Raw genomic sequence first — 72,089 nt, forward strand, 5'->3', positions numbered from 1 at the left:
CAATTATAAATTATATAAATTAATAGTCATATAGCACATGTTTCTAATGTATTATCAATAATAAATTAAATAAATTAGTAATAATATAATATACTCCTGCGCTGCCGTCATATATCACGTATTTCAATATATCTTCAATTATATATTAAACAAATTAAAAGTAGTATAATAAATAAATAGTCATATAGCACATGTTTCAATATATCATCAATTATATATTATATAAATAAATAATAATATAATAGATAAATAAATAAATACATTAATTAATTAATTAAATAATACATAAATAATTAAATTTTTTAATTAATTAATTAAATAATACCTAAATAAAAAAATAAATAAAATAAATATATAATAAATAAATAAATCATATATTATGAAATATGATAAATATCAAATATCGTGAATTTCAATTCGCGATCGAGTTTAATTCGTTGAAATGATGTAAGCTTAGATGCTTCATTCAAATTTTATTTGCAACCACATATTTCTTTTAAGTTAAGAAGGATTGAAAATGTTTAATTTTTGAACATTACATGACTGTTATACTCTACTGTTTCATTCAAATGAATTAATTTCCTCTTTTAAATAAAACCCTCATTTAATCTAATTCCTAAATTTAATATTAATTAATGTATTGATACCTATTATGAACTTTGAAATTATATTATAGTGGTCATTACTTCGATATTAAAAGAAATACTGAATTGTTTAAATATTGCCTAACCAATTATAACGAAAAATATGTACATTTTATAATACATACGAAATATATTAAAAAATATGTTGAAAGATACTCATTATTACATCATTCATTATCTAACTCTTTCATGACAATCATTACCTCGATATTTTGAGAAATATTGAGATTATGAAATAATTTTCTGAAAAATATGTAAAATATATATGTATGTTTCGAACTATACAACAAGATACTCGCTATAACATCAACTTTTCCTTGCTGTCAACCACACGTCTACTGACCGTCCAGGGAGGCCCCGAGATGTACAAGAAACTTGGCACATTTGAGCGCGTTATGTACGCTTGCGACGTGCAGGAGCGTCGCGCGCACAAGTGGTCCCAGGGCGCACGTGGTCCTGCCAGCGACCTCGCCCCGTACCGCCCGCGACAAGGACGCGTAACTCACAGACATCACGTCGCTGGTATGAAGTTATATATCATTTTATACATATGTCATTTTATATATCATTATTAAACAACAACGGGGTACTGTTTAAATCGAATTGTTGCAAAAGTTTAGCATTTAATACGACCATATAAGTGATTAATATATTTTGATAGCAAATATTGGCTTGTGTTAATATCGAATGATTAAGTTAATATTATGATATTTAAAATAGGGCAGCAAATTCAACTGGTATGCTGGAAATAATTTCATTTTTTCCCCATTCTGTTCGGAAATGAAATTTATGCTGAAATTGTTCTTGTATTCGGGAGAGAACTGTGTTCGTACGTATTCCGGTGAATAATGTTGAGCAGTACATATACTCCGGTGGGAATCCTCTGTTAAACATATTCTGGTATTCCGGTGAGAATGTTAATGTTATTCTGGTAATGCGGTGGGAATTTCAAGCTGAAGTTTTTCTTGTAATCTAGTGGGGAATTAAGCTTATCCTAATTTTGTTATTTTTTCTTCATTTTAGGCCGCTACAAACTAATACACATGTTATGGAGCATTTAAATTACTTCAATCATTACCTACTATTTATTCGAGAACTAATGACTTTATATTATTTTACATATACACAGTGTATATACTCATCAGTTATACTTACCAAGGTACTAATGTAAGTCTTACTTTAAATTATTTACCTCCCTCCCAACGACATATCAACTGCGGAAAAATTATGATCCACTTGTAAGTCATGACTCCCTTGTAAGTCATGACACGCTTGTGATTCATAACCCACTTGTTAATGACTCATTTATAGATCATGACCAACTTGAAATAAGGTACGTGGCCCAAATGTAGTTCATGAGAATCAAATGCTCTGCTACAAAATCAAAGACGGCTATTGAATATTCGAATAAAGGCATAGCCAATTATAAGGTATTAAAGTTAATTATTATAAGAACCTAACGCCAGAATCCATCAAGGTGTCGCGAGAATCTGCATTGCTCGCCAAGCTGTACGCTGAAGATGAAGTTCGCAGCCCACCACCTCCTGAAGAAGTCCTCAACCCACCGCCAGCGCCAGCAGAAGTCCTCAACCCACCGCCAGCGCCAGCAGAAGTCCTCAACCCACCGCCAGCGCCAGCAGAAGTCCTCAAACCAACGGCCAAAGAAGTCCTGAGTCCACAGCCAGGCTTCAGCTGGGACACGTCAGGCAGGACAGAGGCGTGCGACACGATGTCGTACAATGACGTCACGTCAAGACCGTTCGAGAGCGTGGCCAAGAGCTGGGCAACCGCGAAGAATTTGAGGATAACATAACATAACATAGCATAACATAACATAACATAGCATAACATAGCATGACATAGCATGACATAACATAACATAGCATAACATAGCATGACATAGCATGACATAACGAAACATAACATAGCATGACATAACATAACATAATATATCACAACATAACATAACATAACATAACATAACATAACATAACATAATATATCATAACATAACATAACATAACATAACATAACATAACATAATATAACATAACATAACACAACACTAACACTAATACTAACACTAACACTAACACATACTAACATAACATAACATCCATCTAGTCGAAATGAATACCTATGCATAGATTTATCTAGTTTGTTCTAGATACTGAAGCGCTGCCATGTCTGGAAGACGTTTTAATTTATTGATTGTTATATATATTGCTAGATAGAGACAAGTCTAATGAGTCTATATATCCTTTCAAAATAAATTCACGAAAATGTATTTACATCGTCTGAGCACAAACTTTGAATGGTGTAATTTTTTATTTATCAATTACATGACAATAAACTAATGCTAGATAGCAAACTTTCAACTTACCTGGTGCTAAATTTCAACATTTTATGACATTTTTTAATGAATGCATCACGCAATAATTGCTCTACGCTAGCGAAATATTAAAATCGGAAACAAAATTATAACATCAAGCTTTAAATTCAGTCCCTATAATATACGTTAAGAATAGAATTCTTAACATAGAGATGGACATAAATATTTTTGCTTAACAAATCAATCAAGAAGATGGGTCGCCTGGGTGAGTCAAGTGCTCGTCGAAATTGCGATGCACTCGATTAAGTGAGTCATTTTCATGCACCGACACACTGCAGCTGATATAATATCAAACATAACATAACATAACATAACATAACATAACATAACATAACATAACATAACATAAAATAACATAACATAACATAACATAACATAACATAACGCGATGTAAGGAAGACGTTTTAATTTATTGATTGTTATAACAGGGGATAGAGATAAGTCTTATGACACTATATATGCTTTCGAATTGAATTCATTGAAGTGTATTTATATCATCTGAGCACAAACTTTGAATGATGTAATTTTGTGATAATCAATTAGAAAGCAATAAACTAATGCTAGACAGCAACACTTTAACTTAACTGATGCTGAATTTGAGGTATTTTTAACGAATGCATTAAAAAATAACGACTTAATGAATGGATGCATCATGAAATAATGACTTAATGTATGGATGCAACATGAAATAATGACTTAATGAATGAATGCATCACGAAATAATGACTTAGTGAATGAATGCACCGCGAAATAATGACTTAATGAATGGATGCAAACATGAAATAATGACTTAATGAATGTATGCATCACGAAATGATGACTTAAGGAATGGATGTATAACGAAATAATGACTTAATGAATGGATGTATAACGAAATAATGACTTAATGAATGGATGCATCGCGAAATAATGACTTAATGAATGGATGCAAACATGAAATAATGACTTAATGAATGTATGCATCACGAAATAATGACTTAGTGAATGAATGCATCGCGAAATAATGACTTAATGAATGGATGCAAACATGAAATAATGACTTAATGAATGAATGCATCACGAAATGATAACTTAATGAATGAATGTATCACAATATAACTTAATGAATGAATTCATCACGAAATAATGACTTAATGAATGGATGCATCACGAAATAATAACTTAATGAATGAATGCGTCACGAAATATCAAAATCAGAAACAAAATCATAAAATTAAGCTTAAGATTAGTCTCTCTAATAACCGTTATGAATAGAATTCTTAACATAAAGATGGACATAATATTTTTGCTTAACAAATCAATCAAGAAGGATGGGTCGCCTAAGTGAGTCAAGTGCTCGTCGAAATTGCGATGCACTCTATTAAGTGAGTCATCCGGACTCATTTGCATGCACCGACCCACAGCAGCTGATATCATTTCATCTCAAGTGCACCAAGCGTCACCAACTACAGGGAGCCGTGCAGAGAAACCAAGTAATCTATAATCATAAAAATTAATGTCTTAATTATGACTCACTCACATAAAATTAATGTCTTAAATTACTGTCACACACATAAAATTATGTGTGTAACTAATTTAAAATTAAATTAATGTCACACACATAAAATTAATGTCTTAATTATGACTCACTCAATACCACACACATAAAATTAATGTCTTAATTATGACTCACTTAACACCATACTCAGCTAAATGAATGAGTAAAATGTTCGATAGTGACTCAATTCCTTACCCACTTCACTAAGGTATGACTGGTACGCAATTTATCGGTGCCAAACTAGGTCAGGATGGTCCACAGAAGAGCAAAATATGCATTGTTATTTGGACAAAGTGTCGCTCAGTTCTTTGAGTGCAGGAATACTGTGTCAAATCTCAAGTAAATGTCACTTCCCACAGACACCAGGCGTTTAATAAACTTCAAAATTACAATTCCTTCAATGAATCAACGTTAATTATTCATTGTTTCATTGGATCAACGTTAATTTAAAGTTGTTTTGTAGAATGAACTTTAATTGATGATTGTTTTGTTGACTAAATGTTGATTAATAAGTGTTTCATTGATCAAGGTTTATTGAAAGTTGTTTTCTTGATTCAACGTTGATTAATATTATTTCGCTGTACAACTTTAATTAAGAGTTGTTTCGTTGAATCAACGCTGATTAATAATTGTTTTGTTGATCAACGTTAACTAATCATTGTTTCGTTGAATCAACATTGATTAATATTTGTTTCGTTTAATCAGCGTTAATTAAAAGTTGTAGCAACGTCAATTGGCTGGTGGGCTCCACGTGCATGAATTATTCTATAAGCGGATCATTTTATTGATACAAATTATTTTAATTCGTATCCTACGGAACAAATGAAATCTAGAAACGATTTTAAACCAACCGTCCGTTGAAAAGATTTGATCAAAAGGCCAGTCTAGTCAAGAAAAATATAAGAATCGGCGACAGGCCTATCCAGGCCTATTCTTCAATGCCGAAGATATTATTGATATGATATGATATGATATGATATGATATGATATGATATGATATGATTACTATACTATACTATACTATACTATACTATACTATACTATTCTATGCTATACTATACTATACTATACTATACTATACTATACTATACTATACTTTACTAATTCCATTAAAATTATGGTAATATTAATTAACTGAACGTACGCACTAGCAATTAAATTTGTAAGGTGATAATTCTCGTAAGCTAGTGTGATGTAAAAAGAGAGTATATATCTGCATGCATTCCACTGCACTGTAAGTTTATTATTTTCGATTGAAGATGAACATTTGAAAATTTTTTTATCCAACAACTTTGTATGCGTTTATCTAGTCAAAAAACAAGAAGTCGGCCAAACTCAATAAAAAAGAAATATTAACAAAATTTGATGTAACATACGGATTTTTACCAAGTACAAATCAGTTTACAAATAATTTAATATCTATAATGCGAAGCCACCCATTAAATTTTTACGATTTAATTTCTAGCCCGACAGTACAAAATTTCACTTGTCAGAAATATATTATCAATATTGACCAGAAAATAAATCGCTTGTTTTTTTAAAATAAATTATCGAAAATATTACAATTACGCGATGAAATGCACTTTAATTAAAATACGTCTGAATACTGACACTGTTGACGTCGTCGACGACGATGGCGCTAAGGGCTTTGTCGAGCTGCGCATCGATGATCGCCTCGTCGTATGTGAACGTCTCGCGGTCTTCCGCCACGGGCGAGAGCGGCCCGAACGACGCCAGCGACGCTTTGCGGCCCCCACCGAACCTGCCACAACCAAACGTGTACTAGAAAGTTTAAAACGTTTCCCCAAGTTGACATTTGTAATATTTAAATGCGTTATACATTTGTAATAATATTTTTTAATTTTTGTGGTATTAAAATGCGCACCCAAGGTGACATTTGTATAGTATTAAAATCAGCACCAAAGGTTACATTTTAACAAAAAAAAATGTGTAACCAATGTTACATTTGTGGAAGAAAATATATACCCAAGGTGACATTGATATGAAAAATGCATACATAGGGAGACTCTTGCTGCAGCAAATTTTAAGCATTGTTCACATCTTCTCGCATATATTATACGATGCGAATTGATGCACAAATGAAGTTAAAAAAAACAACATGTATGGCAGCCAGGCAGGTGACAACTTGACAAGGTTAGCGGTACAATGATTTCAATCATCGCTGATGTCTTTGCTAACAACACCTAATCATGATATCATTTTGCTAATTTATAATGTGCGTGGTTTTAATCAACTTATTTATATTGCAAAATCAATAATAACACGTTTAAAATTATGTTGAAGTGGATGGGAAAATACTATTGCTATTGCTCTCAATCAACACTCGCTACAGTAGTTAGCTAGGGGTGGCCGAGTGGCTAAAAGCAAAATTGATGTAGCGAGCTCAGGGAATTCGAAACCTGCAAGTAGTTGTGATAGTTCTGGCCAAAATTCGCAAAAATCTGTAGGTACATAGTGTAGTGTATAAAGTTAACTACTTAAACCCATAGCACTGTAATTCCACAGCCACTGCTCATGTCAAAGCAGTCTTCATGGAGGCTACACTCCAGAATGCTCCTACCTCCACACTTACCCCGACTCCGCACCTAACCTAAAACTGGCTTCAGTAAGGGGAAGAGGCGGGGTAAGTGTAGAGGTAGATGCATGCTGGGGTGTAGCTTCCGTACAATACTGACCTGAGGACAGGCTGCCGCTATGGGGCGCTATGGTTTTAATAAGTTATTTTGGAATTAATGTGGCTTGCCGTGTTTCTAGCGAGTATTGTGGCATCGTAACTCTGAGGCGAAGTGTAGCTGTGTATGTTTACGCTAAGCATTGCCTCCAGGGCAAATTTAAGAGTTAAATTTGTGGCCAATGGTTACGCTCCGATTGTGATTGAAAATTGGCGACAAGTCAGAATGGCCTAATAATTTTATCATTACTATACTATATTATTAGTTTATATTATTCAAAACATCGTATGTTGAACTTACCCTCTCAATCCGCCGGACTTTCTATTGTAGTAAGAGTCCATTGTTTTTGGTGTGACCGACCAGAACGAGCTACTCTTGTATCAGATTAATTTCATCATATTTTTTACTAATATTACTTTTCCTGCAAACCGCTTCGTGGCAAAATAGCTAGGCTGCCTTCGAAAGAAACCTTTAAGTGAATGATGAGATTGAACTCTGTGTTGTCCAGTCAGTAAGCTTATCACTTGTGGACTGACATAAAAGCTGCTGTTTCCATCTGGGTTGCGATTTTTGAACAAATCTTTTTCAGTATTCAGGTGATTAATTAAACGCATTTGTTGGGTAATTATTAGCTACGAACAGACTCTTATAAAATGATTCTATTTAAGATGGATACCAATCGACACAACCTCTTCACAAATCGATTCATGAGCCATGTCAGTCAAAACGATAAATAACTTGAATTATTAGGTCGAGCAAAATTGTTACGAGCTTTCTGAGGCTAGAGTTACAGATGGAGCGATAGAGAATTAGCGCTCGCTGGGCTATTAATGACTTTACTAGGAATAATATTTGTATTATATATGATATTTGAAACAAATTCGTAATTGCGCCCGGCAGGAGCACATAGAACAAGTTCACTTCTGTGACTGATGGATGCCATTGACAAGCGCACACCGGATGCTTCGTTTGTCGTAACGGATGTTTAGGACTGATAACTACATATGTTCTTAAAAGAGGCTAGACGGTGTTTTATGTTTGATACTTTTTATATCCTGTTATAGATTATAATACTACTAGCCTTCGCTTAGAAGTGTTCGGGTCTTCAGAACACTAGCTACTGAAATTAAGAATTCAGTAAATTATTATTATTATTATTTTAATTGCAAAAGTTCTCAAAATTTCTAGCGTAAGATATTTTTTTTTAGAGTTATGTCTCTAAATCATCTTCCATGGAAGGAAAGATCGTGGCAATATAAGTTTAATAGTTGATCGATTATATTATTTGCATCCATGGTTGAACGAAGGTTTGCATGTATGATATGATTTTTTACCATACACGAATATCTTATGCTGTCTATATATATGGAATAAAATAGAATAGGCATGAAAACGAAAATTTAATTACCTAGATTGAAGGTTTGTAAATGGTAGAAGCAGAGGGACGAATGTACTAAACACATGAAATCACTAAATTCTATTCCGCGGCAAGTTGCATAAATCTACTCATTTTCATTCAAAGAATGTCTTAGTCATCTAAGAAATCAGGAATAATTATTTTTTCCCTTGCTGCAAGAAACTATCGAGGATTTTCTATACGTGTCTATTCTCAAGACAGTAGATGAAACATTTATTCCTCTAACCTCCTTCGTACAACCTTTGGAATGTTCCGCACCAATATGCATCCACATTTCAGAAAGAAAATGTATCTGCTTCCGTGACTTGCCAAAGCGTGAATCTAAGTCTTTTCGAATTATTGCAAATAAATATCAAAACAAGGCTAAATATACACCGTTTTCAAAAGTTTTGACAGTTTTGCGTTGCTTGAGAAGTAATCCATGGATCTGGTATGTATATGTTATTATTGATATTGTTATTATTAATAATATCAACCATTATTATTAGTATTATTAATATTATTATCATTACTACTATTATTATTATTATTATAATTATTACTAAAATAGAAATCTTTTTTGAAACACCATGCACTCCGCAGAAGATCTCTTTGTTTATAAATTATCCTCATTCATCAGTTATATTCATATTATAACTGCGTTTGATAAAATAGAATCATATAAATAAATGAATTATCCTGCGCGCTGCACACGCGGTCATAATGGAGGAATATAATTTTTTCAACCCGAATTACACATTTAAATCAGAAAAGGTGTTCTGTATATCAGAGAGAAAAATTGTTTTATTTCCTTAATTAAATGTTGTAAAAGTTGGCAATGAGTAGAAGATGGAGTCCAAGGTTAAGCTCAATTTTACCAAGAAATTATTCCGTATAGGAATCGTTTTAGTTAGCTACACAGTCTTTGTAGAATGTAAATTATTGCATTGAATTCTTCGGAGTGCAAGTTTTCGCTAAAATGCATCATATAAATTGTGCGTGTATGAAGACGTCGAGCTCATTAACCCGAACCCAGTAAAAATTAAGAGACTCAGCAGCTTCTGATTTGGTTTACCAGAAGCTGGGGCGACCCTAAATTTTGTTAGGAAAATTTTCTGAAGGGACAAGCCATGTGTATGCATTGTGAGGTTGAAGGAGTACAATGGGGAATCAGAAAAATTGTCAAATATATTAATTATAAATATCCACTTGCCATTGCTGATGTTTTGTCTAAGATAAAATGCTGAAAGCTTCAATGTTTCAGTCCTAGGAGACGGATGGAGGCGGGACGAAAGTTGTCCGTACCCTCAATCCTGCCTGAAGTGAGCGCGCTAGGAATTACAGTTGCTTGGTCAAACAAAGTACACCTTACTTATTATCGTTTATTATTATCATTTCAAGCAGTTACTTAAGTGAAGGGTCAAGATTTAAAAATTTAGGACCCCAAATTAAGTGCAAAATTTTAAAGTCGATGAGCAGTTGCCATTTTTTGCAGAGAGGTGGCATGTTTAAAAAATTTTTGCAGAGAGACGGATTTTTTTGCAGAGAGATGGCATGTTTATTTTTTTCGGTATGTTTCAAAAAAACGGTACAATTCAATTCAGAAATGCGTTGCGTTCTTCGTTGAGTTTCCAACTGTAAAGAATATTTGTGTAAAATGAAATAAGAAGGGGAGTATAGAATCTTAAGACGACGGAACGACAATTTTGTACCATCATGCAGCGATCCAAACCAAATATATGCTTCCGAATATATAAGACGTTACTTTTGATTTCTTGATGAAGGAAAACCATTACCGGCTCACAGAGTGGCTATATTATATATTATATATTATAGCAATATATTATATTATATTATATTACTGTGCATTATTCCGGTTTTGACTTATTAGCTCATGAATACAAGATGAATGACCGCTCATATTTTTTGCATCGAACTAAAATATATATGACCTGCAGGAGGAAATGAGGAAATGGGGAATGGAAGAATAGAAGAAATGAAGAGTATATTGAAGGAAATGAGGAAGCAGGAAATTGGTAAGTTCATTTTTATTTTCATAAAATTTTCAACTATGACTTTAATAATTAGGTTTTCATCTAATTCAACTTATTTGCTGGCAGCAAACTAGTCACGACGACATAGTATGCAAGACTCGACTTGAAGACAAAATAAAAATGTTGATGGAATGTCGTATGTTGTTTCAGTATATTGCATCCGTTAAACAAAATATGCAAATAATAAATAATTAAAAATATATTAGGTAATCAACGTCGAAAGCAAGAACAAGAATGAAATAATTAAATTAAATCGTTTTCTATTCATAATTATAAACCTGAATTACAGTCAATGAAAGAAAACTCATTGATTAAGCTACTGTAAGTATTCCATTAAAGTCGCGTTCGAATTTTAAATTTTTAGTTTGCCTAAAAATAAGTCAGAGTATATTATCGTTTGGGTTTAGTTTCAATTATAAACTTAATTTGGGGTCTTACATTTTTATCTTAAGCCTTCAATGCCCAACCATAGCAAATAAAATTCCAGGCTTATGTAATAACACGGGACTGGTAGGTCCAGTTCAAAGTTGCAAGATTAGAGCAGTGAGTTGCGGGTTCGATTCCGGCTTTCTGTGACAGTTCTGGTCTAATCGGCGAGGTGGTCGGGTGCTTGACAGCAGCAGCTAGGATCCAAGCATTGAGTTTCGGAATCGAATTCCCAGCTAACTGTAAGAATTCTGCGATGTCTAGAATCGGTGACAGGCCAGACTTGGCGTATGGTTCCCTTAGACTTTCTATTTTGATCCATAATGAAAAAAACTATATTTATTTTATGCGCCATAGCTTAGCATAGGCAAAGTTGTTCTCATGTTTATTAATAAATAAGTAAACAATTTTTATCACACGGCCTACACGTGCAATAAAAATTATTTGAAACTAATTAAGAGATGAAAAATGAACGAATACTTGAATAGCTATCTAATAAAATAGCTTAGTGGTACATTTATTGGCAGGTTTCTATGAACTCGTTCATGGTTTATAAAACTGTTTTGAAGTACTTTTGCATTCAGGTAGATTGTTACCATCAATATCTGCCGAAAATTTTTCTTACCTAACAGATTTTCGTATAATATTATTCATATTTTTGCATTGATCGTAAAAACAGGTACCTTGCATTTCAAGGTGAATTTTTCTGTATTGTTTACTGCAATATTCATCGTATTTGACTCTTACACACTGTATGCCATGCACAATTGTATATTCACATCGACACGCCAGTGTACGTCTTTCCTCTTTTCAGTTGTTAAGTGAATACTTATTAATTGACCTTTTTGTTAACTGCCGAGTGCGATGTGAACTTTAAAAGTTTTACGCTGATAAAAGATTTTTTGGCAGCGTGAATGACCAATCCAAAGGTCTTGACCGGAAATTAATCCGGAAATTCAAACCGGAAATTAATAATTAAAAAATAATAAAATAATAATTAAAATAATAATTCAAACCGGAAATTAATCAGCACGCACCCAAATTCCAATTCCAGTTCACTTTAGCCTGCGTTATGATGCGACAATTTTGAACTTGTTGTATTTTGGGTCTTCAATGTTAGATGTTAACATTTTTCAAGCTATTAAAGATCGTTGGCATCAATGTTCGAGAATACCGAAGCTCAAATATCTTCAAAAATCTCAAGGCATCCAATTTCTTGCCAGCTAAATTCGGAAATATTGAAGTTTCAGGGCTTATACCGGCAGAAGTTATTGTCGATTTTTCTCGTCGTTTCAATTATAACGTTTTTCCGTGTGTTTAAGTAACTGTTTTGATGTTATATGATGAAAATCAAGTACGCAAATGGTCATGAATTTCAAAATTTTCCCTCGATGTAAAAATTTGAATTGTGCAAAGAATTTTATAATTAAAGAAATACTAATCGTGTACCGATAAAATCTTTATAGAATGTCAATTATTCATACCTGTTATGAATCGCAATAAAACGATCAAGCAGAAGAAATAAGGACAACGGCCATCAAATTAAATCACACGAACATAAATACTTATACACAAGTATGGGTTCAATAAATCACCAAAGCATTCTGCAAAATTATTATTAATTGCTCGAAAATTTATTACACAGCAACAATATCGCATTATTTACATTATGTCTACGTCGAAACTTCCTGTTCGTTACCATTTGTGGCGCGATCAAAATCTTGTTTATTTTCAGCTAATCATTATCTCGTACTGAGCTGCGGAACATTTAATCCTTCAAATTTGGATTATTTTGTCGTAAATGAGTGCAGTATAGTAAATTTTGTCGTAAATGAGTGCAGTATAGTAAATTTTGTCGTAAATGAGTAATTCTGTTGCAGTATACAGCGTTAATACGCGGAAATTCCATCAGAACTACAGTAATCAGGACACTGCATGCAGTACGTGGGCATCAAGTTTGTTCGATGCCAGAATAAAAATTACAAATTTCACCTCAGAAGCTACATTGATAATTTCGTAAATTGGTGCGTTCAAGCCATGAACTCATCAACTCGACTTCGACGGCCTTTCTGTTGATTTGGCAAGGCTTCTCCTCTATATATGTAAATATCAGGTTTTAATAAAATATATATGTTGTAAAATATGTTAATAAAATATATATGTTAATAAAATATGTTCATATAAATATCAGGTTTTAAATTTTATGATATCAAGCCATTAATTTCACACAGTACATGTCAGTTCCTAAAATGAGAATTACACCATTTATTGTTTTTATCATTACAAATGGCTTTGTTGCTGTCAACAAAGCAGTTTTATTTAACTACTAATGCATATTGGTCTCATGTACACTCTTTTAAATCACTTGCTTTAAATTTCTTATGCGCTTACGGTCTTTTTGGTTCGAACGCACACGTCAGCATATATTTTCAAATGAAATATTTAATTATTCTTTGGGCTTCTTTTAGATCAGCCGGTTCCTATGTGACACCAAAAAAATATTTCTAAGTTACTTTCTTCCATTCTTTTCTTGTACCTGCATACTGACGTTTGAAGGTTTCGATTTCAATTTCAAAACTGCATGGCTTCAAGAAAGATTTTTGATAATTAGAAAAGGGATTTTAGAGATTCAAGAAATATATTTGGATTCTCAAATTTCAATGACTTTCTCTCTCGAGCAACGCCTGGTTAATATGCTATTGTTTTACAGGAATAAACTCAACCGGATAAATGCTTTAGAGAAAATTACTCGTCAAGATTATTTCCAGAATTTGCACCATGAATGACGATCAAAAATAAACTAAATCAAAGTTTGAGAACATTTAGATGACAAATATTAATTAGCTAGCATCTCTATCATTATTGACATCGAGTTCTGCCGAAAATCGCGCATAAATTTTATGCAAATTGATCACGATAGAAAACATCAGTATCCTTGATACTCAGATGAATACATAAGCAGAATGTTCAGCTGCCTTGAAAAACGCCGGCAGTCTGAAGATTGGAGGAAAACTTTTAACCTAACCTAAAGCGAAGATCAATTAAAAATGGGAGATATTCAAGATTCAAGTGTTGCCAAGGATCAACCGCGGAGCATTTAGTTGCCTCTCCGGCAGCGCGATTGGATATAACAAGAGACTGAGCTCCAAGAAATTTTAAGCGATTCTAGTTTTCGAGGAGATGAAAGTATTTCTGACAACAGCACATCAGATGAGCAGCGCTCGGCGAATTTCGCTATAGAGATGACGGAGTCCGCTGAGGAACAGGAGACTTGCGAGCACAGCCAACGCCATGACCTAGCAGCTACCGGAGCGTACAGTGCACAAGAAAAAGTGATCACGTCAAGTGTGGATATTTCTTACCTGCGCTCCCGGGAATTCGCCTGCAAGTGTATCGAAATATCGTTGGCCCTCGCACTCCTGATCCTAACTTTGGCAAGTGGAACGACGGCCGGACCCAAGATTCTTCATGAGGGATGTATCATGATGGCGCTCACGTTTACACCTGCGATCGTGGTATGCAGAGCATTTTTCCCCATTTCATTGGCGAACGCTGGAGGCGACCTTAAGTGGCTGGAGGTAACACTCAACGGAATTGTGGCTATTTATTTCGTACTTGATTTCGTACTTGATTACATCTTCGACCTGACGTATTTGAGTTCTACCGATGCTAAGACGAGAGACCCCATCTTGACGCCCCTTTTTCATACGATACATCTTTCGATAGTTTTGTTTGCTGCTTCCGTGTATTCCGTTGATAGCTTTGTAACTGCAACGTTGAAACCAACAGAACTTCAAAATTTTCGTAACCAACAGCAACGTAGAAATGAGACAAAGTGAACGTAATATTTTTTTTTATTAAACAAAATGAATTGAAATTTTTTATTCATTAACCCATGCAGAAAAAATATAATTTCCATTGCTCCTCGATAGTTGTCAAGCTTCCTAGAACTATAATAGTATACCAGCTTAATTAACTCCGATAAATAGAGGATCAGAATCGGGAACTCGTGGTGCAGGAGATAAATAGTTATAATTTATATTTAAAAGAATTCATTCAATCTGTATTTATTACGCGTGGTGAATCAACAAGGAATTAACATGTTAACCAAAATTTCAAAGTTAGTTCGAAGTCACCCGAATTATATCGAATTAATATGTTGATAAAAAATTTCAAAGTTAGTTCACCGTTTTTTATATCAACATAGAATAAATTTGCTCATGAAAACTATAAAATCCAGTTTACTATTGCCTGACTCAACATAGAATCAACATACAATCGATATGTTAATTAAAACTTTCAAAGCTAGTTTAAAGTTACGTGAAAAACCATTAAATTTATTTGTTAATGAGAGAATATAAAATTAAAATCAAATTTCCTTAGACCAGTAGTCCTATTTTTTTTTGTTTTGGGACAATTCCTTCGAGATCAGCAATAATGGCAGAGCCTCAGCCGCCGGTGCTGGAGCAGAAGGCGGCCTCTTCTGGACAAATTGGGAAAATTACGAGCATCGGGACACCTGGGTATAGCGTGGGAACTTATGAGTATAGCGTGGGAACTTATGAGTATAGCGTGGGAACTTAACCGACAAATAGAGGATCAGAATCGGGAACTCGTGGTGCAGGAGATAAATAGTTATAATTTATATTTAAAAGAATTCATTCAATCTGTATTTATTATGCGTGGTGAATCAACAAGGAATTAACATGTTAACCAAACTTTCAAAGTTAGTTCGAAGTCACCCGAATTCAATCGAATTAATATGTTGATAAAAAATTTCAAAGTTAATTCGCCGTTGCTTATATCAACATAGAATAAATTTGCTCATGAAAACTATAAAACCTGGTTTACTATTGCCTGACTCAACATAGAATCAATATACAATCGATATGTTAATAAAAACTTTCAAAGCTAGCTTAAAGTTACCTGAAAAATCCTTGAATTGATTTTTTAATGAAAGAATATAAAATTAAAATTAAGTTTCCTTAGATTAGAAGTCCTAATCTTTTTTGTTATGAGACAATTCCTTCGTGATGAGCAATAATGGCAGAGCCTCAGCCGCCGGTGCTGGAGCAGAAGGCGGCCTCTTCTGGACGAATTGGGAAAATTACGAGCATCGGGACATCTGGGTATAGCGTGGGAACTTATGAGAATAGCGTGGGAACTTATGAGTATAGCGTGGGAACTTATGAGTAAAGCGTGGGAACTTATGAGTATAGCGTGACCTTATTGTTGTTGCTCTTTTAATTTCAATATATATATATTGTCATGTTGTAGAGAAGAAAGAAACCTGATTGCTGACAACAAAATAACCGCGACAATTTTTGACGGCTGTTAAACAATAGGTAGAAAATTTTAATTTAAATAAATAAATTTTCTCCAGAAACCGCTAGGATTCGTTTCATGGAGGTTATTTGCAAATGTTTACGCAAAACTCGAATACGTCCAACATATGATTTTGAAAGATGACTGAGAATCCGAATACATTGGCATCGTAAACTGAATTAGCAATGNTCGAAATTAAAATTACAACGGAATAAATTTCAAATGTTGTAAAAAAATAAGTTTAAGAAATATTATTGTTGTTGTATTATTAATGTCACAATTTATTTTGTCATGTTGTAGACAAGAAATAAACCCGATTGCTGACAACAAAATAAGCGCGACAATACTTGACGTTTTTAAATAATAGGCATCAAAATTGCCCACGTTAAATAGCAAAATTTCATCTAGAAGAAGCTAGGATTCGTTCATATGAGGTTATTTGAAAATAATGTTGTCGATGCTGCACTTTAGATGTAAAATATTCACCCTAAACTCGGATATGTCTGACATGTGATTTCGAAAGAGGACTGAAAATCCGACTACATTGGCATCGCAAACAGAATTAGAAGTGGAGCTAGAAAATGCTCGCATTGAGGAAATGAAACCAAAATATCAATATATTCCATTATAATAAAACTGCCAATATATTGGTGATCGATATACAGATTACGGTGATACAAATATTGATGATTGATTATACAGGTTGCTTCTATTAAACAGGTTACCTCTTGAATATGCAGGTTACCTCTTGACTATGCAGGTTACCCCTTGCTTATGCAGGTTACCCCTTGATTATGTAGGTTACCTCTTGACTACGCAGGATACCTCTTGACTATGCAGGTTACCTGTCTCGCTGGGTGTCGTGGTCGGGACCACCTGCTGGCCTGTCCCAGCCGACGTCCCCTAAGGCGTCCCCAAGAGGATCTCCCCGCGGCACGCCCCTGGACGGGGCAGGACCGCTGCCCATCTCCCCCCAGCCTCCCCGTCCATTCCAGGCCAGATCTCGTACGTCCTCCAAGGCCTCCAACATGTCGGAGGCCACACCTGCCGTCGTGAGTTACAATAAATATTACTGGAATGGAATCCTTATAAACGTGATTATTGAGAACGAATTTTTAATCGAATTAATATAGGATGTTGTGGAACATGAGTCGAGAAACATCGACTATGTTCTCGAGTAGCATTACTGGAGGATTAAATTCGCAGTCGGTTAAGAAAGAGTACATTAGCGCTGCTGGTCCTGGACTCGCAGGATGACAGGCCAGCTGGACTGCCAGGAGTGACATGAGTGTTTCTAAAATTAAGTTCACATTTAAAGCATCTCGCTGCTTGTAGACTGCGTCTTTCTTCCGTCTAGCGTTTTTAATTTATTTTAAACACTTTTTTGTTGATTAAACTCGGTAATTCTATCTTTCATTTTTCTTGAATAAAGAGGTGAGAGTATGATATATTTGCCAGTTTTCTCATTATCAATATGGTAATTGATATTAAACCTTAATGCTATATATTCTTACTATTCAAAGGGTAAAGGATATTGCAAGAAAATTCCAGTAGAAACCAAGCAAAAATTAATGACGTTGCTACCATTTTAACGCCTTCTTATGCGTTTTTTTCATGGTGAAGATAGATTTCAGATGTGAGTGTGGAATTGCAAACTAAAAAAGTGGTCTTGAATAATAAATTAATGGTGGAACTACGGCTGATGACAAAATCTATGGATACAAAACAGCAACAAAATGTCGAATTTGGAAAAGTCGCAATCACGGACGATAATTTGTCATGGTTGCTTTGTCAAATCAATGACGAAAACATTTTTTACACAGTTAAGTTATACATATAACACAGCAACAAAGGAATTTACAGAGCGTTGAATTGCCAAAAAGAAAACAAAGACGGTCAACGACGAAACATAGCAACCGAGATGGAACCACAGCCTCATCATCACAAGTAGCCGAGCAACAACCTCGGAGACATTTTTTGTGGTGTTGGGTGATTTGATGAGGTGATTGGTGAATAATGTTGACATCCTCTCACCCGTTGATGCTTGCAGTACCCGCTAGTGCCCAAGTTGCCAGTACCTGCCCTGGGCCACACGCTCACGTGGTACCTGAAGCACCTGCAGTGCGTGCTCACTGAGCAGCAGCACCGCGAGGTCGAGGTCATCGTGAATGAGTTCGGCAAGCCGGGGGGACTCGGCGAAAAGCTTCAAGAAGAGCTCATCAAACGGCACGACACAATGGATAACTGGGTAATCTGCTCAACGCATTCAATTTTAATATTATATCAATGGCAGAAGATGAATAGCTCGGTTGTCATCAACAAAATTTAACATTAATATCACTTTCACAAAGTAATTTTTTTGCACCTACTGACTTCATATCATTTCCGTTCAGCAGAAAAATTGTCTGTATGAAGGGATACGATACGCAGCTTCGCTTTGAGGCTGAAGATTTTGTAGCGAAATGCTTTCAAGTTTCAAAGCAGAATCTAGCACCCGCGCGCAAAAAAAAAAACACGTGTGCAAATGCAATGCGGCAATTTTCCACTCCAGTAAAACTGAATGCGGCAACTAAAGCGGAAATGAAATGTGGGAACTGTTCCATCAGTTTTAAATGCGCGTACACTGTACAGTAACCTTTAATACAGCAACACATTCATGCACATTCGAGTTTAATGTAAGTGTGGGAAGTAGTTGGATGTATTTACGTCTGCTTGGGCGCATATTGTACAAAGTATTAAATAAATAATAAGCACGAATCTCATTGAACGGATATCATGTTTGCACGGTTCATGTACTGACTAACGTGATACGATGTCAATGTTCTCACGAAATTACCATTTAAAGGACATGCAATGCATTGAGGCGTAAGCGCTAAACGGATGACTATTATTAAATTATGAATATATTATATGAGGTAACATTAATATAAGATAATCTAATCTATATTCAGATGTACGAGTGGTGGCTGGACGACATGTACATGAGTGTACCGCTGGCGCTGCCGGTGAACAGCAGCCCTGGGATGGTGTTCCCGCTGCAGCACTTCCAGTCGCCGGCTGACATGACGCTCTTCGCGGCCCGGCTGGTGACGGCTGCGCTGGAAATGAAGGAGCGCATCTACATGTTAGTGCTTAGCAACTTGCATCAAATAGTTCTATGCTGATATTTATTTCAATCATGAAACAAAAACATTTACTACTAGGCGTCTTGCGACGAGTGGAAAAAGTCTTATATAGATAGAATTTGTTAGTGATGTCAAAATAGAGCCTCGAGCTTCAAAAGGAAACTTCTGTGCTAGCACGTTAAGTGCGGAGGCCGAAACTGCCGACTGCCCGCTGGTGCGGCTGTTTGGATTGGCAATTTAAAACCTTGCAAATGGAAATTATAAATATGCTTTAACTCATTTTCTATTATTTCAAACCTTTATTCGTGACATCAACACGACTGTGATATACAGTTAAATTAAAAAATTTTTTGCTTCTCTAAATATTCTGAATTTTTATAAGCGCTCCATGGCTGGGTCGTGTCGCACTTAACGTGCTAGGATAACGAATGCCCACGATGGCTGCTCGTCGACATGAGCAAATTGAGCATTTGTTCGCAGTGGTGACCTGGACGTGGACCGCTGCTCGGCGCGTGAGCGGCACCAGCCGATGTGCATGCAGCAGTACTCGCGGGTCTTCACTTCTCATCGCCGACCTGGCATTCCCCGGGACAAACTTATCTCCTACGCCGATGTGTCCCTCGCCAACCAACACATCGTTGTCTTCATGAGGAATCACGTACGTATTATGTGTAGAATGCTCAGTGCCAAACCGCATCGAACATGCTCAGTGCCAAACCGCATCGAAGTCTTATCTGCAGTTCTAGCACACCTACACATTGTGACCATATTGATGTCTATGTTATGACTATGCAAGTAATTGGCGTAGGCATCAAAAATTGGACTCTCAAAAAAGTGATGCCTTGACAGATGTTTCGCATAGACGTGGTGGTGGCAGGGGTGCTCATGACAACTGAGGATCTGCAGAAGCAGCTGCAGCTGCTGATGCAGGAGGTCGAGGAGTACGAAGGGCCTGATCCTCCGGCCATAGGCATCATGACCGCAGACAACCGACGCACCTGGGCTCAAAACAGACAAATTCTTGTCAGCGGTGAAGAAACGCAGCGATGTTGAACCTGCATGCCAAATTAAACTGAGATAACGCAAATATTATATGAATTATTCAAAGTGAAAGTCATTCAAAGGTTTGAAGGTTATTTGAAATGTATTACTATACTTCACTATTGTTGATGTAGAATCGCCCCTGCTTGGTCATGGCTCCTATCAGCACTCTAATTATAGTAAAATAACAGTTTTTATTCAAAATTGAATTTGAGTAACACCTGTTACAAACGGCGCAAAAAATGAACGCTCACATATAACGTCAGCTTCGAAATTTAATGCTCATTTAGAAGTTACAACCACCGTACTTCCATGCTGTGCGACTGTCAACTAAAATATTTCATAACCATGTAATATCTACGATACGATTGGTACTATCGCTAAGCGCTTGAATAATTAATTCATATATTTTTGATACCAAGCATCAAAGCTTCAAATAAGCTTTTAAAAACAGGCAGATAAACTTAAACTTCTTTTCATTTTTCCCATGATAGATCCGAGCAACCTGAGTAACCTGAAGGTGCTGGAAAGCAGTACGTTGGTGCTGAGCATAGACGAGCCCCTGTCGTCTCGCTTCAACCTGACGACGCGCACGAGCCACAAGGCGACGCTTTCGAAGCGCCAGAGCAGCTTCACTGCAGGCGCTCAGCCGCCCCAGCTGGAGAAAACTATGGTGTGTCTCAATGCTTTATTTCTTACTCAATGGCTTTATTTAATTTTTGGTTTAATCGATTTGATAGTGGTATACACTTAAAATTATCATAAGAGTCCTGTGTTATTTAATACTGGAACATTCTTTCTTGAATTCAGGAATTTCTTTCAGGAATTTCTTACTTGAATTGCCTAGAATTCATTGCATTGATCAGTGAAGATCATTATTTGCAGCGTCGAAAATGTTCCCTGTACCAAAGGATTACAAACGGTTACACAGTCTTTGATCTACATATGTTAAAGTGAGAAATTTCCTCATCCCACAAATTTCCTTAAGTGAAATTTGTTCGGTTGTCAGGAGTCTCTGAGGGATGAAGTAAACGCAGGCCATCAGATGCTGCACGGAGGAGGATCCCTCCACAATTCCGGCAACAGGTGGTTTGATAAAACCATTCAGGTGAGCTGTGCCGCGTAGTAGATTGATTTGAATGTGTAGAACGTGAATGAAAAAGAAACTTGAGAAGGAACAAGGGATTGAACTTCTAATTGTGATTTATAATATCGAAGACTACCTTTGGTAATGTAACAGACGGGAATGTAAAAGCTATAGCAGAATTTGCTGACCGAAAAACGGCCCAAGAGTGAAAGAAGAATGCAGTAACAACGTCGACTACGATGTTGATTGTATAATTGAATATTGACTTAAACGTATTGAATTCCCTTCATGCAGCTAAACATAATATTTCCATTAACACCTGGTTATTTTTCTACTCTGTCTTTTCTTAACTTTTCAGAAGAAAAGTATTTCTGTTAACATTCTATGAAAGATCAACTGAAAACTTTTACATATTCGCACTGGCTTGAGGAGCCACCAGTTCTGCATTTTGAATGTTACTGACATTTAGTATCAAAATAATTCCCACATTTGCCGAGTAAAAAACTCTAATTCAAAATTCGTTCATGTCCAATTGCTGTATTCTCTCTTCATTGTAAACTCCGCAAGAAACAATACATCAAAGTCATGCAATTTTCAGTTCGTGGTGACCCAAGACGGATGGTGCGGGCTTTGTTACGAACATTCGCCAGCTGAGGGCATCGTCGTGATCCAGCTGGTGGAGCAGGTGCTGCACCAGCTCAGTGAGGCGTCGGAGACTACGCCTCTCGAGGCCATCGCTGACGAAGCCGAGGCCAAGGCTCCGGAGACAACGGCGGCGTTAGAGGACCGTCAGCTGAAGAAGCTCGAGTGGAAGGTCACGCCAGTTATCACACGTCGCATTGAAGAGGCGGCGGCCAATGTTGACAGGTGATGACGGAGGAAAAACTCGGTGCATTTGATTACTTAAAACGAGCATTACGATGAAAAAATGATGTTATTGTAGGCAGATGGTCGTTGGATTGGCAAATTGAAACGAGCTTTTCGGTCAATAAAACTGTTGCGGATGCGGACAGATGTTAACGGAATTATTATCGAAGCTACCTCAAACGTTAATGTATAAGCTCATTAAAAATCTTGCATTTGTAATAGAGTTCGATACAAAATTCAAGGAATATTTTCTTTTTTCACCGTGATTTTTTTCGATTTCAGGTTGGTGGAGGACCTGGACTTTAGGATACTGCGCTACACTGGCTTCGGTCGCAATTATATGAAGAAGAACAAATGTTCTCCCGATGCCTTCATACAGCTTGCCCTCCAGCTCGCTTACTTCAGGTATTTGCTCAGTTGTCTTCATTGAAACTCTGGACGAGCTTATAGCTATACAAATATTTGGCTCAATGAAATGAACTTTCAACTTACAATTTACCGTGAAAAGTTCGTAGAATAACTGACGAGGTTATGAGTTATGACGTCATGCACGCGGGGAAATTTTTTCGAACATTCACGCGAATTCTTTCACTTGAAATAATTGCAATATTTTTTAATTTAATAGCCATCAGATAATTACTATCTTGCAATCTTAGACTACTGTCCTCTAGATGATTATTACAAATAATTGTGTATGCTTATACCTGAGAAACAGTGCAAATTATCATTAGCTTGACATGAACAATAAGTGTTACCGTCAGGATAAAGATTTGCTGTTTTTGTTTAACCAGGACGCAGAGTCATCTTACGAGCACCTACGAGTCGGCGAGCATCCGTCGTTTCCGTCACGGACGCGTGGACGTCATCCGCGCCAACACTCCTGAGGCGCTCGTCTGGTGTGAGGCAGGTTACCTCTTCTTCAAGTGGTGGTGCTTAATAATGTTTTAATGATCTTCATCTTCCCGCGATGATGCTTAGAAACATTGCAGTGATCTATAGTTACCTCTTCTTCAAATAATGATACCGAGCAACATTGCAATGATGAGGTAGTGCCTTCTCTTCAGAGGTAATGCTTAGCTGCACTGCATTGATTTATAGTCACTGTTTCGCTGAGTGTCGATCCTGTCGATGATCTTATTAGTTACTGCTCCTCCGGTGACGATATTTCCTACATTGAAATGTTTAACTGCCGCTATGTCTTCGGTTATAATATTAACAAAGATTCGTAAATTTTGTAATTTTTTTTCGAGAGAAAATATCTATCAACATTTTTGTGTTTCGCAGTCGCTGCTGATTTTGGCACCTTACTTTTGATGCGTCATCGGATAACGAATTTTTCATGTATTATTCTGATCGATTTTACTTTAGTTGTTGACGCCATGCTTGTGTTGAGGTGTTGAGGTGAGGTGTCTAGTCTAATTACATACTCATTACAGCAACAAGTGCAGTCATCAAAGCGTACGAATCAGTTTATGACAATTATGTGACTGTGAAAATGTTTTTTATCCCAGTTATGAAAAGCCAGGTGATTATTGTGATGCAAGAAGGTTGAATGATGACATTCGTTGAATCAACGATGCCAATCGGATAACGACACCAAACTCCAAATCTATTTGACTTGACTAAACATTTTGGCTTTAATAACTGAGTTTTAAAATTTATAAACTGCATCGTGATGGTCACGGTTTTTCCACGCAGGCATCGGACCGCTTGGCCAAGTTCAAAACAGCCCTCGAGATCCAGACGGAAATTATGGTGAACAATATCCTGGGTCGGGGAATTGATAATCACCTTCTGGGCCTTAGAGAAGTCGCCAAGGAAATGAGTCTTCCAACTCCTGAGATATTCAGTCATTCCTCGTACCAAGTTGCCAACCATTTCAGGCTCTCCACTAGCCAGGCAAGGCGAATCGATATCGATGCTTTTTGCTTACGACGAGTGTGTTAATTAAAGCAGATTAATAAAGCAGATTAATATCACACAATTAGAGCGGATTAATATTACAAAATAGTATCAAATTTATCTCGAGACATGGTTTTATTTAAATTTGTTCCGTGATACAACGATTAACTATCAAACTAATACCGCTAAGTCTTATTTGTTCACTATCATACACCATACTGTGTTTGAACAACGATCATTTCCACCTTCATCTCACAATTTATACAGGTGCCCACACTGTCGGACTCGTGGATGGGGTACGGTCCAGTCTGTCCTGACGGCTACGGCGCCTCGTACAACCCTCATCCCGAGACCATCGTCTTCTGCCTCTCAGCCTTCAATTCCTGCGAGAGCACCTCGACCCTGGACTTTGGGCGTAGCCTCGAGAGGGCTCTTGATGACATGAAGACGCTCCTCGACTCCCGCAGCAACTAATTTGTTTACTGCACCACCTACCACGAGTAAGGATCTCCATTTTTATTAATTATGCTTCAGTTGTTAACCGCCGAGACCGATACGAAGAATGAACCAGCCATATCCCGGTTCGTTCATTTTTGGATTACTTTTTATAGCGATGGAGCGTCTATGACTCGGAATTATGAAAGATGGAAATTTTAATTAATTTTTAGATTCACTCATAACATCCAGTTTGAGTAGTCACGAGATTTCATAAAAATTGCTGAATACTAAATTAATACGTACATCAGCACCCCTTAATTAGGGAAAGTAATTGTCCCAAGACGGCCATGAACACAAACGCTATCTTCAGGCGACCTATCTTCAACTTCCAAAATTAGGGGAGCCGTGGGAAAAACTTGTGAGGTACGGTTATGAAATTGCGTGCCGAATGGAATGATGTAAGAATATAATGAAACGATATGATATTTAATAAGGGAAGAGGTATTCAATGTTACTGAGACTGCAATAAAACATTGTGACATGCCATGAAGAATAAGGCGAGAAAAGGAAGTGGTGTGGCCTGTGCCATGCGGTGGCGATATGCGAGCGAACATGACTTGGTGAACAAAAGTATAGAAAACAAAGAAAAAATATCATTCCCAATGATATTGTTTCGTGGATAAAAATTCTCAGAATATTATTTGTATGTTTTACTTGATTTAATAAAAACACATCGGTTCACCAGGAAAATATAATGCACATTTCGATACAAATTCTTCCATCTTATAAGAATTTGGCTGCTGCCTAGCCAATGCCTCGCAGTACAAAAAAGGAATTTATCTCGTGAACGAAAATAAAAAATTATTGTTAATAATTTAACTTTTAGTAATCACGAATTGACATCTGGCTGAATTGCCTTAAAAAAGCGAGGCTTAAATCAAAGAACGGCAAATGCTAGGTAAATAAAACAGGCAATTAAGAGAACTTGCAGGAAATTTTTCATCAACGTATTCATTTCATGGCTGACCGAATGTTCGCCGACTAAAATTTCATAGGAAAAATATGCGTAATAATGAGCCTAAGTAGCAGCACTAAATAGAGAGTAATGCCTTGAAAGTTGAGAACTGCCCCGGCAGTCGCTACGCAGTTATTATAGCTTTAATTATGCACATGAATTTGAATTGTAGCTGCAATTATCTAGATAATCCGTTGTCCTCACATTTGATGTCCCTTATTGACTAGCATGGTTAACCTTTCAACGCCCAAGCGTGGGAATACATTGGCAATGTTAACATCAACTTATAAAATTCACTTGACAACTCATTTTGACCGCGTTACAACTGAACAAGTTCCAAATGTATGACGGAGGCTGTACAGCGGCCGAGACAGAGCACTGAATGTATACAAGTATAACGTCATGTGTGCAGAACGCAACGCAAGCATGACGTCATGTGTGCTGAACGCAACACAAGCATGACGTCATGTGTGCTGAACGCAACAAAAGCATGACGTCTTATGTCATGATGTTCCTTTGTGCTGAACATTTACAAAAGTCGTGTTAAATGCGCTAATTCTGAACGTCGTGAACAAATATATTGATCTTAACTATACCGAACGTCCAACACCCGTAACGCAGTCGCTGACGCGTCTTCTCTGTGTTAGATCTGTAAAAAATTTTATGCTGTTCTCTTTAATCTATAGCTTTATTGAATGTTTAATTGTTGTTGTTGAGAGGTTATTGTTGTTCTATATGGATATTTGGGAGTGTATTGAAGTAAGCGTATTTCTCTATTTAATGAATCGATGCTGTACTGTTTCCGAGAAGAATATTCTATCGTTGTTATGTGTTTGAGAAAATCGCCTTCTTCATTCCAATAGAATTATTACAAATGCAATAAATTGAGAAGGTAAAAATGTTTCTGGATAATTATCTATATTTAAACTAAAAATTTATTGGGATGTTGCCGTTAACATTCAGTTATAATTTAAGTGCATCAACAGAGCAATAACATTACAAACAATATATATTATCAAACGGTGATGTATGATGCCGCAACATGAAGCGATAATGACGTTTCAATCACTAAAGTGTAAGTTACTGTTACTATTTATAAGATTTATTTAGAATAAACTAGCAGCTGCTTCTAATTAGTACTTTTCAGTTCCATTTGTTAGTGTTATGCAATAGACATTCACTCGAGAAATTCTGCGGTTAAAAATAAAGTTTGGCAAGTTCGTCTGTCGGGTTGACTAAGAAGTATAAAAGTTAGTTAAATATTAAATTAATGTTCGAAACCGACAAGAAGCGACTGAATCCCTTAGAAATGTTTAATCCAAGAGAACTGACAAATCAAACCCCGGAATCGCGCACTTATGCTTGAAGTAATTCACCTAATACACCTAAACTTCAATGTACTGATTTATCATTCGGTAGTTTATGCGTTAGTGTAATTTTTCTCAGTTAAATAAAATCATTCATATATGCTAACGTTGATCTTAAATCCATAACAAATTAGAATAGATAATTCATGAACGAAACTACGATTAAAACTCACATATGAATTTATCAATGTATTCATTTTCAAACTCGAGATTTGTATAAAAAAACACACGTTATACTCGTGTAGAAGCAATACTAAGCAAGAAATACAAATTCTTTAGAAAATTTCCTGTTAATGCTTGAGCTCGTTGCGCTGCATAGAGCGCTGCAATTTCCTTTCCTAACGTTGACGTGCCACGTATTAGCCAACTGAGAAGTTTGAATCCTATGCACTAGAGCAGATAACATTTGATGTTGACCATTATTAAGTAAAATATCTTTGTAATAATGTGATTTTATTGCCTTACGCCGTCAAGTAAGTTTTATCAAAATGCTCGGGAAGAATAATATAACAATATGAGACTCGTATAACACTTTAAATAAAATCTAAAAATTCAAGTACACATTACCGTTTTGCATACGACATTTAGTAAATAGTACGTACAAGTAGGTAACTCGAACGATCCCTAGGAAACTGGCTTCTAAGGAGGAAAATGTGAAACAAATTCCGTTTTATTTGTCTCCAACATATCGCTCGCAAATCTCTATTCATCCCCAAAATACTAAAATCAATTGTAAAAAAATCGCTCGAAACAGCAGGTGTTTATCTTATTCTGTGATCAATAGAGTATCAACAGGGATTGAAACAGAGAATCTGACTTAAAGTGCTTAAACCTGCAGCCGTCGGTCCGGAGTAAAGGCTAACTGCAACCCTACGGTGATGATGCAACCTTAGAAGTGAGAGGTGCGTTGTACTGCGCTCCTGTTAATGGGGACTAATCACAGAGGTGGGCAGTAGCGCGCTACATATAGCGGCAGCTACTAGCGGCCGCTACATTTTCAGGAGCGGTAGCGGTAGCGGCGCTACATGTAAGCAATTGTAGCGAAAGCGCCTGCTACATGTTTAAGTAGCAATACGAGGTTTTGCCGCTACAGCGCAACCGCTACATTTATAGATAAAGCCTTTAGATTTTACTTAATAGTATTAAATATTATTTAAAAACCAGCACGATACATAGATAATATTAAAAAGAATAAAACTGTATGAAAGATTTCGTTGTAATGTTGTCAACCTCAGCCTGTTACTAGTGACAAGATGTTAGTTGTTACCAGAGGTGGGCAGTAGCGCGCTACGCGGGCGCTACATTTTCAGTAGCGGTAGCGGGAGCGGTGCTACATTTAAGCAATTGTAGCGGTAGCGCCCGCTACATTTAGAGCATGTAGCCCGCTACATTTCAAAGTAGCGAGGCCCAGCTCTGACTATTCAATAAACAAGCTTTCAGTGTCGCCAGAAATTAGACCAGTGATCGTAAATAAAATATGAATGAAATTAAAAATGAAACACCATTATAATAAATGAACGATAAATACTAGAAAACATAACATAAACCGTGTGTCTTGCTAGCCCTTGCCTATTAATTCTTAATCATGTCACAGGTTCGGAGCATCGCTCTGTGGTGGATCACATAGCAATGACGAGGTACATGGCGGGTCTACATGAGATAACGTAATAGTTCACTCAAAAACTGAAATGACAGTTCACTTAACCACGCTAGTGATGAAATTATTATTCGAAGGCGTTCCCTAGCAACGTTCCCTAACTCTGTGTTAGAAGCCGCGTGAAGCCAGCTGCCACGTCATGGCCGAATTTCCTAGAAGTAATAACGGCAAAACAGTGGATTTCTTTGAGGCGTTCAGCCAACGGTGGTACTCGTTCGAAAAATCAACCAAATCAACCTTTGTTCACAGATCATCACTCACGAGCAGCACGGTTGAAACAACAGTAAAGCAGCCGAAGACTTTAGAGTGTCTCAGGTGTTGATGACCTAACCATGTTGGTAGTAAGACACCCAAGTGTGGTTGGTGCTCCTAAGCCTAAGTGTGTTAGGTTCCTCCTCGGAGGTATTTGGTACAGCAGGCGGGCTTAGTGACCCCAGCCTCCCAGGTGCGATGCCGATTAGTGCCCCAATGTATGGTTGATACTCATAACTTAGGCGTATGGTTTATACCCAGTACTTAGGCATAGTCTGGAGTCTAAAAAGTACTGAATAACTTGCTTCGCTACATTAAATTAAAGTCATATTAGGTCTTGAATCATTCAATTGCAATCAATTGAGAACGACCGAGATTGACTAAAGACATTCTCGTGGTTTTGAGAGGAGCAAGAACTTTAATGTAGTTTCTCCTCTAAATCTTCTCTCAGAAAGAAAATTGAGTTTGTGGCTAACTAAAATTTTATTTTCTTCTACTTTCCGACTCCCACGTCAATGATGATAATGCAATCTACAACGAATGCTAATCTTACATAAACTTAGCGTGATTTATTTGGAAATTGATAACTTAAGATAAGTAATGCATCATTGATAGAAGTAAAGCCTAGGAAAGTGTTATCAGATCTGAGTTCGGACAGCTATCTTATCTACCGCATATTAATAAAATCTACTGATATTATTCACTTGCTGGACAAGGAATCAAAATGCTCATTATCAGCCATTACCACACTGTGCGAGAACCACACTGTGTTAGGACCACACTGTGTGAGGACCACACTGTGGGAGGACCACACTGTGGGAGGACCACACTGTGTGAGGACCACACTGTGCGAGGACCACACTGTAGGATGACCACACTCTGGGAGGACCACACTGTGGAAGGACCACACTGTGTGAGGACCACACTGTGCGAGGACCACAGTGTGCGAGGACCACAATGTGTGAGGACAACACTGTGGGAGGACCACACTGTGTGAGGACCACACTGTGCGAGGATCACACTGTGCGAGGACCACAACACACTGTGCGAAGACCACACTGTGCGAGGACCACACTGTGCGAGGACCACACTGTGCGAGGACCACACTGTGCGAGGACCACACTGTGTGAGGACCACACTGTGCGAGGACCACACTGTGTGAGGACCACACTGTGTGAGGACCGCACTGTGTGAGGACCACACTGTGCGAGGGCCACACTGACTGCAAGCTGTCGTAGTAGGAGGCTCGAGATCGAGCATGGCTAGGGTGAAGAGTGGAGTACCACAGGGAACGGTACTCGGCCCAATCCTCTTCATCATCCACATCGTCGACATAGATGTGGCTGTGAACCACGCCACTGCATCGTCATTCGCGGACGACACCAGGATACTAATGACCATAACGGACAGGAGGGACCGCGAGAGGTTGCAAGAAGACCTCTCTGCAATATATGCGATGACCACACTGCGCGAAGACCACACTGTGCGAAGACCACAGTGTCGCAGAGGTCCCTTTCCTTGGGTTTCGGTTACTCTGTACGTCGGTCCTGCCTTACGTTTACAGTTAGCAGAAGTTCACACTTTCATGGTGCTGTACGCTCGTGAAAGAGACAAATATTCTCATTTCTATGATTTTGTGTAAATATTCTAAAGAATTTTATTCTTAGCTGGGTCGTGCTTGAATCATTTACCTCTCGCATGGCTGAAGAACAATTGTGCTATGTTACGAAAAACTTTTCGAACTTTTCGCCTTCAAAATTGCAAAACAACTATTTCTAGATAAAAGGATCGTTTATCATTTACCTAGGAATAAAATGGTGTTGAATGAAAAGGTTTTAGATGCCTCAAGATGCAAGCAAAAGTTACATGATTAAGATCTGCATCTGGGAACACAGCTCGTGTTGCCTTTCGCCCCAACAAGTGAAGTAGCGTCATTGGCATCTCGGACATTAAAAAATGCTGGATATATTAAACCGATAATTAATTAATCTAAATCATATTTTTTGATAGATCAACGGTGATATCAAGTAAACCATCAAGTTTCGAGTAATACATAATTGAGATAAAAGAGCCATGCGAGTCGCGTGAAGTTCAATTGTCAGACTTTTTTGACCCGGTTCACACCATGGCTAGGATTCTTCAGTCTTTGGTATCGACAATTTACTTTAATTTCAAAACTTGCAATGTCTGCACATCTATTGGCCTAATCAGCCAGCAACCATGGCATTGTTCATTTTAAAAATAATTTCAAGAATCCTTGCTGCGAAAATTAACTAATTAATACATTTATTCACTCAGCCAAATCACTAATTCAATAATGTTTTGAAACTGTAAGTTTTGAATATGTGAGGAATTTGTTATGACAAAATAGCGGTATCCCAACATTACGGTAGTATATGTATTGCGGACCGGAACTTACTAGGGACGAGTTATTTTAGGTATTAAGGGAGGTTGACGTTACTCTCTCATCCTCGTCGGAAGTCTCCTTCTGATCGATATCTTATTTGTACATACTGATTGCTGCTGCTGTAATAAAGTATTCTGTGGGAGTGCGCGATCTATCTCCTATGTTGTGCCAAAGCTGACGTGGAGAACCCAAATGAGGTACTACAGAATAAATGTTTCATTTTGGTAAAGTGAAAAGCATAAGGAATGTTAAATGAGATTTTAAAGCGAGTGTGTAGGTATAGGTACTTTGACTCACTGTATTAAAATTTTTTAATCAAAAAAATAATCTAAAAATTATTAAACTTTAAATCATCCGAAACGCGATATGTTTGTAGAAGTTCTATGTAGTCACTCTTCGCAGTGTTATTTTTAAATTTTTTTTTCGTTATTCATTGAGGTCAGGCGACATCATTTCGCTCGAAAGTTCGCAGCTGCGGTGAGTTAGCGTCCTAAAGTTCTAATGCAAACACAAATTATAATACCGACATTATTTTTCAGCTGCTTCGCTTCACCATGCCTATGAAAATTTCCACTTCACAACTTTTTGACTGACTGCATTTAATGGCGAAAAAAGGCACTATGATGTTGTTTGTAAAAATTCCAAAATAAATTAAAATTTCAAATAATAGGCTCATCCGATTGGCACTTGAGAAAAAGTCCGTTCTTCCTGTAATTTTTTTCCCGCGCATTGCGGTTGAGGTACATATTATCCGGCTATGTAAGCCCATGTCTTTTACGAGATACTCGCTACTTTTGAAATAAACTATTCGTTTATTTCTCATTACTGATGGATTTATAATTACTGTCAACCATTTCCTGGATCATAAGGCTCTAATGTAGTTATTATGCAGGTCTTATACTTTCAGTTAAAAATAAAATCGTTAAAAATAAATTTCAGCGGTCAAATTATTTCGTATTTGCTTTCTTGGACGTCTAATATTCATAACAATAACGCATTTAAATAAACTTTCAATTAGTACGTTGGTCGACATATCGACAAGGTGCTCACAAGGACGAAACTAAGACGGTTCCTGAAAACCCGATTTAACGAAGGCCGGTAATTATTTTTCTTGCCCAGGAAGTCACCCGGCAAGTGAAGTGCGGTCTGCGGGTGCGGGGTAAGGCTGATCAGCCCCTCTACAGCGTCTCAGCAGCGCACTTGAGGGTCCTTCAGTCAGGAGTCCTCAACGTACTTGCCTTGCCTAATGAGCGTAAAAACGAGAAACTTTTATGATGCGGTATGTCAGGCTGGCTTAATGAGCGAGTTCACCGCAACTTTATGATGCGGTAAGTCAGGCTGGCTTAATGAGCGAGTACACCTCAACTTTATGATGCGGTAAGTCAAGTTGGCTCAATGAGCGAGTTTACCGCAACTTTATGATGCGGTAAGTCAGGCTGGCTTAATGAGCGAGTTCACCGCAACTTTATGATGCGGTAAGTCAGGCTGGCTTAATGAGCTAGTTCGCCGCAACTTCATGATGCATCTTATGAACCAAATGTGCCTGCAATTTGCTGAGCTTCTAATAAATTTCTGAGCAGTCACATCGAATTTTATTGAATGTTGATTCATGCTGCCTTAAAAGCTATGAAAACTTTAGCTCTGTCGAAAAGGTATTATCAAATTAAATCTGACACAGATAACACAGATAAGCTGATTATAAAACCGCCTAGCAACGTTATAACGTGATAAAATACTGATTAACCCTGAACCCAACACACTCTCGCTTCTATCTTGTTGTTCGTTAGCTCCTTGAATGGAATTCTACTTAAAATTTCGCGTTGGGATGCAACGTTCGTTTAAGAAAGAGATCAAAGGGACGCAAAAAATGACGCTCAAAAATACATCAGGAGATCTTGAGATTATTTTTTCCAGCTCACGGAAAGAACTTTGCTGAATTTTTTCAAGTATTCAACTTTGATGCCATACATGTCCAGCATTTAAGGATAGAATAAATTTTATAAGTAAGATGTCAGATCAACTGTCTGTGAATCTACAACTAACAATGGAAATAATTTCTGAACGTCAGATGAAGTCAGAAAAATGTGGAACTTTAAATTCCGATTTTGGTTCTAGGCGGATGATTACGACAATTTCAAGTCTGTAGGAATGATTTTGACAAGAAGAAAATAAATATCTATCATTGTTTATGCAAGAGAAGGGGAAATGTTATGTGATGATGCATAAATTTTAATGGACGGATGTTAACTATTTGAATGGATATTTTGCAGCTGTTTGAATACTCTCTTCCGCTTGATCCTTTCGTTCAGAGTCTAGGGCCAGAGTATTTATCTGTAATAATTTTCTTGTTCTTCATTGCCCACGTGCAGAGACTTGAGAGCTAAAATTTCTCAACAATCTTCTTTGTAGTGGATAAGTAATTAGTCACAGAACAATGCAGTATTTTATTCTCTGTAAACGGACCCATTCTTGCAGGAACTGATGGCTTCACGTTAGTTATAGTTGCAGTGTAGAGCAATGGATTGCAAGGAGAAAATGGTCCTTGGAATGTTGTCGGGCCTATCAGCTGCCGCATCAATATATTGTATATATTTCATTTTATAGAAGAATTGAGTACTCGTGGTATTTTCTGGCAGCGTATATGGTCGTATTGACATGATTAGTAACTTGCAGTTAATGATATTAACCGGAACATCATAATGATTTCTGGTAAAATATTTAAGACGACCGCATTCGAGCTAAGATTCTACTTAAATCATAAATTTGTCACATAAGATATAAATTAAAGCGTAATTCTTAATTTGCTCTGATAATGATATCGATATGACATCGGATGTCTTTCACCCAGAGATGTCAATGTCGTTAGACATTCTCGTTTCTATCTCTTCATATTAGCAGCACTTGTCCACGGGGCCGCCATTGCTGCTCCAGTCTTGGAACGAGCCGAAGTAAAGTCTGAAAATGAGGGTAAAATTAACATAAAAAGAAATAAATTAATCACAATTAATTTAACCTCGAGTTTTAATCCACGACAATCAGTGTCCTGATTCAATTTGTATTTTATTATCATTAGAATACTTGCATCACGCTTAATTTTTTCTACAAAAGAAAGTCAAAGAAGGCAATAAAGGTTCGAGCAACTGCACAAGAAAATCTACACTAAGTTTTTTTTCACTGCAATATATCCACAGACGGGCGTATTTATGTTTTTGGCAATACATTTTTTTCTGAATTCAGCAATACGATGGAAAGAAACCATGAAGAATGGATTCTTCATTTTCATTGCTGATGTTTTCTTGCTCCTCATGAATGGTTGTCCAAGCTGCCAAGGGCTACGCGGCAAAGAAAACTAACAATTTCTCACAGATCATGAGAATCAAAAGATAAGTAAAATTTGGAGGTGCAAACCCATTCGTAATGCTCTACTGAAAAACAAAGATACCTTTTCCCGTTTACGTAATCATGCTATTGTTCAGTTAATAAAATTTATTGGTTTACTTAACAAAAATCAATGGATGTTATGTATCTTAAGCTTAATAATGAAATTTCTGTCCAGACCTAAGTACACGTCTTCGATAGATTACAGATAAATGCTGCCAAAATAAATAAGCGCGCTGAGCCCAATATTTGTCTGCCTACGAATACATTATCCGTCCTAGATTTTAGCCGAAACTGTAGGCAGGAAATACGAGTTACCATTGAAAGACAAGGTTCAATAATTTCTCACTGTACCATAATCGGTATTGTCATTATTCGAAAGTAGTGAAAATTGTTCTGTCAAAGTCATTGCATTATACATATGTTTCCAATTTTATTATTTTGAAATAGGAAGTTAAACGTATAATTTATAGCGATGAGGATATTGCTTGAATCCAAAGACAATGCCAATTCTCCCTGCCACGCCAGCAAATGAACGCTTATCATATATAATTATTCACCTCGATCCTTGATTTGAGCATTTTATCTTGTTGAATGAACAATAACTAGTGCGTTTACACTGTCGAAAGCTTCGTATTAAAATTTATAAAGATTAATGAGAAGCAAAAAAAAACGCGCCCACCTTGTTATCGTTCCCAGCACTTCGTGTGGCAAATTACCGCTGAGCAACGAAGCCTCGAGGAAAAAACTGCACCAGATTTTTGTCCATGTTTTTCAAACAAAAGACCCCGATTGTCCAATAAGGCTGGCTTTCCAGTAATATGTCTCTCCCATTTATTAATATTTGAATTTTGGCAGACATGGCAGGCACAGAAATGTACATTTCAGCAGAACAAGAATTTTCTTTTCAATTTACCACGACGATATGATTTTTTAACCTTATATTAATTCTTTGCATCATCACTTAGTTATTATTCAATCAGTTAAGTTTTTGTTGCAAAATCTTCATTGGCGAATGAATGAAAGCGCCAATAATAAAGATTAATATCGAAGTATTATTCTTCGCGAAATACTTTTAGGTGCATCAAAAATTGAACAAAATTTACGCTCACACCTGATAAGTCGATTGCATGAGTTCAGCAATACGAATTTTATATGAATTCACTTTTAATCATAACAATTCTTGCAAATATTATCGGAATGTCGAATGAAATAGAGGAAACGATTAATCAATAACAAGAATACACGATTAAGAACGAAAGGAGAGACAAAAATGCATGAAAATGACGGATATTCCATGCGACATTAAGGTTATTATCCCTCCTGTTCACACGTCCAATAGAGTAACCGACCTGTGCCCAGTGTAGCCCAGACGCGCCAGTGTCTCCTGAGCTACACCCACCCGCCGCCCCGACCTACAGTACCACACCAGCGGCTTGGCGTCACCGCTCGCGGCTGGCTTAGTGAATCCATATTTGTGCCTGAAGGCTTCTCCGTCGAGGGAGAGAGCCTCCTCAAGCTCTTGTACTGAGGGGCGGTGAAGGATTATTGGTTTATTCAAGCTTAATGTCTTTAGGTAATTTGGTTACTGGATAGAGCCCGCACCCACTAAAAAAATGCATTTATTCCCCCAAATAGAATGTACAGTATATAGTACGGTAACTCAAAATTATTAGAATTTTTGTGATCGGTAAATGTCGTAGAAAAGTTGAATACTACAGCTTCTGCGAATAGAGTCTATTTTAGTTAGTGTGCAGATGAAAGATAATTTTTAAAATTAATTGACATTTGTCTGAATTATTAAATGCTCCGTGTGCACCTGGCAAGCAGTGCGCTCCTGGAAGCTTGCCCGTCTCCGCCAACTCTTCAGGCTTACGCAAATCAATCAAAGTGAAACACTTCGCCTTCACTCCTTCTTGTAGTTCTTCAAACTTGATTTCTGAAAAAAATGATACACTTAATGCACAGTGATTTAAATTAAAAAAAACAATTCATCGGAAAAGTTTTTTAGTGTTTAATGTATAACATTTTTATAGCACTTCTATGTAAATTCCGTATTATCATTTTTTCATAATTAGTGAAAATTTTTAGCATGACAAAAGACAAGCACGGACGGTAAAGAGGTGTATTATAAACAAATGTATCACTTCGCTCAGAAAAAATTTGAAAATATAATACTGAATTCAAATTTAATGAATTCAGATGGAATAAATGAAATGTAATGAATCCTATTATGTACTAATAAATTGATGTTTACGAACAACTGAATTCGGATAATGCCCATTTACGATAATAGATAAGCTGAATAATTGCCACTGAAATAACGTAAATGGAAAGACTTTCATCTCCAAATCTTTATTTTTTTGCAATATTCAGAGTCAGCAAATTGCTAATTAATTCCCTAGCATAATAGTGGTGACTATAGTAAACAAATATATTTACATTTTGTAAAATCCCCCGCTTTACATTATGATTGTGAAATAAGTGGTGCTACAGATTGAATGCAATGAGTAAATTTGTATTACCGACCAAAACAGTATTAGGAGGAATCTAATGTTTATAAATAGAATAACAACATTTATTCCTTTAAATAATAAAAATTGAGTCAGCCGCTCATTTATAAACTATTATTTTGCAGCGGGTGCTTAACTAAGAGACAGGAGTTGTACATGTGCAAGCGGCTTAAAACTAAAAGTGCACCTCAATTAGCTTCATTAGGGATAAAATGCATCAAAATGTTTTTAAAAGAAACGAGTTCGTAGGATGATTTGAAAATGCTTGAATTGCGAATAAGAGTCTTAGCCTCTACTTATCATCTACTCCTACGTAGAAAAGAACCACAATTGAATTTGTTTGCGACGAATGACAATATTTAAAGCTCCTTCTACATTGTGTGTTTGGATGCGAGGTAAAATCCATGCGCGCCGAGGCAATGAATGATTATATATTCTCCACCTTTACAGCCTTGTAAAGGTGGAGGTTGGTGCAACGGAGAAACGTAGTCGTAACTGGTTAAGTATACGTAAATAAATGAATGCATTTCATAAGGAATCTTATAATAATTTACCTCTTTAGATATTCTGACCGTTATATCAACGACATCATGCAAAGCAAGAAGCGTTTTATTAATGTTTTTCCAGTAAGTGCGTGACTTCTGATCGAGGAGAAATGACTTGCGCCATCAAGAGGAGCTGCGCGGTTATGTGGAGCAGGAACTTATTCCATAAAATAAACGCTTTTTGGCTCCTAGAAATGCAAATGGCTTATATTTTTAGACCTCTGGTTAAATTTCAACTTTACGATATAGTGTTTTGGGTCGAGTCTTTAAATGTAGGATTTTTGAAATTCGATGTTGATGCTCAAGCGAGGAATTTGCTCACTTTGCCTTAAGGATGTTATCTGGAATGCATTCGTCATGTCATCCATTTTTTTTATATACAAAGAAATATAATAAAATCTGTAAGATTAGGCGTGTCTAATACTGGTGTTGCACCGCACTCTTTCATCACTAACAGCAATAAACATTTGCACCAAAATATTGATGTAAAAAACGCATTACTTCCATGGTGCTGCTTGTAGAAGTATTTCGAGTGACGGGATCTTTTAACCTTAGTTTGAATCAATATGAACACAAATTGAATCATCAATAGATAGGAAGCCTGATATTTTGGTAACAGTGAAGCTTTCTTAATGAGATAAAGTAACAGCAAATTATGCCAGCTCGTAACTTGCCAGGTTTCTTGTTAATGCCTGCCGTGCATATGAAGAAGATACGGTTTACCTGACATGAAGTGTTATGTTATTAAAGAATATCTTGAGATTTTGAATGAAATGAAGCGTAATTGGTAGATAATTATATATAGGCACATAAATTTAAAAGATAACGATTGAAATATAAACGTGTATAAAAAATTGTATGGTGATTAGGAGAGTGTGTCGCACCAACAGACCTGCCATGACAATGCGATGCTCTCACTCACACGCACAGATGGGCACTGCTACGCGTCCACGCCGGGCAGTGTTGCCAGTTTTTTTCTCTGCGAGAATACCAGATTGCCTAGCTCAAAATACCAGAAATATACCAGAAATTCTATTGTACGAAAACTGACTAATACCTCCAAATTTAATGAAACTATTCGTCAGAAACGTTAGTTAGAAAAAGAAAAAATATATATAACTCAGTACTCACTGCAGTGACTGACAGAGAGTGCATTGTCTCGTCGACGGGAACGTGGTCACGGACGGATAGACGGACGGACATGGCGAGGACAATAGTGCATTTTTATCGTAAATGAGAAAATGCGCTAAAAAGTATTTTATGCACTGTGCATTTATCAGTGTGGCACTTCTTCCCCTTCGCTCAACATGAGCAAGCTCCGGAAACAGGTCATCTTCCATTTTCATACATGCTTGCATATTGCATTAATCTAACATTTCGGGTTTGATCACTTGTTACGGCTGAGCAGATAGCTTTTGGTCCGAATAAGGGACTGCAGTACCTTAGTTGAAATTTTATTTCGTTACTTGTTTTTCACATAGATGACTTGTGAAAACATTCACTCCACGAATGCATTGGAGACCTGGTCAAAGTAGACACGTGGTGCAGTAGGCAGCCAGTTCTATGAATGGATGATGATTTTCAAGATCAGTGAAATATTGTATAGCACCCCCAAATTCAGTGGCACTCTATAATTCGATCAAACCACCAAACAAAAATGGTGGAGCTTGCGTCGCAGAGATCGGTTCGACAACCTCACTCGTCCTAGGCCAGATCATCACTGATCAGTAATCAATCAAGGATCATCACTCTCGTGTTCATATTGCATTAAGCACTTTAGTTAAATGTTAACAATTAGATTAGGGTTATTTCATCAAGCGGTAAACTTGCGGTTCCAAAAATGGCGGGAAAGCTCTAATCGCGCCACTCTGAAGGCAATCTATATAATCCACGCCTACGCTGGAGGAAGTTCAAACTTCAGAAGTGGAACTTTAATGCAGTAAATTTGTAGTAAGTCAGAAAATACCAGAAAAATACCAGATTTAGGCATATATACCAGATCTAAAATATTCATACCAGACACCTTCTGAAAATACCAGATTTGTGAAATCTGGTATAGAAATATACCATCTGGCAACGCTGACGCCGGGGCCATGACAACCGTTATCGGGTTAACTGTACAGCACCTGAGAGAAAAAATATGTACGTAAGAATGCATTCTTTACTCGCTATAATGCTAGAATGATTTTATTATTGGTCGGATGTTGAATTAAACATGCAGAGCACAGTTTTGAAAGAAGAGCAAACAATCTTCCATTGACGAAAGTATTGCCGGAATGTAACCGGGTTTAACTCATTATATTATTGTTTTAGATGCGTTCAAATATTTTTATTTTAGTAAGTTTGTTGTTGTTAATGGATCGTAATTATTTCGATAAACGCGATAACTTTTACCTCTAAATTAGAATTGTGATAAATTTCAAGAAACGCTCAAATTTTTTGATGATTTCGTTTCATCAGGCCAATTCTTCAGCGCCGACATCAATATTTACTTGTCTAATCCGCCTCTGGCAGCTACGCGTGTCCATGGATTGAATGGAGGACGCAGCTTAGTTGCTATGAGGAGAGAGGCTCTGTGAGGTTTGGAAGGCACAGCGCAAAACTCTAAGTAGGATCAAGGGGAAAAACGTGATGGGAGAATCCAGGTCATAGAACATGTTTTTCTTGCAGGTTTTCCATCTATTGCTGTTAAAATGACAATGAAATAAATTATTCAACTCTTATAAAAACACAGAAGCACTCTAGAAGGAAAATGAAATACGAACCATGCAATTATTGTGTGTCGGTTTTCACCTTATCTTTCTTTTTCAAGTACAGTTTTATTCTTGATGTTAAACTTTATATATACAAACTACTGTACTACTGTACTGTAAATGCGCAGACACTACAATAAAAATTCGAAGGTGCTCTAACACACAGACCTAGCTATAATATGAACTTATTGGTTAATTGCTAATTAAATATATATTGATAGTGGTATTGTGCAGGCAAGAATTTATTTTCAAAAAGCGATCACATAATTCTTAAGTCGTGTTACTGCGTGCACTGTCGCTTGTCAGGCAGGTTTGATGTGATAACGGCATTGATTTGTTATCTTGATAACATCATGTTAGTCTATATGAGTAACAGCGTATAAACGATAGTTTTAGAGTTAGACTGAAGAAGGCCTGTCACAAACTTGCTATAAAACTATCGTTTATTACCATACCTGCGTTTATATACCATATCGTTTATTACCATATCGTTTATTACCATATCACTTAGGTACTTTCCTAACAAAATTCGCGGACCGCATATGCTTCGGCCAATTGGTCTCTACGCTCGGCTCAAAGTTACCCTGGGTCTTCTAGGCCACCAGATTGAAATCAGTTTCTGGTCAGAATCTCCTTTCCGACTTTATATTCGCCTGAGAGTACATCAAGGGTTGGCTGAGCCGAGTTATACCGAGCTAACCAGCTGCCCAGAGGCTGCCCATCGAACCTTCAGCCGAAGCGGAAATAGAGAAGCTGATTTACGTGCTCCCCGAGTCCTAGGCGGACCCTAATGCAGGGTCGCGCACGCCTCTAAATTTGGTAATGGCCGGGTAAGCAATTCATTTGCGCATTGTATTCATTCAATTCAGCATAATTCAAGCCATAAATTTTATTTACAGTATTATACTAGCCAAATTCTATTATCAATCATTGCCTCCTAATTGTTTAACAAAAGAATCATAATTTGATATATTGAATTATTGGATTAAGCGACATCTATCAGGCATTCAGGATCGCTGCGAGTATTTACTTCCATATACTCCTAATATGACCCTTTGTCTAATTATGCTATTTTAATATCTACCAGGACAAAAGGTTATACAGCATAGAACATGGATAATGTACCAGCAGATAATTAAAGAATTATATCCAAAAGCAAGAAACATTGTAGGGGAGAACTAAGCTCCATACATCAATGTTACTGGGTCTCTGCAAGCGGGCCCTAACGTACGAGGATTAATTAAAACTGATCCTTAAACTTTTTAGGGCCATAAGGTTTACCTAAATTTCAAGGAAAACCGGCATCCACGACAGAGGATTATCACTAAATGCATATAGGTTTACGAATACAGACATTATATGGACATAAATTACAGATATTTACAATCATTACAAAGCGCGGTAGGTCAGGCAATGGTAGGCTGCTTACTAGCAATCCGCTGTTCCCGATAAAACTACCTATACGCCTACTTTTTCTCTTCAGTCTCTGTTGAAGAGGTGCGGCGACTGAAGAAAACTAATAGCGCGGCCATGGGTGGCCCGCTACAACATGATTTTGATTGTGTTATGAAAATTGATAATTGTGTTGATTTTGATTATGTTGTGAAAACACACGTGTGATGGTTAAGTTTTAAACTTCTCACTGAGAGAATACTCCTCACACTAATAGAATTTCTCACTTAAATTCTACCAAGAATTCTCACTGTGCTTTGTAGAATTTAAAAGTTCGCCGATTCATTTTATGCAAAATAATCGAAGAAAAACAAGGAGTTGCTTCCGGCGCTTCACTATACGCACACCGCGATGTTCTCGGTCTCTCGTTCACTGCTTCACTCGAGCAAAGGACAAAGTTTTTTTCAGAGACGACGAAAACATTGCGGCACGAACATAGTTTTTCACGCCCTTCTTTGTTATAAATGCATTATTTGTCTCCAGGTCTGGGGTCGAATGTTACATTAATATCTCGTGTTATAGAATATTTTATATATCAATATATATAACCATAAAAGTTTCACGAAATGATTGTCATAAAAATATCATAACAATTTAATCTGTGTGTGAGTGGGGAGAATAAATTATGCATCCAAATCGATAGAGTTATAGAAAGAATTGTAATGAAGAATAATCTGTAAAGAACTATCTTAACAAGGAAATCAACGCAATTTCAAAATATAAGTAATTAAAGGCTCTAGTTTTTCACGGCGCCTAAAATAATTTTTTTTAAAGTGATCGCAATCGTTGACGCATGAAAACATTACATCTGTCGCTTTTGGAAATAAATTGAAGCATTTGATGAAAGTCCGCGAAGAATGCCTGGTAATGAGAGGTGAAGCACGAGCTCGTTTGTTTTTGAGGCCTTGGCGGATTACATTGATATCTGCAAAGCGTAGCTGAATCGGTTTTACAATTCTCAATGTAATGTGACTAGTGTTTTTGTAATTTTTAATAGCTTTCCTGGTCGCGTCCAGCACCAACTGAGTTAAAATTTGCCAATAGAATATCAAAAACTTTAACTGAACAATTTGTGTCTCGTATATACAGGAATAAAATTGTATCATATATAGTGTTGCAACGTTCCCTTTCTATTCTGTTCGGTATTTTCACCGGAGTTTCGCAATGTGACGGTGTGATTTACTACTGTATAATCACAGACATATATGATAAAAATTAATTAATTTATATCTAAATCCACCATCTTGGTGGTTTATGTTCTTATACAATTTTAATTACAGTATGAATATTATTTGTCGTCCCCCCAAAATACGTCGAGAATATCTTGACCGATGATTGCTGCATTGATAGATAGCAGCTTTGATTACCGGCGAGCCTTGTACAGGACCATGATGCATGTGTTACACGTTGGTAAAGCATTCACAAATATTGAGTGGATCAGTCGCTTTAGGGATATCAGATATATGCATAAAAGTCATATAACGAAGTTCCAAAAGAAGTTAAAATTTCCTCACGCCGGCGGGGCATCTCTAAACTTTTTTCTTGGAGAGGCAGCAGACAATGCCGCTAGGAAGGTAATGGTTACGGAGGACAGAACCATTATTTTCTCCAGTGTAGAGTTGAATAAATAATTTGTTGATGTATCAGTGCTTGCTCTTTAATTGTTTGCCAATTTATTTCCTGATTTTGATATTAGTGTGATGCACGTTAAATATCCGGTAATTAGGCAGGTTTGCATGTAAGTTTGAAAATTTAGCGTCGTGCAATTGTAGGCACGACTGAGACGAATGAGCTTTTTTACCGCCTAATATGCAATTTCAGCGGTTGATTAGAGAGCCTACAGAGCTCATACAATGAGGTTGTGGAACAGAGAATGGAATGTGCTCGCGATGACTTCATCACAACTTACTTTTAATACATAATAAGCGGCTCGCATTTGTACGCAGGGGGTTGTGTACACCCTTCATATTTATGCATCAGACATTGTATAGTGAAATAAAACGTTCATCCACATGCCAAAAATAGGGAGTTGCATGGACACACGGAAATTCGGTGCTAGGTAGATAGCGTTCAAACGACTATGTGATGTCGTAATAAAGCGATAGATTTTTAAAATTGAATATTATTTTTAAGACACCTGCACTGATCTTTTCACTAAAATCATGTAACTATAATGAGTTAATGGGATTCTTATTAATGATTTGCGCTCATAGAAACGACGGTCAATGGATATTAAAATTCTTTGTTCATTCTGTCATGTAACTACTTTATTATTATCAGTTAAGGCACTTTTTATGGTTTAAAAATATTACTGTGTTTCCAAACAGTTTTTGCTCATCTGTTTTGCTTTTCAGCCTTGGTTCTTTTAGGAATCCCGAGAGTAGATTCAGATAGTACAATTTGGCTGAACAACAGATTAACGATTCTTGCTTTGAATAGTTTGACACTGCATTAGCATATCAAATTTGTGCATAGAAATGAGTTAATTTCATTTTTGAAAGAGAGGTAGCTCAAGGCAATGTTACATTTCAAAATCAACAAACAGATTTTGAGTTGCGAAATATTTATTTCGGAGAGTTACAGAATTATTATCCATAGGAAGTTAGCTTCCAATTCTGGAATGATTTTCAATTCATTTAGTCCCTTCGATATTCAATGCAAACAAAATGTTCACTATTCATCTCGTCATGTTAACAAAATTGCTCCAAAAGTATTTTAACATTGATCATGCAAACTGTTGTTCCTCAGTTAATGCGCACTGCCAAATTTTGTTCTCGCTGTTATTCGTTTTGTAGTAGCATTAATAATATGAAATTATTGTCCTGATTTCGGCTAATAATATGAGTTTGTGTGCAAGTCTGGCTATTTCTCAGCTCATTGCCTGACAGAGACGATCAACGTTGCCCCTAAAAATGTTCAAATTTAAAAAAAAAAATTAAACAAATCAAATAAAATTAATTTATTCATGTATTTATTTCCAATTTGTTCCTCAGCATAGAGCCATATAGCCATGTTTATCCGAAGCAACCATTGAGACGGACATTCAAATAGAGCGAGATAATTCGGAAAAGTACAAAACATTTCGTTGTCAGGGGTTTCCTGTACATTGTCCATTGCTTAGGTAAAATTTTTTCTTCTAGAATAACTCATAACAACCTCCATATGGGAAATTTTACCTTTATCTTTAAAGAACTTAGAATGAAGCATTCAAATTTCAAATAGTTTCTTCTCGTATAGCTAATTTTTATAGAAAAGTAAACATTATAAATTAAAAATAGGCCCACTTGCGATTTCATCCAGTTCATGCTAGTGTACACATCATTCTATTTTTTATTGTACGTTAGAAGTCTTGTATTGTACGCTAGACCGTACTCACATTCAACTTTCATTAAATGTACTTGGACGTTACAGTCACACTTGTATATATTTGCTGAATTTGTGTGCAAGTTGAAAACACGAAAAAACGTATTGAATTTGCATGCAGTCAATTTCACACAGCATGGCTTTTAGCTCTGATACGATTAAAATCACAGAAAGTAAAGGATCGAAAAGTACGTTTTTAGGAAGCGGTTGGATTTTCTTTTCATTTGCTGCACATTTTCTTTCCTTGTTGAGAGGTAAACGAAAAATGCGATACCTCGATCTGAGTTGAAATGAATGACAAACATCCATTCAGACGCTTGTCCGTTGAAGTGAAACAAACAATTCCTTTTCTATTTTTAGAGCCAAATTTACATGTATAGGTTAGCATCAAAGACAGGGTACGTTGCGAAAAATTTAGTCTAAAATTGTTACTCGGATATTCAATTTGGCGGGATAAACTTTATTCGTTACATGCGGAATTGAGGTTTGAGTAATTCTTTTTGTGTAACTTCCTCCATATTCTGAGCTTTTCGAATGAATTATATCAACGACCTGTAATTTTTTTCTATCGATCCGTAAATGTACGCTGCAAGAGATTTCTACAATGAAATATAGTGAATTATATTATTTTAAAATGATTGGAATATATTTTTAACGGGGTCCAGGCAAAAAGAGTTATGTTTATTTATATATGATAGACACGATTTGAATAATTAGATGCTCGTCTGTTTAATTATCTCATTAGAGCCAGCTGTTCATTGTGTGAATTGCATTTTCCTCATACCTCGAATATTTGAATTCCGGTTTTTATTTTTGAGATTTTGAGAGAAGGCCAGTTATAAATGGACGGCTAATGAAGCCATATCTGCGGTATATATTTATTTCAGTGCTAATTGGATGTTTCGTTTACGGTAGATAGAAAATTTTCCTAAAACTTGGTCAAAGGTTTACGGACTATTTTAGGCCCCGTATATGTGAAGCAAACGATGAGACAAATCGGATTTGAATATGATGAAATATTACTGAAGACCTTCAACAAACATGCGATTACGGAACCGGAGAAAAATGACTGGGCTCCATTACGTAAATGACAATAAAAAGAATATTTAATTTACTTCTTACGTCCACGCCATCAAATAAATCTCGCCTAACTTCCGATAATATCATTACATGTGGCCTTTAAAACATGCGACTGAGACATTCATAATTATTATAAAAGTCTCAGTAAGAGCCCTAGGTGTCTCTGCCCTGTGTGGCCCTTTGAATTAGAATGTATCAAGACTGTAAAAATATCAAGCGCAAGAAAAAATCGTATATATGTCGTAATAATTAATAATAATTCCAGATTCGAGACTATACTGACATGGTACGTCAAAATTCCCTGGTTGACATTATTGCCCTTCAGTAGTTATGTAGGCTGGATTAATGCAACGCATATATCGCATTTGGTCATGACTGGTAAGGGAATGTAACCTGTAGCGCTTCTGTTGGTCGGGAGTTTAAATTGGGTACCGGCTTTGCTTTCCTTTCGTTGTTTTCGGTTCGCTCATGTGTATTGCTACGAAGGAAATGTCAGGAGATCAGTTCATCGAGGGAGCGCCCGAAATCTTCGACATAATCTTATTATCTCACTGACAAGAACTTAGATTCGATATTTGCGATGAGGGTCTCAAGATTCGAAATGTAACATTTTTGTCCATTCTGAAACGAAGAAAATAACCTTTTGAAATAAATGGCTGGAGGAGTTAGCAAAATTATAATATTATAACCAAATTGACCCACGAAAATGCATCAATAGTACAAGCAACGATGTACTCTAACTCTAACAATTATGAATCGTATCACAGGAATCTCTTCAGCGCACTATAGCTGCCACTGCAAGATCACTAAATAAGATAATTTGAATGAAGAGCACCACAAGGTAGAGGACATTAAAGAGGATTGGAAACTTGACAAACGAATAAAATATTACATAACGTAATAACCTAATAACAATAGGCCACTGATAGAAAATTATTACCAACGATAACATTGACTACTTTGCATCACAACATAAGTATACCGCCCAGGAAAAACTAAGGTCTTTTTTATGCCCAGAAGTTTGTTTAAATCCATAATTGCTGTCAAGAGGATTACTTTCACTTTCAGTAAACGAACGAGACTACTAATTACAGATCATTAAAGTTGAGCAAAGGCTCCTAAAAGAAGGCAGATTGTCAACAACTAATTTTATGTCTTGAATGAGAGCAGGGCCGCGGAGCAGCAGCTCGGAACCGAGCTCAGCCGTAAAGATTCGTAGAATTTGAGGCGCAAACAAATTTTAAAGGGTAAATATCTTTTGAGCGTCCTAAAGAGCTAAACGATAGAAATTAATCAAGAAATTTGCGTAGTTTTTAGTTTTTTACGGAATTTGTTGTCGCCAAAAATGAGAAGGTGAAGGCAAAGAGTCGTTGTTTTAAATGGGTCACCTCAATGCATGGTGAGGCACAAAAAAGGCAGTTCTGTCCTTATGGCTTGATCGATCGCCTCTCCTTCATCCTTATTGAATTTATTTTGCTGCAATCGTTTGCTCTCTATTGAGTTATGACTTCACCACCTAGGCACGTACAGGAACTTTGATATGATTTATTACCAAAATAAATATAATTGTGAACTTTCCCTGGAGGTTGGATGGACTCGAAGATTATCTTCGTTTCTCGCGTACTTACCGAGACGACGTATTTTCTTTGTCCAAGAACGTGTCTGTTATAAATAAAGATTAGCAATACTCGATGAATGCGATTAAAATGTTTAAGAACCTTATTTAAGAATGTTGAAACCGCATATATAAAAATTGAATAAAATTACTTATCTGGGTCTCCCGATAATTAAATAAAGCCACTTCAGCATTGGAACGTTTGGCTTCGAATCGTCAAGTCTGAACAGAACAAGTTGGTTAGAGAACTTCGGAGGAACTGCAAGCAACATATGATAATATAAACATCCCGTAGCGCAACACATCACTTTCATTTAGTTCAATTTGACGTCATGATTACAGCGTTTTTGATTTCGATAGAAAAGGCTATGAAGAGAACGGAGCTTTAAATTTTAATATCAAGCTATTGCGTTCGAAACTTATAAGGATAAAATTTCAAGTTCAAATTAAATACTCAAATGATAGACGGTGAAAGTTTTGGACTTTAGACGTAAGTCGAGATTGGCTAAGGTATTGGATACGGATTATCATTGATTGTTTATTCATATAAATATAGGCCTAATTCACAGGCAGATATTGTAAAATCAATACGGATAAAGTTATATTTCACGAGTTTAATGCAGTATCTATTTTAATGAAATGATGATGTATAACAGCTATTAATGATATTTTTATCGGCTAAAGTTTCAAAATATAACAACAGATATACTTCTTTTACATTATTATTGCATTAAATTGGGTATACTATGGCAAATACTCTAAAATATTTTAGCTAGCATCTCTACAGTAACCGTTCATAGCTCAAGTCTGACACATGTTATATTATTTTATTTTAGAGGAGAGGCGTACATCACACCTATATAGGGTTTCGGTAACCAACTTTGAATAACGATAGTTAAATTGGTACGAAATCGTAATTATTGATTTTACTTTAAGCTGCTCCAAATCAGGGGATTTATACGACTATGTTCACAGTCTTAAATTAAACCGTGATTTTTTGAAGGGTTTGTCTCCTTTCTGAGTCATAATGCACTTGAGCTCCCGGTTTCGTCGACCGGCGGTTGGAGTTCAGATCACGAATCGTTTCCATTATTCAAGTGTTGTTAGCTATGAGGATTGATGATGAAGTTCCTCCCTCGCAACTCGTCGTGGCAACTGATAAGAAAGCTATATCAACTCGCCATGGAGATTGCTAAGATGTGAGCTAAGATTGCTAAGATGTGAGCTAAGATTGCTAAGATGTGAGCGTCATCAAATCAAGTAGTTTTAAAGTCTGGTGACTTAAATTCATGCAAAAATCAACACAGTTAAGAGACGGCCAACACACAGGAAAATTTAATCTGAAAGCCTACACCAAAAATCTAAAAATACTGAATGAATCATTATAAAGATAACGAATCATGTCAATATATAATGCAACTAGAGCTATTGCAGCCAAGCATACAAATCATGTAATGAGGCTTAACAGGCTTAATCATGTCAAGAGGCTTATTTCGCCGATATTATGCTCCGAAATAAATTCCTCCCTTCACTATGATGATTATATTATTAGACAAACTAATTACGGCTACAATCAAGTTAGTATTTTAATTGGACAAAATAAGGCTGATCGAGATACGTTACTTTAATTTCAAGAAATGTTATTGAAAAAGGTACGGTACTTTTTTTTGTGTTCGAGTGCTGCTTTTATAAGTGCTTGACTGTGGGAACCTTAATCAGGTCAGCAGTTTACTGCAGTACTTATGTCAAAGTCTAATGTGTAATATACTCTATTTATCAATTTCCGAACACACGTAGGTAGCCCCAAAATAATTTTATTCTGAGAATTTTTTGCACCGAGTAGTTCGAAGTCTCTGCAAATGACGATGATGTGTAGTGGGTTAATATCCGGACACATCGTAAACATATGGACGTATCGCAAATATTTGGAGATATTAATGCGTTTTTGACATTTTAGATTGCAGATAAATGATCAAAACACCAGAGTTTATAATTATTTTAAAAGAGTGAAACTCTGCACCGGAGGAATAAAACGAACTTCCAGAGCTCATATTTATTCGATATAGGACCATAAATCGACTGCATTATTGTTAGAAAAACTACTAGCGTAATTTAATGTTTCAATATTGGATCGTTTCCAAAAATTACATTTTACACTCCAAAATTTTACTCCTCCATGTGAAAAGGTGTTTTAAATCATTAAGGTTTTCTGCAGTGAACGTACCGTAAAAGAGAATGAAAACCAAAATGGGCGGATGAGAGTCAGCATGGTTAGGATTTTAAAAAATTTTCTTGGTTTATGACTTGGATTTTGACTGTGAGCCTGAATAGCCAGGTGTAATTGTGCATGAAAAATATTCAAATAATCGGTTTTTTAGAAGTTAGTTGACTGAAAGTACTGAAGTCTAAATTTATTTTATCGTCTGAGTTTGGCCGGACTAACAGTCTCACTGGAGAAGAGTAAACACTTGAGAAATCAGCCTTCAAGATGACGATTGTGTCAAGATTTCGTCGCTGATTAAAATCGTGTTCGGATTTTGAAGCAGGAAAAGTTTTCACGCTATTCACCGGAAGATTATCTTGTTGGTCCGCGAACGTTGACGCGTTTGTTTCAACTCGGGGGAATAACAAAAACTTAGATTCGCCATTCGAAACAGAAGTTTGGCTAGGTAAAAATTTCCAACTATTGGAAACCAGTATTTGATTTCTTGATTTCGCATTGGATTCACTAGGTGAATTTATTTTTTCATTACAGCTGACGAAGGTTTGAATATCAGAATTTACTTCAACGAATCGCTGTTTATTTCTATGGTCAACTCTTGATTCTAAACAAGAAGAAGACGATGCTCTCTGATGAGCTTCATCTTTCATTTGAAGCTGATCTTTGGCATGAATGTCCTCGTGTGTTTTAAGAAGCTCTTCACATTTGATCAAATTTATTCTTTTGCCGAGGCTCATTTCGCTGTCATGCTTGGGCAAGGAGTCCTCCTCTACGGTCGCCAACTGCTTCGAGATTTCAGAATTCATACTAGGAACAGAAGGACCTTGATGTCTGTGGTAACTTCTGCCGCTGCTAAACACCGAACTTCGCTCGCAAGTAAACTTGCTTGGGTTATTAAGCGCCTGTTTTCGTAGGTGACAGCCTGGCTGCTCCATGCTGCATGGCTCCTGAAATAAAATACGTCCAGTGAGAATTTTTCTGCCAAAAATTTTGTTAGTTTCCAGTGACGCCTGCCGAAATAAAAAAATAACATTTACTCAAATTATAAACTAGATTTGTTTTGTAGCTGATGCAACAATTCTTTCACTGAAAATAATCGAAGCAGAGGGTAGAGGAGTATCTGAAAAGTGAATTAAATCTCGCGGAAATATTAATATGCATTGTTTTATGCCAGGGATTGGATTGATATTGAGCTGACTGTAGTTATTCTCATGAATTTGGTTGTCATCAATCAGCAACGTAGTTCTCTGATTCGTACTGAAGTGCTTTATTTCTGCAAATTAAAAAACTTTTCCATAGACTACGAACGTGTGAACGGATAAACTTCGAAGCTTTTCTAACATTACCGCAATTAATCCCAATCTGCTAAAGAAATATCACTGCTGTAACATATTAGCTGACCCAAATAAGGAACTCCATAGAGATTATTTATCGAGGCAAATTTGAGTCAATATTGAAATGAACTACCAAGTTTGGGCGAATTCGATGCACGGGGATAAAGGTTGTCATAAAGTGGAGTAGAGTACGCTTCCTTGAGCTTGGTAATTGGTATACGTGAACTGCCCTCGTTTCCACATCACTTATTTCCACATCACCGCAATGTATTGCAAAATCTTATTAAGATAAGATTTTGCAATACATTGCGGTCATGAGTTCGAAGGTATCTGACAAGCTTGGGTGTTGTTAAAGTAAATAATAAAGTAACTCTGGATAATTCATTGAGAAGGAATTAATTGTGATCACAAGCTAATTTTTCTGAATTGATCGCACTCTGTCATTCTCCCTAGAATATTTGGGTAACTAAAATTACATTCAAAATTTGAAGCCATTATCAGGCAAGATTTTTGAATGCAATTAAATTTAATTAATTTATTCAATATGATAGAATAAAAAAATAACTCAGAATAACTCGATAATCAGCTGCCTCAAATTATCAGCTGCCTCATTGGTCGTCAATATTAAATTATTTCAAATTTTCTTTTGTTTGATCTCAATTATTATTTTTATATTTCCTACCAAGCAAACCCAGAGCTTATGACCGGTCTCAACTTCATCAGTTGAAGAAACAATATCTCCATTTTAACCATAATATTTATTACAATAAAATAAATGATAGGATAACTTAGAGAAGATCCGATACGAGAATTAGTGTGATATCTCTTACATTTAGCCCACAGACTCGCCTAACACCTATAATACGTGGATAATAAATGAGTAACAAATTATAAATGGACTGAGATGTGTGGGAAAAATCTGTACTAAATGTATGGCATTTGTTTAATTAATGCATGAAACATGAAAGAGAATAAACGGACTATCAATAAATACATAAAAGGAATTTACATAAACTTAATTACAAGAATTTATAATGGTTTCCTTGCTCAATTGTCAATAAAAATCTTGTACTGTATCAGCTTCGAAGGCTTCCTGAAAATATTCATATAGAGCCATATTTAGGACTGTTGAGATTCGATTACTAAGAAATCATAATACGCTACGTCGCGCTTAATATAAGTGAATAACGAGGATAATTAACTATTGTTACCATTACTATAGGAACACCACTGAACTGGCACGCACATGATTGTTACAAAATAAAGACCCAACAATACTTCCGTGTTGGCACCGCGATGCATAAAACATTTTATAACAAAATCATGTCAGTGGCAAATTAAAACCTAAATGAGAAATAGCAAGTATACTAACGCATGTCTTAACAGTGAACAAAAAATGCAAAGAAACACATAAAATTCCATCTAAAAGACATGCTTATATGACAAAAATGTTACGTTTGCTAGTCGTAAGACTTCTAAGTCCAAGCTAGCTAAGGAATTAAGAAGATGGGCAGAGACGAGACTATAGTCTATAGGTTTGGGGAACTATTTGGTGGAATCTGGTATACAACTGAAGGACTAAGGCTTGCTGGCCTTACATGATCTACTATTGACACTATAGTAGTTCTACTTGAATTTGATCCTAATATGTAAACACGCAACAAAAAATGTGTTATTTCGGTTAATCGTCCTAACGCGAGAATTAACGTTTCAGCAGAAATGCGATGATACTAGTTTTCCAGGCTGAAAATTGGCCGCGCAATCTTCATTCACACGTTTTTGTTCGGTTCAGTCGCCTCGAAACTTCAAAGAGAACAGTGAAAGAAAACTAATGAATGATAGGTTTCCCGGCAGAATATCGGTTGATAGAGAGCAACTAACCCATGAAAAATTATGGGTTTTATTTAAACACACCTGAACATATTTGTCTTTGCCAGCAATGCAGTTGGCGTAACCTAGAAATGCTGGCGCACTGAAGCGGGGGGATAATTTCGGCAACTGGCAATAACAGCAAATCTGTTGTAATCTGACTCGCGCGTATGGCCTTATTGGTGTATTTTTAATTCTAAGATTTTTCAAGTATAGCAATGCATAAGATGAATGAAATGAACGACTATACATAAACATGCAAAATTCGTGCCTGCTCCAAAGAATTTTTTGACGCTGAGAATTATATTCTGAAACCCGTGGGATGCTTAATAATCATAAAATATTAAGACTTTCAAATCTGCTATCCCTAACTTTAATTTTACCAAACGTACAGAAGAGCTTGTTGTTTGAAGCCACTGAACCTGTTAATGTTCGAGTATTACTCGATATCACATGTTTGCCTCTCTTGAGCAGGAAATGTTCGCCAGTCGATGCCATATTTTAAAGTTGTTCATATTGCCGTGTGCCACGTGCGCAAGTGGAGGCCGAATGTAACCGTGAAAAAAATATCTTTGCAAAGAAATTAATTTCTAAGAATGCTGTTCAGAGTATCTTTTCAAGAAAATCATCTAATAAATCCTGATTGAATATAAAGCCTCACTAAAAAAACATTAGTTGTTAGGCAGACCAACATAATTTCTTCCCTTCCCTGAAACAATAACCCGCGTTGGCCTCACAATTCGTAACCGGTTTTGTCACCGCTCTGCTACCTTTTGGATAGACCTGCACCAGTTCTGAATTTTAACGAAGTAATTAAAAGGAAAGTTCATTGCCCGTGGCGTATATGAAGTGAAAGTCTGATTGTTTTTGTTTTCCATTCAGGATGTAATCTATTTAATATTTAATATCAGTTTGATTATTTACTTATTAGAATGTAAGTAAGGCTCCAAATATTATGTTAACCAAAATATTTCCAATCTAATAAAAATGATTACAAGATTACTTTGCGTCTATCTTGTGTTCATCTTCATTGCAGCACTTCTTGCGATATTGGTGAGCCCAGCTCAGCGTATTATTCAATATATCAGTTATTTCTAGTTATGTCATGTCTTATACTGTTATACAATATGTTCAATTGGGCATTTCAGATTCAATGGTCAGATGAACTGACGTTATGAGGTGGATACGGTCTGTGGAAACAAATAAACAAACGCAAATTGAGGAAACAAACATTTCAAGCCTTTACATAACTCTATTTACAATGACTTAATGAAAATGAACTAGAATTGCAGCTGACTTGCAGAAAATGACTACTGAGCCCGGGCATATGATCGTGAACATATAAGGCCTTTAATGGAATTTCTAACCTAGGACAGATTCTTGTTTCCAGAGATAAAAGTTAAAGTCCGCTGAAGTTGTGAATTAATCTTGACATCTCCATGCTTTAAGTTAATCCAAATCCGTGTTCCAGTTGCTAGTCCCTCCGCTCCCAACTCAGGAGTTTGTGCACTCAGCTCCAGAGTCTGCTCTCTAGAGTCGAGGTTTTCCACCTTCTCGGCTCAGTATGAAACAATGAATTGTCCGGACATAAAAAATTGAAAAAATATAACTCAGTACACACTGCAGTGAGTGACAGAGAGCGCATTTTCTCGTCGACGGAAACTTGATGTCACAGACGGACCACAGACGGACAGACAGACAGACAGACAGACAGACAGACGAACATGACGAGCACAATAGTGCATTTTTTCCATAAATGAGAAAATGCGCTAAAAATGGGACTTTAACTGACTTATTCAATTTAAACCCAACAAAAAAAGAAGCAATGTGAAACATCTTTCTGAAAAATACAAAGAGTACAACTATCAACGAAGAAAATACATCCTCTCTGACCGAGTGGTAGCAGCAGGAGTGCTGCCAGGACGGGCGGGTGCAGGCACTCGCGGACCCGTCGGTCCTCGGACGCGCGCTCAGCTGCGACGACCAGCAGGACAGCGCGCGGCGCAGGGCGCGCAGGCGTTTCTTTAATTCCACCTGACGGGAGGAAGAGGAGGTGGATGAGTTGAACGGTAACGCACGTTATGTCTTGGGGTGGCGTTTGTGTTCTTAATGAAAGCGTGATTATGTGAATATGAATCTAGTTAATAACACATAGTTATTGGTCAGTTTAATCTAAAAGAAGTATACGGTCTTATAATCTGGACATGTACACTAGATTAATGGATTATCATTTCATAAATTCCAATTCCATTCTGCTGCTACGAGTTCATTGCAAAGGCATTTTAATATTCTTCCTTCAGGTAAATATCAAAATATGTATCAGACCCGCAGAATAATCATATTATAAAGACGAGGCGTTGTCAATACATATGACCTGACGACTCCTAAATGATGAAAATATCAATTCAAAAAGCCTTGATTGCCAATTTAGCGAACCTTAGGAAGGCATAAATTGCTTGAATTGAAGCCGGCAATTGAAACTGGAAATGAAAGACACACGGGCCTAGCTAACATTTATTAATGGCATAATTGTCGTCAAAGAGCTTCGTGGGAAGTTTTGAAAAAGTTAGAGTTTTAATATGGGACTCACCAACGTGGATGTTTGTCGGTTTACTATTGCTGTGCCTTCAATGGGAGAATTAAGGAGTGTTTATGCTCTAACTTAAAGACATGTCATAATCACAATGACGAATTAAGTGGGAAGCACCAGAATGGAAAGGAGTTCTCTGAAGATCAGTAAAAAATATATTAAAAGCATCAATGGATTCATGTTTGATATCATTTTGAATATGCCACGCTTCTTGTGCATTCAATAATGCTTATTAGCCTAATGGAATTTGAAATGGAAACTGCAGAGTTTCCTAAACACAATAGGACAGTGAGTTGCAACTTTTAATTTAGTTTTGTTATAATAATCTATTCGTTCCCAAAAATCATACAAAACCCGGCTGCGTTCAATTCTTAAATTTTCGTTCATTAAAAAATGCCAAGAAAATCCATCATATAAACATTGTTAACGCGCTATTTGATTTTGCATAGATTCTTGATTAATTATGATGGTTCGATTATCATGTGTATTTATCGATCGTCACCTACAAATCGTTGGCGAAACGTTCAGAATCAATAAAATTAATTACGCATCATGTCATTAGAGAAAGAACTTTAGATTGAAGTCCAAAGTAAAACTTGAACTCACTCAACTTGTGCACGAACCATGAAGTTTATCTTTTAGAAGTACCTTCGGTAATAATTCTAAGGATAACTGATGAGTGCTTTTTCGATTATACTCGGTTATTTTAATTTCGAATAATGAAGTGGGTTTCAATAATTGTTTTTCCAGATTAAATTTAAGCACAACACCATCTCGTTCACGGACACTCGTTCGGATAAATCGTTGGAGTGCGTTAATGTCGTTTTCATAACCTCGCCACGTTATTAAGCTAAATGAATCCTCAGACTTAACTCATTATTTGTCATCTTGATTATGGCTTACCAGCACTTAAATTCTGCTGCATTATGAGAATATTATTCTGAAGGTCCATCTAGTTTTTCAGCGACCGAAGGGAATTATCTAATTGCGCATAATTTACAGTGTCTGAAATCTTGTTTATCTTGGTTACGATATTTAATTCTAAATACATTAACGAAAACTTGTCGGAACGCCATGTCACATAATATCACGTGCCTCCTATATTTCCAAATGGAGCAGTAATACAAATAATAATTCGAATACAAAATTTTGAAATAAAGATTATTCGACCTTCATTGAAATCCCAACTGTTAATCACAGGAGGCTTTAAAATCTTCTTCGTAATTTGCTTCAGGCTTTGTGACGACGAGGCGGTAGAACGCACAGAACGCATTCGAAGATCTTATGTTGCAGGTTCAAACGGGAAGAAAAAAAAGCGATGAAATACATGAATAGGTTTAATGAATACCAGTGGATACCTTGCAGCGAGGGTGAGATAAAGCGTAGACGTAAGGGTCGACACACGCAGCCAGTTTACAGGCCAGCCCTGGCACCACAACAGCCAGCGGTGTCAACATGGAGCGGTGCCCCGTGATGCCCAGCAGCGCCACGACCGCGTACGGCGTCCACGCGCAGAACCACAGCAGCACCAGGCCACCGGGTATACGAGTCAAGCGTATCTGGTCGGTGAGTAGGTACATGCTGCATATTATGATTATTTTATTAAATATTATTATCTTTTTATTATCTATTTTCAAGATAATTTGTTATGAGATACTCATGGAGACGCGAAGGGATCAATTGTTATCGTTTAAATTAATTTCAGATTTGAAACTTTTGACAAGTTTGCCAATGTAATATAAATTTTGAACCCCATGATGAATTTATATATTTTTGCAATGTAAAATTGACCATCTTTAAAATTATAAGCAATGAACAAATGAAAGCAAATAAATGCCGAATAATTTAAAGCAAATTGATATAGTAAATTAACTTGCTTGCATACTTCATCGTGTGATTCATGACTCTTACAGTAGGTACATAGGTCCTTCTCAAAGCGTCTTCATCTTACATTACATTTTAATGGAGGACAAATCGAGAAAATTTGCTTGTTTAATTTATGTTTGTTCCAATATAATTTACTGCTCAAATTTGAAGTTTCATTTCGAGAGTGCAGTAATTTGAATATATGTGAAAATTTTACAAGTCTCTGCGTGGTCCACTTCTTTATTCATGGGCAATGTTATAAATCATTATGATATGTTCTTGTATTCTATTTAAATTTAATGAATTGGACTAATTACAAGCAAGAGGGACTAAGAACTATTTCATACACTTTTATAATGTCCGACTCTGTAAAAGCAACATAATAGAATAGCTTGAAAATTTTCGACAAAATTAAGTTTTTTTTTAATTGGACCACGTACATCACTCAAAGGCCGCATTCACAGACCCAACGATGTTTTAAAATGCATCCAATACTCTGGTCATACAATCACAAGACTTGCTCAGATTATTATGCAATTGAACAGAAAAAGTAATCACATTATTATAGACAAGTGTCGCATAAAATGTGGCTGTCTGTGTCTATTAAAAATATGGGGAACTGGACGGATTCTTCGGGAGAAAACGCGTTTACTAGACTCGCGAAAAATAAATTTAGCAGGGATTTTATAATTTCGAGATATCGCAAACACAAAATCGATAAGCTAGTAATATAGAGAGTTACCAAAAAAATCTAGCAAGCGCTGGTAACAAAAGAAAAATATATATGCCATCACCATGTTTTTATTTTCTTCATAAGAACTCGCGTCCTGAGATAAGTACTTCTTAAATCATCTTAACTATCGAAATAATCAAAATAAATACCCACGGGATGCCAATAACATTGTGGCTAAGTCACACGCACCTGTAATCTTCGTAACATAATTCATGCACAGAATCCTCACAATGATTCCTGTTCCAAGAGACGTCCTGAAATCATCCTGGCTTCATGCAGGAACAACTCACTACGAAAACGAAATGGGTCATTGACACACTTTCTTATCCATAGCACGAGCAAAGAGCATTAAAATCTTTTGCTGGACCAATTCATAGAGAATTGCACTGACATGAGATAGCGCAATTAAGTCCCTCTCATATCTTTGAGTGCGCATTTTATTTTTGGCAAAAAGATTCATTTCGAATTAGCGTAGGCCAGTGAAGCAGACCGATTTTTATTATCGTTTACTGATTCTTCGCAGACATTTTCGAGTGAGAAGCTTTATATGAGAACCACTTATCGTATTACTATACAGAAAATAAACGATTATACACGCATAAATTAACAGAAAACTTTGGGTGGATAAAACAGGCCTCGGGTTGAGAAAGAAGAACAAAAATGACCATGAATTCAATCCACGCTTTGCTTTGCGGAGGTGGACTATAGAAATGTTCTGCGTCGATAAATACTCATCGAGAATTTGGAAGGAAGAATAGAATTCGGAAGGCAGAGTTTACTTCACGTTCCTGTTCTGAGAAAGCTTGATGCTTATAATATGTCATTCTTTTAGTCTAGTAGTATTAGTTTTTCGTTGCCAAGCACGCAGAAGTCAAGACAACTGATTTGAATATTGAGCACCACCATACGTCGCCACTGAGCGCACTATAATAGCAACAGAAGAGTTGTGTGATGCAGAGACAGTTCATCACGATGAACGCTTGTCTGTTCGTTTTGCTGCCGGTGCCGTGATGAGCAGCTTGGATATTGTGCACCCTTGTTGTTAGTGAGGCGGATTTGCATAAACAATCAAATGATTTTTCTGATTCTGTCAGAAAGCGAATTTGAATAATATCTACTTAAATGATCATCAAAGGTAAAATGTGAGTGATGGATTAAGAAAAATGATGCTTCATATGGAAAATAAATATATAAAATCGCATAATGTCCGCAATAAAATGCCTTATCTAGAGTCACAATTCCATTAACAAATTCACAACAATTACTTGTGGTTGACTTGCAAACGGCAGCCTCGACTGTTAGCTGCTTTTTGTACCACGTGCGTCTCGTGGTACATGGCACTCCTTTGGTACGTTAGATGTATCGTCTTTTGCGTACTTTTAGGCATGGAAAAATATTAGAGATATAATAATAATTTGGCTTCCTGCAGTTAAATGACGCAAAAAATTTTGAAGTTACACAACAAATCGCATTAGCTTTTTCACTGTATCATTGACTTCATTATTCAATTGAACGCTTCATGATTCCATTGTTGAATTATTTCCATTTGTTCGTTTCCTAAAACCGTAGGTTGTCGTAGGTAAAAGCTCAGCCTCAACTCAATATGATAATATTTCAACGGCAAGATTATTCCAATCCCAAAGAATTGCCGCCATTGAAGATGAAGACATAGAAAAATGAACCCACTTGACTTAAAGGATCAGACGCTTCGCTTTAGCCGCCATGAACTTCTAAATTAAGAAAGTTTTTCATTCATGAATTTTATCATTGCAACTTCTCTTACAATTTGGTGTGGCCAATGATGCACACCACTGCTTCTTGAAAAGGACACGGAAAACGTTATATAGCACCAGGACTTGCGGGAGTGACAGGAATGCACTGGAAGATGAAGTGAAGCTAGATATCTTCAAAAACTTTTATTGGTTAATTCGCATCCGGTTAATCTTGAATTGTTTTGGCATTCTCGTCTAAACGATCGTTTTTTATATTTGATGAAGATACGATGGTACTCAGATATGCTCCATATTTATTTTCTGCGCTATCTTAGACGGTCTAATTTACTTCCGAATTTAAAATATTTCAATTTATTGCGAACTACAGAATGGAATTATGTTTCACGTCTCATCTAATGGACTGATTTCAATTTCTAGAGTTGCGCTGACCGACTTAATAAGAAAAATGCCCAATAATGTTCGAATAAAAAGATTTTTTATTCAAAAGCATATTAATTTTTAATGAAATAACACTTGTCATCATATTTCATACTAATTTATTCTAAGTTTAGCAAATTTAGCAATTTGTTTTCGATATAACGGTATATTTTTATCAGGTAAAATTATATTATTGTTTCACAAATTACATTATTGTTTCACGAATAAGTATATCCTCGAAACACAGTCAGGCATTGATATTTCATGAGGTTTGGAAGAATATTTATGCATCTTTAACCACTAATGACGGATTAAGTTTATAAAAAGGCTAATAAATTAATCGTTCAATGAAATCATTTAATTATTCATTTAACAGATGTCAGGTTAAAACAAGTACTTAATTGCTTATAAATCATATTAAAAATAGATTGAAAATCTTTCTGATCATCAACAGCTTCTAGGCTTGAGGCAATAATATTCATATTGTGACTCTGAACTCAATCCTATCTAACATCGGAGGTGTTGTTTATTATATATAATTATTTTTATGATCGTCGATTTGGATTTGAAATGAAATTATCTAACACAAGGATATTACTAAGAAAGCGGCGAGGGCGGAAATTATGTTTGTTAAAGTGCAGTTTGTTAATGAATTGGGCCAAATGACACCAACTCCTGCTGACGCTATTTCAACAACTTGATGTAGTATCATTAATAATGAGTTAATGTTGTGAATGCATATTTTTATTGGAACTGGTGTTTTGCTTAATTTGAATTTGGGGTTTTAGCAAATTATAGTAGCCAACAAATATGGAATCCTATGAGAAACGACAGCTGTAAACAGGCATAATATCTTTAGGTTAACAACGGCCGTTAATCTTACCACCGACTTGAAACCGTAGAACGAATTTATGACCTGTCGTATTAGCTGTAAAGAGTTTACGACTGCATACTTCTGCCTTATTAAGAAAATAGATGAGGGAATCATTGTCTTGTCGCGGCCGTCGATCTTTTTTTTTCGTAAGCTTCTTTAGGATTAAGGTCGTAACTTCATGATGAATCTGGCTATACCTACTTTAGGTAGACCTACATATTATACACATGCCTACATATTGTACACATGCCTACATATTGTATACATGCCTACATATTGTACACATGCCTACATATTGTTTACAATGTGTCGGCATGTCAACAGGAGCGAGGATGCAGATGCGGGGAGATCGAACTTGATAACGAATAGGCGACAAGTGCTGTACAGCAGGAATAGGCGACAAGTGCTGTACAGCAGGAATAGGTGACAAGTGCTGTGAAGCAGGAATAGGTGACAAGTGCTGTGCAGCAGGAATAGGCGACAAGTGCTGTACAGCAGGAATAGGTGACAAGTGCTGTACAGCAGGAATAGGCGACAAGTGCTGTGCAGCAGGAATAGGCGACAAGTGCTGTACAGCAGGAATAGGTGACAAGTGCTGTACAGCAGGAATAGGTGACAAGTGCTGTGCAGCAGGAATAGGCGACAAGTGCTGTACAGCAGGAATAGGCGACAAGTGCTGTACAGCATGAATAGGCACAAGTGTTGTGCAGCAGGAATAGGTGACAAGTGCTGTACAGCAGGAATAGGCACAAGTGTTGTGCAGCAGGAATTGGTGACAAGTGTTGTGCAGCAGGAATAGGCGACAAGTGCTGTACAGCAGGAATAGGCGACAAGTGCTGTACAGCAGGAATAGGTGACAAGTGCTGTGCAGCAGGAATAGGTGACAAGTGCTGTACAGCAGGAATAGGCGACAAGTGCTGTACAGCAGGAATAGGCGACAAGTGCTGTACAGCAGGAATAGGCGACAAGTGCTGTACAGCAGGAATAGGCGACAAGTACGCTCCATGTATACTTAGTAGACATTTTCAATTGATGATTTTTGAAAGAATTTTGCTCCTCTTAAATTTTTCTGATTTACCAAAAAAATGCCGGAACGTTATGCTAAGCCTCCATTAATTGGATTAGTTGACACGTACAAATAACTTTTTGAATTAGGAATTTACCATTTAGTTGACGATATGAATGTTTTAATTATGAACTCGCATGCAAACGTACTTCGAATACTCAGTCAATTGTTTGATTCAAAATGAAAACATTGTAAAATTTAATATTAAAAATTCTTTTGCAATATAGATAATAATTAATAGTGAGGTCATATCACAGCTCACTAGATGAACAGACATTTCTCTCAAGCAAGTGTGACCGCATGAAAAAAAGCAAGACTTTTGAATGATTATATATTTATTTACATATCAATTTTTTAATTAGTTTAGAAGGCAATGCTTTTCGATTAGATATATTTTGTGTAAAGGATAGAGGTAACTTGAAAAAAAATTAAAAAACAAAATTAAGGTAACTTGCAATATAATTTGTGTTCAGGCATTGCTAATTATTAAGAAGTTTATTTAAAGGTTTACAAAAGAAATGTGAGGAAGGCTTTTGTAAAAGATTGTTTTGAGGGGGAAAAGCTATAGCAGAATTAGCAAGACTCGAGTTCAGATCTCAGAGCACAGAGCAAGGAAGAAGCCCTGACTTAGGGGCTTAGTAATTACCGTCCATTTGTAGTTATTCTTTTAATATAGTCCTTCACACGCGCATTATTCAGTTATTCTCAAAACAGCGGTGCAATAATGATTTTTTTAACACGGATACATCAGTAAACTCTGAACCCATAATATTTTGTCAGCAAAAAGTAAATCCACTCGATATATTAAATGCTTTAATTAAGACCCACGGATGTTTGCTAAACACGTGTCTGGAAGATGCGCCTTATTACCATATCTACATACATATTAATCGCCTACTCATAACTTACCTTGATCGTTTGTGTGTTATCCACTCTTTAGTAGATTTATTTTACCCACATGATATGCAGGGTGTAAACTTAAATAGAAAAAATGGGTTGAACAAAGATTAAGAACAGTATCAGATCGAAGAGAACAGAATTAAATGAATCGTTTCTCACCTCTCTGGAGACTTTGTGCAGGATCCTATGGCAGCGATGTGGCGACAGTTTCTTGTGCAAACTTTGATCGCCGGGGCCTTGACGGAACTGGAGCGAGGATGCAGATCCCGGGGAGATCGAACCCGAGGCGTGCGGCGTTCGCTTCGGCACGAAGTGACCGCGAGTTCTATTGCACAGATCAGGAGACAATTTTTTTGGCCTTTTACTTGCCGCAACCTTGTCGTAGCCAGGAAGCAGTTTTGCATGTCCAAACGATGTTCCATCAGTCACAGAAATGGAGCTAAACTAGTAGGCTGATTTTTGCCGTTGATATGCGGTTCCGAAGCCGTTACTTTTAACGACTCGGCAAGCGTCCTATCATTGAGCAATACGGACAACGTATTGATTGGAACGATGGAGGAATTAAGAATTGCCATCTTTGCAGTCGCTTGCCCGGTATCAGGGACATCTGAGCCACAACTCCCAGAGGCTGGAGCGTAACACGTATTCCAGTCCCGGTTCTTGGCAACACACCTTGCCATCTCCAGTCTGTTGGCTCGCGTCGACTCGTGACGTGTAAGAAGATGACGACGAGCGACTCCTGCGATAGTGGCGTAGCTGGTCACGATGATGACGAGTGGGACGACCCACGCCCCGACGAAGTACATCCAGATGAAGATCAGGTTGTTTTTGTTGGAGGACAGGTAGTCGAAACTAGATATAAGAAATGAGATTTTAAATAATCTGGAAATAAGTTGGTGCAAATCACAGTCGAAATTATTCTGCACATATCTAGGGCGTTTCAATTATTTAATAGAATAAGTTGTAATTGTTAGCAATGGTTTTAAATAAGGGTTATAGGTTTTCATGTATGTGAAGGACGCGTAGTGTGTTATTAAATATTAAAATGCTAAAACTTGTTTGATTGCACATTAAAATTTGATTGCATATTAACCAAGAATATAAAATAAAGAAAATATGTTATAATAAAGAAAGAAAATTATTCATATTGTACGTTTTTAAATTAAAACTATGTTTGAACGATGAACATCGTGCTTGTCCGTTGGAATTATTAATAGTTATTTTTTCACTCTTAATTAGCTTATGCAACTTCAATCGTAAAATTAGCGTTTAGTAACTCACATTAGTAACTCATCCCTATCGTAATTAAAAAATTCTTTACTGTCCTCCCATAAGCATTCTAAATTAGGGAAAATTTATAGCGAAAGTTCTGATATATTGCTTCTGTGCTCATGCCAGAATGCTAGCCTAACAACCGGATTCAAAGTTTCTAGAAATGATCGTCACTTCGTCTTATTCTCATTTCAGACAGTTGACATCATAGCGAGGCTGTACACGTGCATAACAATTTTGTACTTTAAATATTGATGCTTCGAAGTTCTGTTAAAAATTTTCGACACCATCAGTTTTAGTTTCTAGACATCGATCATGAAACCAAATTCTGATCCTTATTCAGAATTTGATCTATTGGTTGTTGAAAGTCGGCAGAAAATTTGCCTTCATGTGTCCCATCAATTCATTCATGTGTCCGATCAATTCATTCATGTGTCCGATCAATTCATTCATGTGTCCGATCCAATGCCATTTTAATTACATTAGGATTGAATGTGTTTCTGAAAAATGAGTTAAAAACGTTTTAACATCTTAAAATTTTTTAGAATGAATCTAGGCGTGTATGTATAAATTTTTGACTGCATGCTTAGCATTTGTAAGTGTCTCGCTAAAAGCTGCTCCGATCAATACAATTCTACGTACGTAACAGTTATTGATGTAAGTTTTAACTCATGCTTTTAATGAGCTTTATCATCATACTTATGGCCACACACCAAATAATAGTCTTAAAAAGTATACGAGGAATTCAAATTTATTTCCTGTTGAAATGCCGACAGAATATTTCTTATTCAAATTTATGAAACCTTTGCTCCTGCCAGACTCTTCAGCACTCAGGGGAGTAATGTCTAAAATTGCGACTTCAAAACGAGTCCATCACTAGATTGAATTATTTTTCAACAATCAATCACTCATCATCTCAGCATTTAATTTTGATAGTAGGCAAAATGCTTAGATTTTTCATTATTTTCTTGGATATTTGCAATTACTTATCGTGTATGTGGCCTTGATTTTCCATTTATTTGCAATTGTTGATTCGTGTAAATTTAATTCAGGAAGGTTAGCTTACAAGTTTGTGAACCATGTTGTGTCAAATATTAGGTTAATGATATATTAGCACTGGTTGAAAAACATGTGCTGCGCTTCGACTAATATCGGAAAATTTCATCCATATCGGAAAATATCGGACTCCAAAAAATTGATGCAAGTGAAACTATGATAGAAAAATTGCCCTTCATCTTTGCAGTACAATACAATAAATAAAGTGGTTCGAGTTATTCACGGTAAAAAACCAAATCTTGAATATTACAAAAATTACCTCTAAACATTTATTTATAAAAATATCAGCTTGAATATGTTCTGAATATTTGCTACTATAAGTCAAATTAAAACCTTTAAAATCTGTAAATTTAGCTTAATTTAACACCAGACCTGCAGCTTAGGCCGCTGCCTTCAGGCGTGTAGGCGATGCCATCGATGCCGAGCAGCGGCACCACTGAGAAGCTCAGGGAGTAGCTCCAGATGAACGCTATGGCTACCCACGCCTGGCCACGTTAATAATCAGGTATAAAAGTACGTGTTTAGATCGCCATTAAATTATGTACAACTGCTCATGCTTAGTCAAATAAGTTAGTAAGTTAACTTTCCGAGATAATGAAATGTGGAATCCAAACAAAAATACTGTATGAATTTTTCGACAACTTATTCATAGACAAATAAGTAATAAGATTTGGTATGAAAATTAACGATGGAGTAAGATGCAAAAAAATTAGGAAAGTCATAATACTTTTGCTTAGCTAGCATAATATTGCACACTGTAAATTATCTAATCGTAAATGCCAGCACAATCAAAATAATATCGGATAGTGATGTACGCTGCACGAATAGTAGGCGTTAGTCGAGAACATTTGGCGTCATCTGAGTAATAAAACTTAAAATTGAGATGAATCCTCCTATTACTCACGCTAATACTGTGCATCTCACAGTAATGTAATTCAGTAATTTATTTAGCAAATATTTATTTCATAATATTTAATGTAATTCTAAGAATATCACCATTAATTGAATTGTATTAGTAAAGCCCTTGAATTGTGAGTATAAATTAGTGAACGACAAACAGGTGATCGAGCTTATGTAAGTAATGCGACAATTACTACATTTGGTACTAATTGTTTACTTTCACAAGTTCTATTGAAAACCTGAGAAGCCATTTTATTGAAATACTCCCAAGTTCAGCAATTCATTGCAGAAGTAAAAAATGAGAAATAACTGCAAATAACGAGCTGAATTACTTATTGAATTAGACATGGATTGTTGTGGCAGTCCACGTGTGGTCAGTCATTTATAATTAAATATCCCGAAATACCAGCCAGATTGATGTGCAGATGCAGCTTCTCAATCGTAAATTTTTCATGAATGTGACATTTAAAGGATGTTAAGCTAAAAAATTTGAATGCATTTAGACCAAAACTATTTGTAAAACAACGTAACGTATGAAGAATTAGGTAAACTCATGAAAAGGGCACCGCGAACTCATATGTATTATGCTAGCGAAGTAAGGCAATTTACTCGAGTATGCAATATCGTCCTGTCGGGAAGCTGACGACAAGTAATAATCGAAATTTAGATTTATTGAAGCAGTTTTATTCATAATTGTAAGCAGTATCCCGTGCGTCAATACTAATACTATTCTGATACTTTATTTCTTTAGTTCCTAATAGATTGAATAAATTTTGCCTAATATAGAGTTCCCCAGGACTGCGGAGGACATACTTTTTTGTAAGAAAATGAAAGGAAGGAGCGATGATACCAGAAAATTTTCTGTCCTGTTTAGTATTTGAGCTGTTGACAGTTTAGGGCTCGAACTTCTGTAGGTTTCCTATATATAGAATAAATTGTCATTTCAAGAGTCCTTAAAAAATTGCAAGTTCATGTAGGTTGGAGAAAGCATTTTTATTTCGTAAATTATGAATCCAATTGTTAGGAACCACAGTTTATCGACAAACCATTCAATGAAAAATCAAAATACTCTTGAAAATAACTTTAACATTTCCAAATATTCAATTATACACACAATTTTTGATTTGTTGAAAACATTTATAAAAATTGTTAACAGGGGTACACGGGAATTTAATTTTATTATACCTATTTCAATATTCATAGTCCACGTGTTGTTCGATATTTAGACGACCAACCTCTCGTATGTTTGAGAAATCATTAACTGGTTCTTTGTGTCAAGTGCACTGCAGAAAAAGTGGTACTCACGCTACTTTGACCGTTCGAAGCCTCTACCTGTTCGATAGACTAACTTTGACTTAGTGAAGCACCTCCTTGTTTAATAAACTACCTTTGACCGTTCGAAGCACTTACCTGTTTGATAGATGAACTGCGACCATGGGTAGGACATACCTGTTCAGTGGACAGTTTGAGGCCAGGGTGCAGGGGGAAGGCTATGAAGGACATACCTGTTCAGTGGACAGTTTGAGGCCAGGGTGTAGGGGGAAGGCTATAGCCAGGCAGCGGTCCAGGGATATAGCGGACAGGTTCATGATGGCCGCTGTTCCGGCCAGACCTCCTGCCATCCCGTACAGCGAACAGCCTAGTAAAATATCAAAATGTATTGAACCAAAGTTAAATAATTTGTTCGGAACATCCCTTTATATTATTAAGAATAAAATGTTGTTCAAGGGTACGGCAGGAAATATTGTATAGAGTAATAAATTTATTGATGCCAATGTGAGTAGCATATTTGAAACTAAATTTAACGCACGATTAAAAAAATAAAATAAATGTTTCAGGTTTGGATTTGAATAATGACAATTCAACAGCTAGAAAAATAGGATCTGCCTTGTGAAAGGCACATCTTATTTCGAAAACGACAACGCTAAGGGTTTTAATATTTCGTAGTGAATGATAAAATAATTAAAATTATTTTTCAATATTGAATATGCATATGCCATAATTTGAAATAATGAAAATTCTTGAAGTAGAAAAAGTGATAGGTTGAATTTATATTTCTAATTAATAGCTAATATTTTGAGAAGGATTAGATAACTAGTAATAAGATCTTATTTACCTAATTAAACCAATTAACTCTTATGTTTGATAACAGAGTCAAGTGATAGAGATGTAGTCCACAAGCATAATTTAAATACTGACATAACATAATCGAGATTTAAATTATCGCATTGTAATTGCACAATATTATAAACTTAACAAAAATGTGAGAAAACAATTTGTCGTATAACAAATTGTTTTCTCAGTGCAAGATTTTCACTGGGATAGGAAGCATTGCTGCGAGTTGTGTCCGTATTGTAACTTAGGAAATTCGTATGATTTAGTTTCCTGTTTTTTGAGACGCACGCTCGATCAGATTAAATATGGTCACAATATGTCATAAAATCTTTCGTACTGCAGCTGGAACAAATCTTATCTCCGCCATGACTGTATACGCGGACAACTTATATGTAGGCGTTAAACAGGTCCTAGATAATTAGTTTTTCCCCTGAAGCCAATACAGAATCTTCGCTTATCCCTTAGAGAGGGTTTCTCTATATTTTAGCTTTCAGATAGAGGTTTGTTAATAACGGTAAATTCCGCTAAAATTCTAGTTTATTAGTAGCATTGATTGGTGACTATTTTAAACGTATATACCAATCAATTGCAATGTACGGTGGTTGTCTGAACAGGATGAACTAATTACCAAAATGAAATTTTTATTATTTGTGTATTGGTGCTTCATTTATAAGTGCTAAACTATACTTTTGTAAAAATAATCGCTTAATTTGTGCGTCAAGATCATTCTAATATTGCCAATTATACGTATATCAGAGTTGACAATATCGTTACGTCACCGCGCGATTATCATGGTCAGTGGACGTATTACTTCAGACGCATACATCGCGACCTTAGTTATCAGCGTGACTGTGCACATTGACTAAGACATTTCAGCGGAAATAGTCCTTGATTTGGTCATAATATTTTGTGGAATATGTCAGGCGGCGGTATCTCACCGTTCCAGTAACTCGATAACGGCTTTGGCGCCGCTCACGTTTCTGCGTCACGATCGATACAAATTTGATCAAACTACCTTACGAGAAAACACCAGATTTTCTGATTCTATTTTTTTTCGGAGAAGGTTCTTAAGATTACCAAAAATCAATTATTCTGCCGGTCGATATTATAAAAATGTTAAAAGATTATCGGCTGGCACAAAGATTGTTATGATTAGTGTTAGAAAAGCTTTTAGCTTTTTTAACTCGCTTTTCTAGAGTTTGTAAAGATAAATACCGCATTATATAGCAATAAAACATTCAACTTAAGCCCTATGGAAACTATGGTTAACGATTGAACGCGATATTCTTGATGCTTCTACAAAAATTATTTTAAATTTTACGCCCATCAAGTTTTTAAAATGAAATCATGTGGGTTATTTTCAATATTGGTATATTTTTAATGATTCGAAGTATAAGCAAATGTTCCATTCGTTGAAAGGCTCAATTGTCTTTTGAAAATTTCTACAAGGTTTCTACACTACGTTACCATCAATTATAAGCGACTAATTTTCTCAGAAATTGTTACTTAATTTCTTTATTGAGTTTAAGGGGAGCGTCTACCCCAAAATCGAAAATATTGACTTTTTCGGTTTTTAAACTCATATTAAAGCTTACATTCTGTCGCTCTAACGGTAACAAAACCATCTTTGTACGTTGATTTATGCGTTCACGACAGATCGCGAAAGAGTTAGGGATGGTGGTGTTCTTTAACATTTAAGATCGGCCGAAATTAGCGGTGGCACACTAAAATAGCTAGTCTGAACACGCTGTGCTTCAGTTATCCGCCTGCAATCGTACGGGATGGTTCTTGTGCCGTCGTTCGCATCATTCTTGAGAGAAATTGAGCTCCAGTATCGTCTAGTCTTGCAACCTGGCACCCTTGAATGTCTATTTCGAGGCGCGCGACTTATTCGGGCCCTACTAAAAAGTTAACTCATTGTCACTGCAAACCTATCTCCTCCTACAGTTTTGAAGCTACAACAAAGAGACATATACCATTCGATTTGCAAGGAAAAGATCTACAAACGCCGGTTAGCGTTCTTCTAATTTCGGTATAGTTTGGATTTTATTTTGCAAAAAGGGGGGTGGGAGGGGTAAAATCGAAAAAATTCCGAAAAATTTACAAAAAATGCCCCTACACCCACAAAAATGAGAATTAAAAAAAAAAACACACACTAGCGTTTGTAGATATGGTCCTTGTGCATCGAATGATATGTGGCTCGGTGTTTTAGCTTGAAAATCCTAGGAGGAGATAGGATTTCTAAAGTACCCCTTTTCTGGCCGTTTTCTAAGAATTTCACGTTTTCTTTCATTCTTTTCGAAAAATTCACACGAGAAAAGTCTTAGAATTCTGTTTTACATATACGTACCAAGTTTCAAAGTGATCCGTCTGTAAATAATCAAGATAAAGTTGGGGTAGACGCTCCCCTTAAATTTATTTTTAATAATAATATAGCGGTTTCAGCGTTTATTAGGCCGTAGGCTTGTCGCCGATTCTTAACATCGCAGAATATTCACAGCATTTTGAGTTTTTTTGGACATGATTTTATCATCTACTTTTTTCGGTTGACAAATAATCAATACTAACTATTCTTTGAAAAATTGTCAAATTTTGGGAGATAAATGGATTAAGAAAGTACAGAGTTCATACACAGTAATATAAATGTGCATGTCAACACAAAATCCGGCTCATATGTTCTCAAGTCCAGTAATATTCAGGTTTATTGTTTTGTTGCGGTCACTGCAGAGGCCAAAACGAACTCATTCGAACGTTTAAATAAGGAACTTCCAGGCTAAAATTAACGTATTAACTATGAAAATTAGCAGAAAAATATTTTC

General features: G+C 36.5%; 3 protein-coding genes across 3 annotated transcripts; 1 reads left to right on the forward strand and 2 right to left on the reverse strand.

Annotated features, from left to right (window-relative positions):
* Positions 1-979: 979 nt before the first annotated feature.
* On the reverse strand, positions 980-7,765 carry LOC108681743 (trophinin). Its single transcript, XM_047882310.1, has 4 exons — positions 7,567-7,765; positions 6,185-6,335; positions 2,101-2,423; positions 980-1,163 (listed from the first exon to the last, which is right to left on the reverse strand). The coding sequence occupies exons 1-4, from the start codon at positions 7,605-7,607 to the stop codon at positions 980-982; spliced, it is 699 nt and encodes a 232-aa protein (XP_047738266.1). The 5' UTR covers positions 7,608-7,765.
* Positions 7,766-14,384: 6,619 nt separating this feature from the next.
* On the forward strand, positions 14,385-27,734 carry LOC108681745 (choline O-acetyltransferase). Its single transcript, XM_018170813.2, has 13 exons — positions 14,385-14,791; positions 17,288-17,519; positions 18,518-18,715; positions 19,419-19,591; positions 20,073-20,250; positions 20,442-20,622; positions 21,128-21,306; positions 21,643-21,741; positions 22,319-22,587; positions 22,870-22,992; positions 23,379-23,483; positions 24,237-24,486; positions 24,757-27,734. Exons 1-13 carry the CDS (start codon positions 14,385-14,387, stop codon positions 24,961-24,963), a joined length of 2,601 nt encoding a protein of 866 aa, XP_018026302.2. The 3' UTR covers positions 24,964-27,734.
* Positions 27,735-33,841: 6,107 nt separating this feature from the next.
* On the reverse strand, positions 33,842-39,008 carry LOC108681746 (rhodanese domain-containing protein CG4456). Its single transcript, XM_018170814.2, has 4 exons — positions 38,954-39,008; positions 36,823-36,942; positions 36,356-36,530; positions 33,842-34,580 (listed from the first exon to the last, which is right to left on the reverse strand). Exons 1-4 carry the CDS (start codon positions 38,958-38,960, stop codon positions 34,517-34,519), a joined length of 366 nt encoding a protein of 121 aa, XP_018026303.1. The 5' UTR covers positions 38,961-39,008; the 3' UTR covers positions 33,842-34,516.
* Between the last annotated feature and the right edge of the window lie 33,081 nt (positions 39,009-72,089).

The sequence above is a fragment of the Hyalella azteca genome, unplaced genomic scaffold (assembly GCF_000764305.2).
Source record: "Hyalella azteca isolate HAZT.00-mixed unplaced genomic scaffold, Hazt_2.0.2 contig10171, whole genome shotgun sequence".
Taxonomy (NCBI): domain Eukaryota; kingdom Metazoa; phylum Arthropoda; class Malacostraca; order Amphipoda; family Hyalellidae; genus Hyalella; species Hyalella azteca.

Coding starts and splice junctions, on each gene's coding strand:
- LOC108681746 (XM_018170814.2), bottom strand. Junction 36,531..36,822: donor AGGAGCGCACTGCTTGCCAG/GTGCACACGGAG, acceptor ACCGCCCCTCAG/TACAAGAGCTTGAGGAGGCT. Junction 34,581..36,355: donor CTGGGCTACACTGGGCACAG/GTCGGTTACTCT, acceptor CCTCATTTTCAG/ACTTTACTTCGGCTCGTTCC.
- LOC108681743 (XM_047882310.1), bottom strand. CDS start 7,607: ATGGACTCTTACTACAATAGAAAGTCCGGCGGATTGAGAGG. Junction 2,424..6,184: donor TCGTCGACGACGTCAACAGT/GTCAGTATTCAG, acceptor GCGGTTGCCCAG/CTCTTGGCCACGCTCTCGAA. Junction 1,164..2,100: donor TTGATGGATTCTGGCGTTAG/GTTCTTATAATA, acceptor ACTTCATACCAG/CGACGTGATGTCTGTGAGTT.
- LOC108681745 (XM_018170813.2), top strand. CDS start 14,385: ATGACGGAGTCCGCTGAGGAACAGGAGACTTGCGAGCACAGCCAACGC. Junction 19,592..20,072: donor ATGAAGGAGCGCATCTACAT/GTTAGTGCTTAG, acceptor ATTTGTTCGCAG/TGGTGACCTGGACGTGGACC. Junction 23,484..24,236: donor ACTCCTGAGGCGCTCGTCTG/GTGTGAGGCAGG, acceptor TTAATAACTGAG/TTTTAAAATTTATAAACTGC.